Source organism: Gymnoscopelus microlampas (genome assembly GCF_963454915.1).
Source record: "Gymnoscopelus microlampas genome assembly, chromosome: 16".
Taxonomy (NCBI): domain Eukaryota; kingdom Metazoa; phylum Chordata; class Actinopteri; order Myctophiformes; family Myctophidae; genus Gymnoscopelus; species Gymnoscopelus microlampas.
Window position 1 is genome coordinate 41368372 of NC_139953.1, and position 72089 is coordinate 41440460.

General features: G+C 41.9%; 1 protein-coding gene and 1 long non-coding RNA gene across 3 annotated transcripts; both read right to left on the reverse strand.

Moving 5' to 3' along the window:
• Positions 1-19058: 19058 nt before the first annotated feature.
• LOC311063393 (grainyhead-like protein 1 homolog) lies at positions 19059-40146 on the reverse strand. 2 transcript variants are annotated; one of them, XM_084082815.1, is made up of 15 exons: positions 40021-40146; positions 37268-37457; positions 36528-36595; positions 35196-35595; positions 34211-34299; positions 33594-33741; positions 32209-32320; positions 31923-32017; positions 29614-29854; positions 26851-26975; positions 25894-25922; positions 24717-24793; positions 24143-24228; positions 23173-23237; positions 19059-20409 (listed from the first exon to the last, which is right to left on the reverse strand). In XM_084082815.1, exons 1-15 carry the CDS (start codon positions 40038-40040, stop codon positions 20289-20291), a joined length of 1866 nt encoding a protein of 621 aa, XP_083938941.1. In that variant the 5' UTR covers positions 40041-40146; the 3' UTR covers positions 19059-20288. The 2 variants fall into 2 exon arrangements, with proteins under 2 accessions (XP_083938941.1, XP_083938942.1); XM_084082816.1 differs by lacking the exon at positions 40021-40146 and adding an exon at positions 37784-37876.
• Positions 40147-51899: 11753 nt separating this feature from the next.
• Positions 51900-54114, reverse strand: LOC311062616. The gene is made up of 3 exons (XR_014602519.1): positions 53945-54114; positions 53655-53711; positions 51900-53224 (listed from the first exon to the last, which is right to left on the reverse strand). It is a non-coding gene; the product is annotated as an uncharacterized lncRNA (long non-coding RNA).
• Positions 54115-72089: the final 17975 nt, after the last annotated feature.

A 72089-nucleotide genomic window follows, 5' to 3' on the forward strand; every position in this document is an offset into this window, starting at 1 on the left:
ATCAGGGCCATTGAACACCCTTTACATCTGTGTGTTGGTAAAACAAATATTGAACCAATGAAACGCATTAAAAAACGCTTCTGACAAAACCAGCTAACTCCATTCGATCCTCAAACTTTCTGCCAAACCAGCTAACTCCACCGGAGTTAGCTGGTTTCACCCGCTTTTGACCTCTAACCTCATTGGGAGCTTGGAGGTCCATTCAGCTGTTCTTATCAATGATGAACAAAACTTTCTAACTCTTTTGTTCATTTCCTGAAAAATGTCCTGAAAAATGAACATGTTGGAGTTAGCTGGTTTCTGCCGGACAGCAGAGATATGTATATGTACAGTAGACTGACTGACTGACTATCTGACTGACTGATTGAGTAACTAACTGTATGACCTACTGACTGAGTCTGACCGACTGACCGACTGACTGACTGAATGACTCACACCCAGGTTTCGGTTCAGATATCTTGCCTCTGTTTCGCCTTGAAAGACCTTTGGTTTGAGGACAAACATCAGCCTCACGCAGCATCCATCCTGTTTCATTTACTTACATGCTTCGTTATCCAAGAGGATATTCCCTATTATGTACATGTGTCTGTGTGTGTGTGTGTGTGTGTGTGGGGGGGGGGGATGTGGTTTTGTTTGGTGGAGTTCTGAGATGAAAATGCAGTCCTTATGCGAGATGCCAATACATAAGAAATAAAGAAATAAAGAAATAAAGAAATAAAGAAATAAAGACATTTATATTTGTTATATGAGAAAGTATTTCCTGTACATTCCCCAAGAAAAGTGCGCTCCTCGGAGCGTCAATCTCCACCAGGCCGGTTTGCCTATCCAGGGTTGTGTCGGTCATGAGGTGCAGCCGTCAGGACACAAGGAATCCAGACTGAGTTGCTCCGTTCGGCAGATTATTTTCTTTCTCACTTCGTGGAGAAGCGAAGTGAAAAAAGAAAAAGAAAAAAAAAACGCTGAACGAGCACCTCCGTCTGGATTCCAGGCTACAAGGAAGATGCTGGGGGTTAATAGACTTTGTACAACTTTTTGCAGCCGGAAATGGGCGTGGCCTTTACAGGGAGTTATCATGATCCAAGGAGTCCAGAGTAAAAATGTATATACGACCTACGGTTCGAGCGTTATATCGCCACCATGAGGCTGATTTGAAACATTTTGGGGTAGAGGTTCTTCCTTGGCCTACAGGGAGTGAGCCTGCAAAGTGTCACGCCGACCAGTGCTGCCGAGATAGCTGCTCACAGACAGACAGGCTCACAGACAGGGGTGAAAACATAATCCCCACAACCCGGCCATTCTAGCCTGGTGGAGGTAATAACTGTGTTGTTATGCATATATACATATATATAATAAAGTCTGAGTTAAATTAGCACCCAGGCTCGTACAGCATACGTAGGCCTATCTATATGGTGCAGGGAAAAGGGAAAACTAGGTCACCCAAACGCAGCTCTGGTGCTGCCGCAAAACGGTTCGTCTGGGGTGAACCGAGTTCATATGCATCTCCAAGTTCAACGGGGCTATGGAATAAAACACACACACACACGCGCACACACACACACACACACACACACACACACACACACACACACACACACACACACACACACACACACACACACACACACACACACACACAGTGTCCTCCCTGAACCCAGGCACTAAACAGTTCCAGGCGCATACATGGGGAGCAGGAAATCAGAGTCAGGAAACTCTCGCTGTACATTCTCCTCCTCCTACAGCTCTATACTGTACCGTACCATACCGTACTGTACTGTACTAAACTGTACTGTACTGTACTGTACTGCACTGCCAGGGGCGTCAAGGCCATTCTCTGTGCGTACGACACGACACCCTCACTCTCACAGATCCGTGATTTCATAGCCCCCACTTTTTTGAAAAACTTTTTTTTTGATAATAAATCGGTAAAATCAGGCAAAAATAAGAATTAAATAACCTAACCCTAACCCTAAAACCGAAATAAAGTAACCAAAATACGAAAAAAATTAACAAAATCCGCCCCAAAAACGCAACATTTTGAAAATACATAATTTGTTTACATTTGACAGTTACAAATGTTTTTCACGCTTTTTCAAAAATAGCAGATCTACAAGCTCATAGTGCGGCACTCGGTGCCGTGCTATGAGCTTGTATATCTGCTATTTTTTTGTAGCCAAAGTGTAAAGTAAGGGGTATAGTCCACCGAAAGTCCACCTCCCCACCTTCTGAGAGCCCGTGACGTCCCTGTGCACTGCACTGCACTGCACTGCACTGCACTGCACTGCACTGCACTGCAAGTGTATGTATCCTCTTTGTTAATTTAAAGGGGGTGTAAGTGATATTTGTTTGTTAAAAATAAGCGCTAAAGAGCTCTATATTCCGGATAGTAGTGTTTGTTCAGTAACAGGGGTCTCCCCACCTGTCCAGCTCTTTAGGAAATAGAACATTACATCTCTAGGACTGGACAGCAATTTTATCCAATCAGGAGAGAGAACTCGGATGAACAAGTGAAATGGGAAGTGATGAAACAAACAACATTACATTACATTTTTTACAGTCATTTAGCAGACGCTTTTATCCAAAGCGACTTACAATAAGTGCATTCAACATAGGTAGGGAACAAAACTACTAATCACCAGAAGTCTTAAGTGCATTTTCTGCAAAAACAAGCAACCAAGAGTATACCTAGCGCTAAGGTAAAAGTGCTATATATCAGCTATACCTAGTTTCTTAAACAGATGAGACAAAATAGCAAAATCAAATGAGCAAGAGCTAAAACAAATAAGTGTATTGACTAAACAAGATCCAATAAAACAATACAAAAAACAACAAACATAAGCAGAGAAATGTGGAACTGGAACACTGTATAATTGAAGCCGATAAATTATCTTTGTGGGGTTCTCTCTCTGGATAAAATGGGTATTCTTTTTCCCCAATTATTCCTACCCCTTTTTTCTCCCCAATTAAGTCGTTACGCCAATTAATTCCTCCTACTGCTTCCCACCGCTGCCGTACCCTATACTGGCTCACTTGCCAGTGAGGATACCCCACCGGGAGGATGTGTAGAGCCTTCATCCTACAACTCCTCCCGCTCACCATTCCCTGCTGACAGGTGAGGCCCCAGCCTGTAGTATACGCGCAGTGACATATATTACCCTCCCTGCCCGGCGTCACCTCTCTCCGTCACTCTTGACTGTCCACTAACAGTGCAGTAGGAAACAAATTTAAGTTGACGATTAATTCAATTTGGCTTTTTAGGCTTTGTAATCAAAAGTTGCAGCACAGGGCAGATATAACTGAAATATACAAAGAATTACTGACATTTTTAATAATCTTATAGCCGAAGAATAGCAGAAATAGCAGATCAACAAGCTTACAACGCGTCATGATGTTGAAAGCTTGTTGATCTGCTATTTCTGCTATTTTCGGAAAATGTTCAATTTGGAAACGATTATGACGATTATGCAAACATAATTGCGATTATCTTAAATAATTGCGATTTGGCGATTATGTAATAATTGTGACAGGCCTAGTAGCAATGCCACCAAAAATTATCTTTTTACCTGACTTTCAACTTCCGTTTTACAATCCCATGCCTCCCAATTCTGGGGACGAAAATAGCAGATCTACAATCCCGCAACGTTCACACAACGCATTGCATCGTGTTAGTTTTGGGGGAAGAGATTTAGTGTATAGAGCAGTGGTTCTCAAAGTGGAGTCCAGGGTCCCTAAGTGTTCCTTGGTGGGGTTCCAAATGGACGCTTATACAGCTCTGTAATTCTGAGTGTGTACAATTAGAACCAAATGGACCCGTGGGTGTCCACGAGGGTCCTTGAAATTAAAAAAAAATGCTTGAGAACCACTGGTGTAGAGGGGAAAAGGAGGGGACCAAGTATAGATCTCTGGGGGCCAACAAAGTATAGGGTTTAAGTGGTTAAAAGGGACTCACTGTCTGTCTGTCTGTCTGTCTGTCTGTCTGTCTGTGTCAGTGTGATCAGAAGGGTCGTTTGTCTGTGAATTGGTCTGTATTTCATTCTGTTGTTATGTTTTGTTACCGTGGTAACCTGTGACATCATCATCACGCTGCCACGTGAGACCAGAAACCAAAGAGGCAGAAGTAATGAGACGTCAACAAAAGTTGAGCGAACTTGAAGACACTCTCTGCCCTGTTTCCCTTTATCTTTCCAACTCTTTCTCTATTATCTCTCCGCCTTGTTTTATTTCTCTCTTCTCCCTCTCCTTCCCACACATACACACACACACACACACACACACACACACACACACACACACACACACACACACACACACACACACACACACACACACACACACACACACACACACACACACACACGGTGCCTATTAGCACAGTGACAGCAGCTGCCTGACAGCGTGACAGCTTGCTTCCAGCTAACGAAGGGCCGTCTCCTGAGCCCCACCTGGATTCTGAATGTTTGGGGTATTTTATATTCTACTGTAGTGCATACGCTTTCCTTTTTTCTTTTTTACGTCTGATCAGCTCTTGCCAGCAGAGAGTTTTGCGGTGAATCATCTAAATGCTCAGTCAGATGTATCCAGCAGGAGACCTTACCTTACTTTACCTTACTGTATGTTTAATTGGTTTTCCAAACTGACTCACATTGTTTTGTTATGAACATGGGTTACTGCGCAGTGCTGCAGGCTGTGCACGTAATGTTATCCTGCATGGTGTCTGGTTGTACTTGATCGAGTGTTTATTGTATCTCATCTAATTCCCCTCCCTTCAGAAGGGGAATTAACCAATTAAATCCAGGAACTCATCTACAAAATGTCTTCTAAATCCTGACAGTTTTCTGAAAAACATATGTTTCTATATCAGTGGTGCTCGAACCTTTTCATGTCAAGGACCCCCAACATTATATGTATTTGGCCGCCAACCCCCGTCTCAAAATATTTAGTTCCAGGGACCCCCAGAAGCAAAGATTCGAGTTACAAATGTTTGCTTTAAAAAGACATACATATTCAAGGATTTGCACACATTTTCAAGATCAAAAAAAAAAAAAATACCCAAAGTATATAATAATGGTTTAAGTGGTGACACAGATGTGTTCCCGGTCTTAATGGGTTAAGGTGAAACATGAACAATAAGGGTTCCGTTTTATGAATAAAGCGCTAACCGGCAGTGGCTCGGGAGGTAGGTTGTGGTCGGGAATCGAAAGGTTGCCGGTTCGATCCTGCAGGCACACTGAACCTCAAATTGCTCCCGATGAACAGGTTGGTGGCCTTGCGTGGTTTCCTCTGCCATGTGGGTGCGAATGGGTGAATGCAATGTACGTTGTAAAGCGCTTTGGATAAAGCATTTAACCGTATGATTCAACTTTGGTACTCTTAAGTGCAATACATGCTGCTTTGTTTTCCGGAAAGGGGCGAGATTTTGACTACATCTTGACTCCATTCAGAACTTCTGATGGGCTTTTTTTCCGGATGCTTTTTCCTGCACCCCCAGATGTCCTCACTGTCCTAACTAGTAGGCTCTATGCACAGCAGCCGGAGTGTGAAGACATTCACAGGTGTTACCAATGATACTAATGAAGGCTCTGTTCCATTCTGGTCAAACAGAATCAGGGTGCTGATATTGTGCATGTTGACTCACTGGAAACACTCTGCTACACCAAGTGGCTCTAAAATTTGGGTCCAGGGACCCTCATGGTTCCTTAATGGGGTTTCCAAATAGCCCCTTACGAGTGAGTAACTCCGAGAGTGTACAAATGGAACCAAATGGACCCGTCGCCCCTCCTGGAAATCTGAGAACCACTGTGCTACACTAAATGGAACAGAGCCTTAATTAGTATCATTGGTAACACCTGTGAATGTCTTCACAATATGGCTGCTGTGCATAGGGCCTCTTGGGACGGTTCGGACAGCCCATTAAAAGGAATTGACCTTTACTCTTACCTGTAAATGGTAAATGGTGCATTTATATAGCGCTTTTATCCAAAGCGCTTTAAATTGATTGTGCCATTCACCCATTCACACACACATTCATACACCGATGGCGGAGGAAACCATGCAACCAACCTGCTCATCTCATCGGGAGCATTTAGGGGTTCAGCGTCTTGCTCAAGGAGACTTGGACAACTCTGGGGGAGCGCCCCAGCCCGAGATCGAACTGGGAACCTTGCGGTTTCCCAGTTCACTGTACCCGGCCACTCTACCCCTGAGCCACTGTCCCCCCTGTACTTCTACTGTGTGTCATTCACTCACTGCTGTTGCTGCTATCGCACCTGCATTTCCCTCCATCACTGGGATCAATAAAGGTTCATTTGTCTTACCTTTTCTTTTGCTTTGTTTTTTTTAATCTACAATCTCACAACATGTTGTGCTGCGAGGCGTTGCGAACTTGTAGATCTGCTATTTGTGGTGCACGACATCGCGCCCAACAAAGTATACATCGGCATAACTCCAACCCTCTGACGATTAGAGGTTAGGCCTTAGGGGTTGGGGTTAAACTGTAACATTTCCCCCGTTTTTTCAAACTGAATGGTTTCCCAGTTTGCACTCACCAACTCACACACACACACACACACACACACACACACACACACACGCCACGCCACAAACACTCACTCACTCACTCACTCACTCACCACTCACCCCACACACGCACCCACAAACGCGCGCGCGCACACACACACGCACGCACGCACGCACGCGCACGCACGCACACACACACACACACACACACACACACACACACACGTCACTCACACACACACACACACACACACAGCCCTCCAGCAAATTTAAACCACAAATCAAACATGGTGTCACGTGGCATTATGTATATTTTTTTAACCGTCTACACGTAAGCCCAATTCATACTTCTTCTTACGACAGGACGCTGCTGCTACGCTTGCAAGCCCATTGATCACAGGAGCGTATAAATTAGGCATTTGAAAGACAAGAAGTAGTTCAGTGTTTAACACGAGTAGAAGTGCAGAAGCGTGTGTATTTCCTTTGTTTAAAGCAGATGGTGGGAGGGGTGGAAAACATGAGAGCAGGGGAAATGAAAAAGCAACCATCGCTGTAATTCAGCAACACATGGCAATATGAGATGTTAATTGGCCGCCTGGCTGTTGTCATGGAGACCTTGGAATACAGACCAAGAGAGAGAGAGAGAGAGACAACCCCTTTACCACCCCCACCCCCCAACCCCTGGGACTCCAACAAACACGTGAATCTGATTGGTGCTTGGAATTAACCGCAACAGTAACAACCCTTATTATTACAGCTTTTATATGAAACTTCATGTTGATCTAGATGTGGTTTAGTTAAGACAAGGCTTGCAGTAAAACCACATTAAGCACTTCCAACCTGGCATCTTTACTTTGGCCGTGTCATTAGAGGTGATCAAATTGTCCAAGATTGTCAAAAACAAATCAGCTATTTTGGACTTTTTGGCTTTATTTTTGGGCTATTTTCGCTATTCGTTGCACAGCAAAGTATACAGCTCAACCACTTATAAATCATATATACTTATTTGACCGAGTCTCCCAGGGGTCTTCTAATAGGCCCCCCTCCTGATTTCCCTCTACACCGAATGTCTTTGTCTTAAAATAGCTGATCCACATGCTCACAACGTGACGTGTCGTGAGCTTGTGGATCTGCAAATCTTTTGCTCAACGTTGGCCCCAGAACAGGGATGCTAGGGTTCATGTGGTTAAGTGGTGAAGCAGTGACTGCATCATATCTTAGGACAGGGGTCTTCAACGTTTTCAGGCCAAGGACCCCCTAGCTGAGAGAGAGAGAGATGAAGCAGGGACCCCCTACTCTATATTGTATAAAATGGTGTTTCAGATTAAAGTTTTTTTTTTTACTTAGCCTGCTCTTTTTTCCCTCTACACCTATAGCCTCTTTGCCAAAAATAGCCGATCTACAAGCTCTCAAGCGCGAGGCGTTGAGAGCTTGTAGATCGGCTATTTTTGGCTAATGTTCCCCTCAGAAAAGGAATTCTAGGGTTCAAGTGGTTAATGTAAAAAAAACTAAATCCTATCACACAAAGATTTGGCGGACCCCCTATAGTAGCTCTGAGGACCACCTAGGGGTCCCGGACCCCCTGTTGAAGACCCCTGTCTTAGGAACATCATTTCAGACCTACAGTCTATCCTCTGAACCGCATGGTCCTGGACCAGACGGTCTGCAAAACGTCTGAAAAGACAAATGCACTAAACAGTGAATCATGGCAGAATGTCACACAGATCCTGAACCACTGATGTGAGACCAGCACTGATCTCTAGGAGGAACTGGGGGGGAAGGGAGAGAGGGGGGGGCATGGGGCACCTGTAGGGGGCACAGCCCGCAGTCAATGGTGTGTGTGTGCGTGTGTGTGTGTGTGTGTGTACTTGTGAGGGTCAAATGTCCTCACAAGTATAGCAGAATTTTAGAAGCTGTCATTTTAAGGTTAATCTTTCTTGGTCCTCACAAGAAAAGATGGTTGTTTAATGGTTATATATATTTTTTGATTTAGGCTTGATTTATACTTATACTTGTCACACACCCAAAATTGCCAAAAATACAACACTTCGCAATCGCATTGTGAAGCGTTGTGTGAGCTTGTAGATCGCCGGCACGCAATTCAACTTTAGGGTTTAAAATGGCATTTAAAACAACCTAAAATGTAGATGTTCTCACAAGTATAGTAATACAAACGTGTGTATGTGTGTGTAAGCAATGGTACACATTACCACAGGGTCAAAGGTCGCTCCTCCTTCAGGCTTTCCAAGAAAAAGCCCGCTACCACCCCCTCCCCTGTCAATCACGTGCACACACACTCACGCAAAGCAAGTGAGTGCGCACACACACACACACACACACACACACACACACACACACACACACACACACACACACACACACACACACACACACACACACACACACACACACACACACACACACACACACACACACACACACACACACACACACACAAAAGTCCCTGCCCTACATTTGTGACCTTTGCAACTGTCCAGTTTCGCCGAATGTGAAATCCAGTTCTTGTTAGCACCTCTACACCAAAAAAAAACGTTCACTTGTATCTCAGCTATTTCTGCCTAATGTTCCACCCCGATATAGGGAGTATAGGGACGCAAAGACTTCATGTGGTTAAAGTCGTAACATTCATTTTTAGTAGGCTTTTTGCCAACAACTCGCTCTGGTCCGTCTATGGTCTGACAGAACTGCGATTCCCAAAATGAAGTCAGAAACGGAAGTACTGCTCCAAAGCGAATGCTGCAGGCTCCTACAGAATCACTGAGGTCATTGTTCAAAGCAACAACAGCGTTGACAGAAACGATAGGTATTAACTTTCACTAAAATGGTGTTTAGAGAGAAGTTGTCAAGCAACAAAAACACATTCATGTGGAATGGTTGTAGTGAAACGTATACAGTACTGTAGCAGTGAAAGATTAATCGACTGGGGTCGCCCAGGGCTCTATACTAGTCCCGCTGGTAATTCCCTCTACACCAAAAGTCTTTGCCAAAAATAGCTGATCTACAAGCTCACATTGCATCGCATTGTGACGCGTAGTCACGCGTTGCAGCGCGTTACGACGCGTTGCAATGCGTGACTAGTGAATTCACGTCACAATGCGATGCAATCGCAAGTAGTACTTCCGTTTCTGACTTAATTTGGGGAATCGCAGTTCTTCTGTCAGACCAGACGGACCAGAGCGAAGTGTTGGCAAAAAGCCTGCTAAAATGAATGTTACGAAGTATGACTTTAACCACATGAACCCTAGCGTCCCTATATCCTGGGGTCGAACATTAGGCAAAAATAGCTGAGATACAAGTGAGCTTCTAGATTGGCTTTTTTCGGCCAATTTTATTTTGGTGTAGAGGTGCTAACAAGAACTGGATTTCACATTCTGCGGAACTGGAAAGTTGCAACGGTCACAAATGTAGGGCGGGGAGTGTGTGTGTGTGTGTGTGTGTGTGTGTGTGTGTGTGTGTGTGTGTGTGTGTGTGCGCGCGCGCGCGCTCACTTGCTTTGCGTGAGTGTGTGTGCACGTGATTGATGGGGGAAGGGGTGGTAGGGGCCTTTTCTTGGAAAGCCTGAAGGAGGAGTGACCTTTGACCCTTTGGTAATGGTTGTAGTGAAACATATAGCAGTGAAAGATTATATCAAAAATAACTTTTAATTCATTGAAAAAGTTCAGTATGACTTATTGTAAGTCGCTTTGGATAAAAGCGTCTGCTAAATGACTGTAATGTAATGTAATGTAATGTAAACCCTATATAGTTAATTAATTGGGGTCCCTCAGGGCTCTATACTAGTCCCGCTAGTAATTCCCTCTACACCAAAAGTCTTTGCCAAAAATAGCTGATCTACGCGTAGTCAAGCGTTGCAGCACGTTACGACGCGTTGCAGCGTGTTACGGTGCGCTGCGATGCGCTGTGACATGTTGTGATGCGTTGCGAGCTTGCAGATCTGTTTTGGCAGAATGTTTGCCCCAGAATAGGCTTCATGTGTCTAAGTACAAACGGCACTGTTAGAAGAACTAGCATCAACAGTACTGACAGCAAGTGTGAGTACCATGATTCACAAATATCGTTCCTTATTCTCGATTTTCCGGGATGATGACTTTGGGGGATTATCTTCTTTTTTGCTGACCCGGTGTTGGTTGAGATGCGTGGGTGGGTGGGACGCGGCGGGGTGTGGCTGTGAGAGCGAGGAGGAGGAGGAGGAGGGGGCGTTTTCTGGGCAGCAGATGGAAGGTCCCCGTGGGACACTAAAGCAAACAGCAGTGGCCTCAAACTCCAGGAACTCAGACGCACCCACTCGGGAAAACCAGCGCGCCACCTCAGCGCAGAGAAACTCTGTAAGTGCGTGTGTGTGTGTGTGTGTGTGTGTGTGTGTGTGTGTGTGTGTCGGGGTGGGTGGGGTCGTAGGAATGTAGGTCACCCACTGTCCACCAGCAGTAGGGTGGGAGGGGTCGAATCAAACAGCCAGATGTAACATGCCCTGTAGATTACGTCTCTCTCTCTCTCTCTCTCTTTCTCCCCCCCCCCTCTCCCACTCTCTCTCCCCCACTCCCTCTCTCTCTCTCTCTCCCCCCCTTCTCTCGTTCTTCGATTTGAGACTCTCTTCACAGCGGTGGATGGAAAAGTCTGATAGTTTGAAAAACATGTTTGCTAAACTTCTCTAACTTGATTTGCTTTTTTTTCTGCTGAGTTAAGCCCATTCATGTACCGCGTCAGTGTGTATGTATGATGTCAATGTTTCCCCGCAACCAAAGACTCCCAAGAAAAACTCCTGTACATTTCTTCTGCTTGACTAATAAAGCCCTCTGCAAGCTAACATTTTTTAACAACAACAACCACCCCACAATACAAAGCGATTCCATGTGTACGAAAACATGCAGAATTAAACAGACGCACACACACCAGTATTCTGCAAATAGTAAATGGTGCATTTATATAGTAACTGCAAATTGGTGCATTAACCCATTAAGACCGGGAAAGCATCTGTCATTATCTTAGAATTTGGCTATTCAAAAATAGCAGATATACAAGCTCATAGTGCGGCACTCGGTGCCGTGCTTGTAGATCTGCTATTTTAGAAAAATCTTGAACATTTTTGCAAATCTTTGAATATATATATTTTTAAAGCGAACATTTGTAACTCAAATCTTTGCTTCTGGGGATTCTACAAATGTCTTCTAAATCCTAATAGTTTTTTGAAAAAACTTATGTTGCTATAATCACTGGTTCTAAAACTGTTTCATGTCAAGGACCCCCAAAATTATATGTATTTGGCCGCAGACCCCCATCTCAAAATATGTTGTTCCAGGGACCCCCCAGAAGCAAAGATTTGATAAAAACATGTTCAATTAAAAAAAAATACATATACAAAGATTTGCAAAAATGTCATGATTTTTCAAAAATAGCAGATCTACAAGCTCATAGCGCGGCACTCGGTGCCGTGCTATGAGCTTGTATATCTGCTATTTTTGAATAGCCAAAGTATTAAATAATGACTTAAGTGGTTACACAGATGTGTTCCCAGTCTTAATGGATTAATAAAGTTGTATCCAAAGCGCTTTACAATGTGCTTAACAGTCATTCACCCATTCATTCACACACCATTCTGAGCAGTTAGGCGTTTAACCACTTGAAACCTTTACTTTGTTGACTGTGGAGCCTTTCACCAAAAAATGGCAGATCTCAAAGCTCACAACACGTTGCATTGTGGAGTTTGCAGATCTGTATTCTCGCCAAATATTTTGCTATAGAATAGGGTCCCTATAGGGCAGGGGTCTTCAACAGGGGGTCCGCGACCCCTAGGGGGTCCTCAGAGTTACTACAGGGGGTAGTAACTCTTACCTTAACCACTTGAACCCTACCATCCTTTTTCTGAGGAGAACTTTAGCCAAAAATAGCAGATCTACAAGCTCACAGCGCCTCGCGCTGCGAGGCGCTGTGAGCTTGTAGTTCGGCTATTTTTGGCAAAGAGGTATATAGGTGTAGAGGGAAAAAAAGAGCAAAAAAAAAGTTTAATCTGAAACGCAACAATATAGAGGGGGTCCCTGCTTCATCTCTCTCTCAGCTAGGGGGTCCTTGGCCTGAAAAGGTTGAAGACCCCTGCTATGGGGCTCATGTGATTAAGTGCTTTGCTCAAGGACACTTCAACACTAAGGCACAAACAGCTGGGGATCGAACCGGGAACCTTCCGATGAATTCCCAAGCGTCCACTCTATACCTCCTGAGCCACTGATGCCCCTAACCGTCATATTGATTGTGACCTTAAACCTTGACCTCTTCAACACAGGAGGAAATCATTTCGGAGAGACAGCCTGCTGAGATTCCCGGAAGGCTTCATTAGAATCTGTCCATCCTTTCACAAGATGCTTGATTGACGTCATGAATGACAAAATATAAAGATTTAAAAAATGAAACTACATTATATATTTATGTAGAGCTTGTGTGTGTGCTGCATAGGCACGCATGCCTTGCACGCACGCACACATGTGCGCACGCATCACGCACACGCACACACACACACACACAAAATATGAAACTAGTTCTCACCTCAAGGACCCCCAGGTTTCATTGAAGTAGTTCCCTTTTTTTTGTTTTGTTAAGTACACTCTCAAGGTTAAAGGGATAGTTCACCCCCAAAATGACTTTTTTTCTATCTATTAGTCACCTCAGGAGACTGGAATTCATGGATAGTTTTTAGTTTTTGTTGCATTCCTAAGCCAATAATTTGATGACCGGCACCGGTTCCTGTAGGAGACACAAAGAGTCTCCTTTGTGTCTCCTATCTATCCGACCCGAACCGCTGCCTACCGGTCATCAAATTATTGGCTTAGGAATGCGACAAAAACAACAAAAATATCCATGAATTCAAGTCTCCATGGGGTGACTAATCGATAGAAAAAAAGTAATTTTGGGGGTGAACTATCCCTTTAAATTAGGACACTGGGATTTACAGTGAGCCTGTAGATTGGAGTCTCAGAGAGGAAAAATGCAATCAAATCTAAGGGGTCCATGGCCTAATATCAACTGGTAGGGAGGCACCAATTAATGAATCGGGCGGACACTGGTAACGGCCGTTACTCGCCTTGACTGCCATCGGCGTAGATCTGCAATTAAGATGACATTAACCGATACCAGTTGGACGATGTTTATCTGGTGTTTCATAAAACTATAATTGAATTTGTGCTCATTAGCAGATAGTTTGATGAAGGACAGCATTTCTTTATAATGAAGATTGATTTGTTTCCCTGGCACAAAATGGGAATGAATAATAACATCAAAAACAAAACAAAGAATTGCTATTTTAACCCACTCGAGCCCTAGTGTCCCTATTTTGTGGCGAACGTTGGCCGAAAATAGCCAATCTACAAGCTCACAATGCGTCAGGTAGATCGGCTATTTCCTGCAAAATATTTCAGCGTAGAATGACAACAGGAGGGAATGTCCCAATCCCTACAACCTGGTCCCTGAAATGAAAAAAAAGGTTGAGAATCAGTGGATTCCAGAATTTCCAGCACCGTGTGATGCATTGATGTGGGCAGGCTAACCAGTTAACAGGCTGTTGGAAGAAATGGAGATGAGTGGGAAGTTTGCGAGGAGCTGTTACTTCACACAGGACTGAGTTGAACCCACACGTCCACAAGGACGCGAGAGGAGAGCAGAACGTTTACCACAACATTTCCAGAGCTTTGCAACAATGCCGTAGATAAATGAGATATTTTCAGCTGGAGACCCAAACTTAAGTAAGCCTTGCCGAGCCATGAGGCCCGATCTCCTGTTTCTGTAGCGTGAGGCAGCTTGATGTACAAGTACACCCTCTGGACATGACGCTAGTATGTCACAGGGACTAACCCCCCAATCCAACCCTTACCCTTGATGCTGAGGGCCAAGCATTGGGTCCCATTTTTATAGTCTTTGGTATGACCCGGCCGGCCCAACGAGCTGGTGAGACCCAAACGTACACAAACATATTTTTGATTAACCGCTTTAAGCCCTATTTGAAAAAAAAGTGAAAATAGATTAGCTAACTTTAAAAACATTTTAAACTCATGTATTTTTATCTCTGGAATATTTTAGAAAATATTTGAAAAACGGTTAAAAATTGGATATTTACTCAAGCCCATAAAAACAGGCCCATGACTTCCCTTTGGGAAACACTGCTGTTATAGAATACAAACCCTCTCTGCTCCCTGGCTTAATCTACTTTAGAATGACTTCAGAATACAGTCAGCTGGTGTTGTTTTAGTAAACAAACTAATCCAGGGGTTCTTCTCGAGCTACACTGCTGGTTTTCATTCTAATCAGGGAGTAAATGAGACCTCATACTGAGACAGTGTATCTGCACAGATGACGTCAGCACAACCAGAGGTCTTGCAACATAACCAAACTTCCTGTACAACCGTGCTCTCGTCTGACATTAATTTCCTGTCCTCAGACACCTGCCTGTCATCACGTCAATGCTTTAACCCCAACTCTCAGACACACACACACACACACACGTCTACGTTTTCTAACCGTAAAACAATTTCTCTGTGTCTAATTCTCAAATTCCACTATGCTTGTGGTGACATTTGGCCCTCAAGTATAGTAATACACATACACACACGGTGTTTTCGCCCCTGTCCTTCCGTGTGGATTTTTCACATCTGCCTGTTGTAGCGCCACCAGAAGGCCGATTTTTGCAAAACACATTCTTTGATATTACTCCTACAGATTTTGTCCAAACATCACGCAAGTCAGTACAGATTAGTCATGTGATCAAGACGGATCTGTCCGATTTTTCATATTCCACGCTGATTGGCTAAGATTGGCATCCGAAGTTTGCAAGAGTGGCTGTTTTGAACAAAATGCCTCAAATCATGAACGCAGCGTCCGATTGCCGTGAAACTTTGCACGCACATTCCCACTAGGCCGAGGAAGAAATTATTATATTTTTCAAATGGTGGCACTATAACAGGCCGATTCACATGTTGGCCTACATATATACACATGTATAACTCTTGAAATCATACAATAAAATCATTTTTCCCCCCTGGATTCCTTGGATCATTACGCAACTCCCAAAATAGGCCATGCCCATTTCCAGTGTTTTTTTGCCCAAGTGTTTTGTTACACTTGCAATATGATGTAACAGGAAGATGTGTGTTGTAACATGATGTAACAGAAAGATGTGTGTTGTAAGCTCATGTGAGCTGCATGTGCACACTGTCTCTGCATGACAGTGAAAGAATGGAAACAAAGGATATCAATCTCAATCATACACGCGCACAATAACATAACCGCTAGCGGGTGGAAACCTTTTATGTCCCAAAAAAAAAAAAACTTTTCAGGAAATGGAACGAAAGGTTTTCAGAAATACGGAAAATAGCCGATCTATAAGATCCCAACGACCTGTGAGCTTGTAGATTACATGGAATAAAGCTAAATACAATCTCATGACTAAAATGTAATGATTAGGTTTAGGTATTATCATTCGAAAACCTGATTGAGGCTTTAACCTTTGCTTGATTTCTGAGACTATTCATGTTCACGGAATATTCTTCTAAACATGTATTTTATTGCTAGTTTGACCACTTCCAATACTCTTTAATCCAGGGGTCTTCAACGTTTTCAGGCCAAGGACCCCCTAGCTGAGAGAGAGATGAAGAAGGGACCCCCATATTGTATAAAATTGTGTTTCAGATTCAACTTGTTTTGTTTACGTGTTCTGCTCTTTTTTCCCTCTACACCTACACCTCTTTGCCAAAAATAGCCGATCTACAAGCTCACAACGCCTCGCGCTGCGAGCCGTTGTGAGCTTGTAGATCGGCTATTTTTTGCTAAAGTCCTCCTCAGAAAAGGGATGTTAGGGTTCAAGTGGTTAAGGTAAAACAAAAATCATATCACACAAAGATTTGGCGGACCCCCTGTAGTAACTCTGAGGACCCCCTAGGGGTCCCGGACCCCCTGTTGAAGACCCCTGCTTTAATCTTAAAATAACTAATGACCAAAAATAGCCGATCTACAGGATCACAACATGTCGCAGGCGCCACGTGTTGTGAGCTTGTTGATCTGCTATTTTCGGTGCACGACATGCTTTCATAGAAGACATGCTGGCTTCTATTGAATGGCCTCTCAGTCGTGACAACTGATAACTTTTATCCATGAGATTGGCTATTTTCACTGCTTTTGCTTGACACTCTTGTACGACACAGTATTTAAGTGACAAAATAAAACGTATAGTAAAAAGTAAATATGGAGATATGAGGGTTCTGCCCGACAGCAACGATATGATTCATTGTAAATTATGGGGGCAGCAGTGGCTCAGGAGGTGGAGCAGCCGTCTAGGAATCGTTAAAGGGATAGTTCACTCAAAAAAATACTTTTTTCCTATCGATCATCCCACGGAGACTTCATGGATTTTTCATTAATATTTTTTTTGTTTTTGTCGCATTCCTAAGCCAATAATTTGATAGCCTCGGAAACCCAGCCATTTTTTTTGTTACAAAAGAAAAAAGTCTGGGGGAACGATGCAGGAACGATGGTCTTTGAAGCTTGTTATCTCCTAACCATTCAGAGTGCAGAGGGGCGTCGCTCTAAATTTGGTGACGTCAGCCTGCTCCGTGCACAGACCGGGGGGGGGGGGAGGGGGGAGGGGGGGGGAGGCGGGGACATAGATTGGTGAAGCAATCGGAGGACGCGCCTGCTCCGGGCGCCTGGGTTTGGATCCGCCCTTCGAGACCATGGATTGCTCTCGTTCTCTCAGTCTAATAATTTGATGACCAGCGGACCAGTAAGTAGCGGTTCCGGTAGGAGACACAAAGGAGACTCTTTGTGTCTCCAAATTCTCCAGATGAGCAGCCTTGCACGGTTGCCTCCAGTGAGTGTGTGAACGTATGAATGAATGTAATGCACTTTGTAAAGATATTTTGTAAACGCACCGTTTATTTTATATTAATGTCACATGATCACATAAAAAAAAAAAAACATCAACGTTCTCAGAAATATATATTAGATCGATCTCAAAATACATTTGAACAAAATACATTTTTGTCAAACACTGACAAATAAAATAATTAAACCATATCTTCGCTATATAAACACTTTTGTTATTCTTCAACGGTGGAATAACTGGTTTGACTTGACTGTGTTTCCCGTCTGTCGTTTATCGTCTCTTACTTTGCAAACCTGATTAAGCGTTATCAGCGATAAGAAAGCTTGACTGCCAACACATTCCAGACACATTTTCTAAAAGGTGACCATAAAACTCCCAGTAGTTCATAAAAACCTCCCTCACGTGATACGTTTTTACACTACATAAGACATTAGCTGTCTTTATTCATTTCATATGAAGCACATTTGCCTTCTCTCTCTCTCTCTCTCCTCCTGAAATGTGCCGTAGCATTAAAGTCAAAGTTGGTGGCGTGTAAAATAATACTGAAATGTGTCGTTTTGTACAGAATGAGGTAGACGTGTCACACGGTAAAATCCTTAGTGGTAATTTCACCCCTGAAGAGTGTACCACGGGTACCTTGTGGGTCCATTTGGTTCCATACTACTGACTGTACGCTCTTTAGTGAGAAATTCACACTGAATATTTTACCTTTTTAAAGTTCATAAAAAAATGGCAGTTGGGAATACATCTTTTAAATTCACAAACAATTAGCAAATATAAAACAAAAAGTATTTTAATTTATAAAGTCAATTAAAAAAAAATGCATAATCTTTACACTAATTGTTGACCCTTTTGTCCACTTTGTGGATTCAAACTATTAACTACTTCATGTTAGTCATTGTATGCCTTGCAGCAGGGGTCTGACTGACAGACAGACAGACAGTGGATATCAGTTGGTCAGAGTCTGTCAAGTACAGTTGTGTAAACAGGTGACTAATCCTGCTGTAGTAGGGGCCCCTAAAGGTCAACATGTGTTCCTCTTTCAGGGGCCCCCCTCGCCTCACCGGAGGTCAGCTTTGGAGATAGGCAGAGCAGAGTTATGACTCTTGGGAGTCTCAGCGATGGCAGCCATCTTGGCTCCATAATCTTGATCCATAGCTGCTGCTGCCGCTGCTACCAGGAACCGTAGCAGGACTCTTTGTTCTATTGAACCACTTAAACCCTAGACTTAATTGACCACATTCCCAAGGGCTCTATACTAGGCCCCCTCTCCTGTTTTCGCTCTACACCAGGCGACTCCTAACCTGTGGGCCTGGGGACTGCTATGTTTGCTGAATGTACACCCCAGAAGAGGGACGCTAGGGTTCAAGTGGCTACGCAGACAAGACGGAGAAGCCGGTCCAACGCCTCTGTCTGTCTTTATTGAGATATTGTTTAGAACATTGGTTCTCAAAGTGGGGTCCGGGGACCCCCAGGGGTACTTCAGGGGATACCAGGGGGTCCCCAGCTAAATTATTTATAGGAACCAAATGGACCGTTATGGGTCTGTAACTCTGAGAGTGTACAAATGGAACCAAATGGACCCTAACGGGTCCATTTGGCTCCATTTGTACACTCTCAGAGTTAAATTAACATTGATTTTACAATATGAATTGGGGTCCCAGAGATAGAAATGTAATTAAATGGGGGTCCGTAGCCTAATGCATGTCAAACTGGGGGGGTCCTTAAATTACAATGATTGAGAATCACTGATAGAGCCGTAAGAATCCTCTCTTATGGGGGTCCCTGGCATATCTTTTTCAAATGGGGGTCCGCGGGCTAATAAGTGTCAATTTGGGGGTCCTTGACATGAAAAAGTTTGAGAACCACTGGTTTAGAAGAACTAGAGAGGGACACGGTGGACACAAAGACCCCCGCTGGGACAGATAAGATAACGGTTCACAAGACGCCTGGATCAACAGGAAGGTTTACATTTGGGACGTTCTCTATGGCATCGGTTCTCAAAGTGGGGTCCGGGGACCCCCAGGGGTCCTTGGGGGGGGGGGGGGGGGGATACCAGGGGGTCCCCAGCAAAATGTGTTAATATAGCTTCACAATCACTTTAACCACTTTAAACCATATTTTATACTTTGGCTATTCAAAAATAGCGGTGTCGCGCTACGAGCTTGTTGATCTGCTATTTTAGAAAAATATTGACATTTTGTGCAAATCTTTGAATATATATATTTTTTTTTTAAAGCGAACATTTGTAAGTCAAACCTTTGCTTCTTGGGGTCCCTGGAACAAAACATTTTTGAGATGGGGGTCTGCGGCCAAATGCATATCATTTTGGGGGTCCTTGACATGAAAAATTCGGTGCCTCTACAAGACCCAAGTAAACCATGCCGTGCCGTGTTAACATATTCCACACGTTCTGGATTTGTTTCCATAACGCTACGGCTCGGCTTCAGATAAGGTTCCCAGAAGAACCTAATTTGGGCCCTTGCTCAGGAGGCAGTACCAACCCCCGAGTTCTGGGAAACTTTAGAACTTGTACTTTCTTATCATTTCGAAAATAGCGAACCTGGCAGATCTACAAGCTCACAATAAACGCTTGTAGACCGGCTATTCATTACAGTTGAACCAAAACACACACACGGGTGCTGAGACAGGCACTACAGGACAATGTAGGAGAGACAGACAGTAGGACAGCTGCTGAGAGGGAGACAGGTGTGTAGGAGAGACAGACAGCATAGGACAGCTGCTGAGAGGGAGACAGTGTGTGTAAGAGAGACACAGACAGTAGGAAGGTCCGAGAGGATTGCCGTGTGTCTGTCCAAAGTGTCCTTCACAGAAGACACTGACCTGCTGCCTTGCTGTGAATGTACAGTCAGTGTGGTGGGGTCAAGGGCCACGGTCAGATCTCAGTGAGGGTGAGGAGTACCTGACCCCCCATGTTCATCTCATCCATGCTGATGAGGAAGGTGTCCTCGTTGGAGTAATGTCTGATCATGTTGTCGTCCATGTTCACCAGCATCCTGCAATATAGAGGAGAACCCATTAAAAACCAGGAAAGAATCAATAGATTTTAGCTTTATGTATATATATATATATATATATATATATATATATATATATATATATATATATATATTTACATAGCAACATACGTTTTTCAGAAAACTCTTAGGATTTAGAACAGTGGTTTAGAACAGTGGTTCTCAACAATAGCAGATATACAAGCTCACAGCACGGCACAAATAGCTTGTACATCTGCTATTTTTTTAAAGAATCTTAAGTGTTTTTTGTTATTTCTTTGGTCCCTGGCACAAAACATTTTCAGATGGGGGGGTCCGTGGCCAAAAATATATATATTTGGGGGTCCTTGGCACGAAAACGTTTGAGAACTAACTGATTTAGAAGGCATTTGTAGAATCGGCCTCAGGTCTTAATGGGATAATATAATATAATGTAATATAATATAATTAAGCCATAACTCACTACAGCCCATGGTATCGTCATTAATACCTTAATCACACGTAAGCTGAGTGCCGACAACCCCCTTAGCTGTGATATAATGACAATATAACATGGCCTGCCCTGGAGTGAGCTATTGCTTTTATAAAACTGCTACCATGTATGGACAATTCATAGACATTCATAGTCTCAATAAAACACAGTTGTTTTTCTTAATCAACATCATTAATCAAAATAATTACAAGAACGAGGCCTACAAGAGAATTGGTCGGTTGCTATGCAATGTTTATGTATAGAATTTCTAAGTTCGTCACTCTCTTCTCTGCACAGCTCTCCCTACTGAATAATTCTTAACAATGGTGATTTCTATGCAATGTTTGCGTATCGAATTTTCTCCCAAGTTCGCCACTCTCTTCTTTGCACAGCTCTCCCTACTGAATTATTGTTAACAAACTTTAAAACTAGCCATTGAAAATGTGAAACTACATGCATTGCATTATGCAAATTCCCATTTCTCCTCCCCACATAACAGTATAATCCCCATCACTGCCGACTCGTACAGCTGGCCATGGGAGGCTGAAGACAACCACATGTCTCTTCAGATACACGTTGAGTCACCAGCCGCTACTTTTCACCTGACAGTGAGGAGTTTCACTGGGAGGGCATAATGCGTGCGGAGGAACGCGCTATCCCACGCTAGTTCCTGAAGGCGCCCTTCATCATCCTGTAGGATAGTGCAACGACATATATTGCCCTCCCCGCCTGGCTTCCCATCCCTGAACATGGCCAGTTGTATTTTTAGTTTAGCCACTGGGTGATACAGAACTGTACAAAGGAACTGTACAAGACAGATGTCATAGCCATGGTATATGGTTATTATACCATACCTATCAACCAATCAGGTTGTGTGATTTCATTTGACGAACCCGTTTTATAACATAATATATCAGTTATTAAGCAAGGGATAATGAACAGTGAAGCCAGTCATTATGGACAAAATAAACCCAGACGTGGTGATTAGATCCTGGCGCGAAGCAGAGGGGTCTTAATCACCCTGAAGGGGTTATAGTGAATGACAATGACTATTCATGGGAATGCCCATCCAAAAAAATCCTGTTTCCTGGGAAAGTGCACTTTCTGCAATGCATATGTTTTAACTCAAGACATGCTTTTAAGTTTATACAACAGCTGTGTGCCCGCTGCTGTGTACGCTGGTGGCACACACAGAAAGTCCGTTTTGTTCCATTTTATTTTTGCATACTGTAGGTGTATCTCTAATGTTTTATATGCCATTATTTTGTCATAATGCAAGAGCACCGTTAGGCCCACTCCGTTCTTAAAATGTTGTCTTTTGCACATAAAGCATGACATGCAGGCCGCTTGTTTTGTTCTTTATTTAACCTACTAATATTGGCTTTGAAATGCTGAACTTTGAGTGATCATTGACTTTATTAACCACCCTAAATACTCCATTGACGAGGGTCACCTGGGGCTGGGGCACCAAAGCTATTTTTGCCAAATGTTTGCCTATTATGACGTGCCTGGAATAGGGATGCTAGGGTTCATGTGGTTAATATATCTAATATTGCGTGGCTATTACAGAAGGCGCGCAGAGCGCGCTGTGGAACAGCAGCCTCTGAGTGCAGAATATAGAATCAGTCTTTTTAAAATGCCAAACGACTTGCTTTAATGAATTCCATACATATCACTTCCACGAGGCTGTTCTTCTCAGCAGAGAGAACACATAAAATTAACTTGGCATTTCATATTCCCCGTATAGGAGTCACAGGCTCGTAGCAAAGTTCAAGCAGCATGCTGCATGTTTATATTATGTTGATGAACATAAATGGTGTTCTCTTGCTTTAATGTAAACTAGTCCATACCCGGGGTTATGGGCAGTCAACGGCTGTAAGCATGGCTAGGCGCGTGTCCCGTCGCGACCCCCCGTTTCATTTATTATTGCCACAATGCTTGAAATAATGGGTTTTGACTGTAGCTGAAATAAGGAAAGGTTCCCAGGATAGCCGGGGTAGTGGCTTTCTTTTCCTGGCCGGGCTAGAAGATGTTTCATTTTCAGGAACATTATTAAAGCCTTAAAAGTGATTGAATGCCATTATCTTTGTGTTTTAACTTATAACCACATGAACCCCAGGGTCCCTAATCCGGGGGACAAACATTTGGGTGTGAAAATGGCAGATCTACAAGCTCATCTATTTTCAGCAAAGAGATTTGGTGTAGAGGGGAAAAAGTAGGGGACCTAGAATAAATTCCTTGAGGACTCCAGTCAACAAAGTATGCCGGGTTTTATACTAACAATATCTTACCCGTTCTTACACCTCCTGTAGACTTTCCCGATTCTCTGTGTTGGCAGCTCAAATTTTTCCGATACCTACAGAGACAACAAAGTACTTGGCTATTAATAAAAATAAAAACAAGATATTTTAAAAACCCATTGTCAACTAGAATGACATTCCTCAACCAGACTCAATTTTCTCTCTTCTGGAACAATTTGTGGGGCCCGATACGGCCCTCGGGACCTACTTTGGAACTTGCCCCGCTCTAATGAATGACCACTTCCTGTCAGACACAAACAGGAAACAGCCCTCACTTCCTGTGCCATGGGGGTCACAGGGTCATGGGGTGGCATATAGACTGGAGCAGTTGAAGTTATTTTTACTCTGCATAACAGAGCTTACTTAGCCTCCCTACTTTGCTACCAAAGCGTGATACTATAGTTGGTTGGTGACCTATTTGTCAGACTAATAGCCGCTAACTAAACCACTTAAAACCCTATACTTACTTCAGTGGTTCTCAAGGTGGGATTTGGGGACCCCCCCAGGGGTTCTTGGGTTTCCAGGGGGTCCCCAGCTAAATTTGTTAATATAGCATCCAAATCACTTTAACCCTACATTGGAATAAGCTCGGATATTTGGAATATTTCTGAAACATTTTAACAACCTAATCTTGGGTCCCTGGCACAAAGTATTTTCAGGTGGGGGTCCACGGCCAAATACATATTAATATGGGGGTCCTTGACATGAAAAGGTATGGGAACCACTGACTAAGTCGAACGGATTCCCAAGGGCTCTAAAAGCTCTTGGGAAAGACATGAAAAAGTATGAGAACCACTGACGCGGTTGGCCGGATTCCCAAGGCCTCTAAAAGCTCACAACGCGCTGCATTAGATCAGCTATTTTCAAAGAGCGTTGGTCCCAGAATAGGGATGCTATAGGGTCAACTAAGTGGTCAACTAAATTATTTAACGAACTAGTGGTCAATGTGTAGAAGACTCACAGCGTCCAGCAGTCCACACAGAGTTGGTGTCCTCAACATCAGAGCGTCAAACACCTCGTCCTTCTCCTTACGCACATACAACAGGACTGGACAGACAGAGAGAGACAGACAGACAGATAGACAGGCGGATGAAGTTAATAGTCTACTAATGTATTTGTACTGTTCTTGTGTCAAACCGCAAAGAAAACATTGTTCATTTTTTGAATAACTCCTCTATAAAGAGAGAGAGGGAAGGACATAGAGAAGAGTCAGAAAACATGAGTGAATGGTTGACCCAGAACACACACAATCAGTCAAGACAGACAGACAGACAGACAGACAGACAGACAGACAGACAGACAGACAGACAGAAAGAACAGTAGAAGACTCATCAAAGTATTCATTATTCAACTCTTATTGGTTTTGTGAATGTTTGATTTTCTTGGAAAGAGCTGTTGATTTGCTCAGGAGGAGACAGATACTCAGAGAGAGAGAGAGGCGGGGGGGGGGGGGGGGGTATGAGAGAGAGGGAGGGAGTGAGAGATAGAAAGTGAGAGACACAGACAGAGAGAGGGAGACAGAGAGTTATCCTCACCTGTGTGTTGTTCGGTTTTGGACATCTTGGCGAGTGGAGCAGACTGTCCACTGGACAGCGTCCTCTTCTGTCCCACCCTGAGAAGACAACACACACACACACACGGTCAAATTCTGAGTGTTCATCTAAATGAGTGGTTCCCAACCAGTGGTCTCATTTTACGCTCTCAAGAGTTACATTATTGTTAAACATCTGCATTACTTAATTAAATAATTGTTATTTTGATCAACGTTTGCCGGTCATCTCTGATATGGTACCACATCAATACAGCATGGAATTGTGGATCTCATCCAACAAGAACAAAATATTTAAAGTTTTGGGTCTGAGAGGCTAAATCTCATCAAATGGTGGTCCGTGGCTCAAATGCCAAATAAATAATGGACCTTGATATGAAAAGGGTTGAAAACCACTGTCATAATTATAACCCAGTGGTTCTCAACCCTTTCAGGCCACGACCCCCCCAAAATAATCATATTTGAACTGAGGACCTCCCACCCTGACAAGCATTACATTTAGTTTGACTCGGTTCCACAGATAAATATTGTGAAAATAGCCGATCTACAAGCTCAAAAGTTTTCCCTCTGTCTTAGGTAATATATGACAATTTTGCCAATGTTTGGCCATTTCTTTAATCGTATAGTTTGTTGATGACCTTTGATACAAGGTCTTTTCCCCTCCAAATTAGAGGCATTAGAAGTGTCCTTAAATTGTCACTTTAGAAATGTGCAGCCACCCTGTATACACTTATACTGTATGTTGGTTTGTTTACTGTTATGTGAGAAAACAATGTTGCACATTAAGCTAATCATCTGGGGATGATTTTCCCGAACCCACAGTTTGAGATCCACTTATCTAACCCAGTGGAGATTTATGGCTCCATTTGGTTCCCTTTTTACATACTGTATTCATTTGTACATACTTGAACATTATAGTAGATAGATACATCTACAAGCTCACAATGCATCAACACACGGTGTGTTGTGAGCTTGTAGGTCAGCTATTTTCGGCAAGGGGGGTGGGGGGGGGGGGGGGGGTATAGAGCCCATGGGATTCCGGTCAGTATAGGGTATAAGTGATTCAATCAGTGTAACTGTAATATCAAATCACAACACAATAACACTGCATCTACAATCACATCATCACTACAGAATATTGAGGTCTAAGTTCAACTACCCACCTGTACTCTGTGCCATCCGATGGACCAGTCTGTGGAATGACAGACAGACAGACAGACAAACAGACAGACAGACAGACAGACAGACAGACAGACAGAAAAGCAGATATTAAAATAAGATAAATACATCCAGAAGATAAACAATCTCTTGACTGCTTATTAAATCTCACGCATGACTGCAGGGCTCTGTGTGTGTGTGTGTGTGTGTGTGTGTGTGTGTGTGTGTGTGTGTGTGTGTGTGTGTGTGTGTGTGTGTGTGTGTGTGTGTGTGTGTGTGTGTGTGTGTGTGTGTGTGTGTGTGTGTGTGTGTGTGTGTGTAACCAACCACACGCAGAGTAACTGATGGAATAATAATTAATAATTATTGTTTGCATTGGCAGTGACAAAGAGAGAGAGAGTGAGAGAGGGAGAGAGAGAGCAACAGCGAGAGCACGCGCGCGCGAGAGAGAGAGAGCAAGAGCGAAAGAGAGAGGGAAGCCTATACACAAGGACACGCTATCCATGGACGAGGTGAACCGAGGACAGGGAGAGAGACAGACAGACAGAGACACAGACAGAGAGACGGGTGTGAGGGACTGACCCAGAAACAGAAGAAAGAGTTAGACAGAGTAGAGAGACAGATGGACCTAGAAGGAGAGAGAGAGAGACAGACAGGACAGTTCATTACACAAACATTCAGAGAGGAGGAGGAGAGGTGAAATAAGGACACAGAGATGAGGAAGAGAGAGAGAGAAGGGAGGGAGGGAGGGAGAAAGGGAGGAAGGGAGGAAGGGAGGGGAGATGTATAGAAAGAGAAAAGTCTGTACAGAGTTCAGTAAACAGAAGAGGGAAGGGAAGGTGAAACGAGGACACAGAGAGAGAGAGAGAGAGAGTGAGAGAGAGAGACAGAGAGAGAATGAGAGATAATGAGAGAGAGAGAGGCACATGTATAGTTAGATGGACAGACAGACAGACATGTACCTGTCTGTGTGACGATGATGATGACGATGAGTAGCAATGTTTTTGTTCCGGGATGAAGAGGACCGGCTGGGAGTTCAGGTCTCTGATTGGCTCGAACACTGTGGCATCCAGATACCTGCCACTCGCTGCACACCCACACCCACCAACACACCCACACCAACACACACACACCCACACACACGTTACCATAACTGAAATTACAGCCCCAACCGCCTTAAACTAGAAAAACAAAAGCCTTCCAAGTGGAGGATGAAGTCATGGAAAAGGGGAGGTTTGGATGGCTGTTGAAAAACACAGACAGAGAGCAGCATTGTCCTGGCCGCACGCTCAGCCTTTATGTCCCGTAATGGACAGGAGAGACACCAGACACATCATCTTTCCTCGTCGGAGCCAGATTTATTACTCGCCCGTACGACGGCTTCGCGCTGCCCGGAAATAGCCGACATACAAGCTCAGGACGCGTCGCGTCCGCGACGCGTCCTGAGCTTGTATATCAGCTATTTCCGGCCGCGTGATGGAGTGTGAATTAACAGTGTTTGGGAAAAACATTGTTCTCTGCCTTTTGTTTTCAAGAACGCCACAACCTCTGTTTTCAGTGAATTCAGTCCACCGCCAGAACTCTTTCCTTGGATGTTTTTTTGTCTTTGACGTTAAGTCAAGTTTCTCTTTTGTTTGCTCTAGTGTGAAGGACAAACCTCTCTTGTCCTCGAACTGAGTTCAATGTGGAGATAATGACTGAGACTGCCATTTAACACTTTAAACAGCAGAATGTTCACAAGAGCCTGTCATTACAGAAGTGTCACCGTCACATCTTCTAAATTGGGCTTCACATACCCCGCTGTTACACATCCACACATCCACATCCATGTGCTTGTAATTTGTATGTGTTTAGTCCTTTAAAGAGAGTGATATTTCTTTGTCAAAATCAGTGTTACATAGCTCTATATTCCGGTAATCAATAGGTCAGGATACCAATTTCATCCAATCAGGAGAGAGAACTCATACAGGATACAAGATAAACAGGTGAAATTTGAAGTGATGAAAGAAAGAAATGAGCAGGGACACTATCATTTTTTCCCCAAGCTGATAAATGGGTTCGGATTGGCTGAAATTGGTGACCCACCTGAAAATGTATTGTTTTGTTTACTAAAGAGGTGGGGAGACGGGGAAACCCCTGTTATTGAACAAACACTCTATAGCAGTGAGTGATTCCTATTGGAATCTAGAGCTTTCACCTTTCACCAAAAAAGAATCACTTACACCCCTGTTACCATTCCTTTAACCCATTTAGACCTGAGGCCGATTCTAAAAACGCCTTCTTAATCCTACCTACGTTTTCCAAAGAAAACAAAAAAAAGCAGAATTATGTTGCTATATATCGTCTCTGTCGGGTGGAAACCTCATATGTCCAAAACATATGTCAAAAGCATCAAAAGTAGCAGATCTACAAGCTCGGTAGATCTGCTACGCTGTAGTATGATCAAGTAGGGCATTCATTTACAAAAAAAACACAAAAAGTTAAAATATGGAGATAAGAGGTTTCTGCCCGACAACAATGAAGTGGTTTTCAACCTTTTTCGTATCAAGGACCCCCAAATTGACACGTATTAGCCCACGGACCCCCATTTGAAATGATATGCCAGGGACTCAACCATTTAGGTTTATTGGGGGTCCCCAATCTACCCTGTATCACCATCATCAGTGTTCATTTAACTCTGAGAGTGTACAAATGGAACCAAATGGACCCGTTAGGGTCCATTTGGTTCCATTTGTACACTCTCAGAGTTACAGACATATAAGGGTCAATTTGGTTGCTAACTATTCATTTGGCTGGGGACCCCCTGGAACCCCGTCAAGGACCACTGGTGGTCCCCGGACCACTGGTTGAAAACCCCTGATATATAGCAACTAGAGGTGTGCATTGGCAATGCCCTCACGATTCAATTCTATTACGATTCACAAGGTAACGTTTCGATTCCGATTAACCTTATAGTAATTTGATTCGATGCTGCATCGCAATGCATCACACTATACTATCTATATTAATGCACAACATGGAAACTTTTTCATCAGTCAATAAAAGCAGTCAGATATACTGAACAACATATAAATCTGACTGCTGCTCTGTGCAATTAGCAATATCATAAAAAAAATCTCCAAGAACAGTCTCTATCTCGCAAATAGAGGAGTATAATAATAATACTATTGTTCCCTTCTGAGAATGAACAGGCACGGCACGTTCAAGAACATGGGGTGTGTAATGGATATTTTAGAATGCCAACCTGTTCTTCTATCATTTCGGTACTATCTGTTCTTCTATCAATTTCGGGCTGCTGGAGCAGGGCCGGAGCCCTGCTTCTCATGATCTGTATGCTGTTTGCTCTGCTGAAATCTTCCTAATAAATGATCTAAAACTTCACCTGAATGGAATATAATATTTCTATAATCGGTGCACGAACACAACAGAATAAAGTCCCGGCAGCACACATTATTAGACCTGAAAATCTTCATTTTCAGGTCAATAATCGATTGTTGACATTTGTGAATCGATTCATAATCGTCCATGTCCACATCGCGATTAATCTATGAATTGATTATTTTTTAAACCACTAATAGCAACAACAAAAAGGTGTTCCCAGCTTGAAAGTCATAACAAGGAACAGGTGTAACAGGCCTAAAATGGGCTAAAGCATGATGTCATGGCTATTTCCGTTTCGTCTGCTCCCATGATGCAACGGTGTGGGTCGAGACAAAGACACTGACCTGCGTTGGAGGCGTCCAGGCCTTTGAGCCGCCGGCGGTTCTGTTTCCTCTCCTCGTCGCGGATCTTCCTCTCGGCTCCCTTGTCGCAGAACACCTTCACCTGGCTGGCCGCGCGGTGGACACGCCTCTCTCCGCCGCCGGCCATGCCCACGTAGCTGTCAATCTGCAGGACGAGGGGGAGACCGCGGACCCCCTTCTGTGGGGAGAAGTCCGTGCTCAGACAGTGGACAGACACAAAGATCTGCAAGGAGACAGAGAGAGTTCATTGAGTTGCAGTGGTGTAAAGTAACCAAGTACATTTGTAGCTTGTAGATCTGCAATTTTCAAATGATTTTTATACATTTGAAAACATTGGAAGACATTCTGCACAATGAGTACTTTCTACTTTTGGTACTTTAAATACATCTTGATACCAATGCTTTTGTACTTTTACTCAAGTAAATTTTGAATTCCGGACTTTTACTTGTAACAGAGTATTTTTACATTGCAGTATTGATACTTTCACTTAAGTAAAACAAAATGAGAGTACTTTTTCCACCACTGTTGGGTTGTGAGTAAAAACAGTCAGTGTATTAGAAAGTGGAGTGGGGAGGCAGAGGGAGAGAGAGACACCCTGTTCTCAGACAGTTCAGACACAAAGAACTGCAGAGGATGGAGAGAAAAAGGTGAAACAAGGACAGAGTGATGCAGGCAGACAGAGAGAGAAAGAAAGAGAGCGAGAGAGAAGATGAGACAGACAGACACACACACAGGTAGACATATAAGACAGATATATAGACAGACAGGTAAGACATATAGATAGGAGATATAAACAGACATATAAGACAGACAGAGATATTGACAGATATTAAGAAAGATAGATCAATATATATATATAGACAGACAGACAGACAGACAGACAGTCAGAGACATAGATATTGACATTAAGAAAGATAGATCAATAAACAGACAGACAGTGACCCTCAGTGACATGAACATATATTTCAGAATTAAGTACAAAAGACTGCAGCAGACATATTCATGGTGAGCTCATAAAAGTGGTGAATAGATATTGATTTGCAGATGATATAATTGCCCATAATAGGGGAAGGAAAGGCAATAATAGTGAAAGGTAACATAAGGACACCAAATGCAGTGTTATAAAACATCTCTCTCACACACACACACACACACACACACTCAGCCAATCAACTTTTTCCGCGGCAGCCATGTTAGCCCCACGCTTGCGCTCCGACTGTTGCTAGGTAACTTTGGAATGTTGGGCATGTTGCCATGGTGATTGCGCTGAGAGGAGGATAGCATCCTACCTCTGGTCTCTCTCTCTCTCTCTCTTACACACACACACTCACTCTCTGGACAAACATTGTTGTTATATTGTGTTTACTATTATTATTAAATTACTAGAGTAGTAAAGTTGTCTATGCCAGTGGTTCTCAACCTGTGGGTCGGGACCCCCAGGGGGGTCCCCACATGATTTTGAGGGGTCCCCAGATGATAGTAAAGTGATAATTTAAAGGACTTTTAATACAGAATAAAAAATAAAAAAAATAAAATAAAAAAGAAGAAAATAAATTCAATTCAATAAAAAAAAGACCAAAACTGCATCAAAAGTAAACTGGTCAACAATTGGCCAATAATATTAGAAAGAGGCAAACATTTTGAAAATAGCTCCAAATAGTAGATCAGCTATGTGCTTTTCTGGGTGGCAGGTCTCCAGTTCATATATGATTATTTTGGGGGGTTCGCGGCCTGAAAAAGGTTGAAAACCACTGGTCTATGCCACCGTTTCTCAACGTCTGGTCCGGGGTCCACCAGGACCCTGTTTGGGTCTGTAACTCTGAGCGTGTACAAATGGAACCATTTAGGACCCCACACTACAGTGTAAATGTCTCAGTGTTGGGTACAAATGGAACCAATTTCACTCCGAGAGAATACAACACTTCATCATCTTCTCTAAATTCTATGACAATTATTGTTCTGTAAATGTGAAAATGTCAATCTTACATGAATTATTATTAATATTAACCATAATTGTCATCATAATAATAATGATCTCCATGTGTTTTACGCTTATTGTTAATCCATTCTCCATTGTGTATGGCACCCCCAGCTGGGCATGTTGTGTTACTACAGCTCCTGTTCTAGCCTGTGAAATACTAGTGAAATTACTATCAACTGTTCCTCATTATTGCTGGGAAGTCCCTGGAGGCCCCTTCACGGACCCCTGGGTGCATGTCCCTGGACCAAACTGTGAGAACCACTGATATAGAAAGAGATCGATGGACAGACAGACAGACAGACAGACATACCCGTGCTTCATTCCTAGAGTCCCAGGTAAAAGACACAGCGTTGTACGCGATCTCCTCGATGTTGTCTATGGTGCTGAAACTCTCCTTGTAGTCGGCTGGACAGAAACACACAACATATCAACCGTTATCACCATATACGCCAAACAATGGATGAAGCCCAATTTATACCCTGTAATGTGACAGTGTCGATTGCCGCCAATAGACATCATGGCGTGATGGAGTATTCATGAAGCTTATTAAACAGTTAAGAATTGAGAGGTTGCTGGTGGTGTGTGTGTGTCCTCACCTATATCTAAACAGCGTTGTTTGGCGGTGTGCTGTCTGCTTTGCCAGAACCGCCAGTGTTTCAGCTGCTCCTCTGTGAACTTCTCTTCTCCAAACACCAGCATCACCTCACTCTGTGACACATACGCAATAAGAAATACACATATTTAACTCCCAAAACAGAATAAATGTGAGGCTGTTGTTTGTTTGTGTCCGGGTAGGCTGTCAGGTGGACACCTTGTATGTTCAAAACCGTTAACTTTTCAGGAAACTGTGTTCCGGTGGCTCTAATGTAGTTCTTTTTAGTCACTAGCTCTTGTTAATACTTTATCGGTTAAATATTTATGGAACCCACAGACAGACTTAACCACTTTCTAAATGTTTCAACAAAGCATCAAAATGAGCAGTTCTATAAGCTCGCAACGCATCGGGCTTTTTTTTGCTACCTTTGTGTGACCTTTGTGTACCTTGTGTGACTTAAAGTAGGGCACAAATACGTAGATACAAGGTTCTGCCCAACAGCAACGATACATAATGACATAAAAGCTCCATTAGTAACTTCTGTCCTTTGAATAAACCCCTAATTAATTCCCAGAGTTCAAAAGGAATCCTCCAGACGCCACTGTGCCCATGAGCAAGACACATGGTCCACAGCGGCTGTTCAAATACCAACAGGAAATAATTGGATGAACTGGGAAGCTAATAATATTAATAGCTTGAATGTATATAGCGCCTTTCATGAACCCAAGGACGCTTTACATCAAACACAATGAACAACCAACAAACAAACAACCAAACAAACAAAACCACTATTTGCCATAAGCCTGAGAGAATACAGTAGGTATCTTTTCAAGGCAGCCTTAAAAGAGTCCAGTGTTGGAGCATGGCGAATCTCCATTGGGAGAGAGCCCCGCAGGGTGGGGGGCTGCCACACTGAAGGCTCTGTACCCCAAGGTTCGCTTGCTTATAATAACACCTCTATAATAACATTTCATAACTTTTATTACGCAACCACATGAACCCTAGTGTCATAATAGGCAAACATTCGGCAAGAATACCTAATCTACAAGCTCACAGCATGACGCGCTGTGAGCTTCTAGATCAGTTATTTCAGCGAAGAGATCTGGTGTAGAGGTGAAAAGGGGGGGGGGACGTCTTAAATGTTTTTGCTTAGTTTTTTGCTATTTGCTTTTGCTTTTGTCACATTTGTATATCGTTTAATTATGTTGTTGGCTTTAGTCGTTTTGTTAAATGTTTTGTCTACTTGTGTTTATGATGAATTATGGTCATTGAGGGTCCCGTTTGAAAATTAGATGGTACTTCTCAGGGGATTATTCCTAATAAAGAATTTCCAGTGAAAGTTGCAATTAAAAGTGTGTGCACACACACATACACACACACACGTACCCGCACTGTGTAGGGATGGTGTGTCTCGGTGTTCAGGCCTCGGAGGGTGATGGGATAGAACTGTCCTTTGTTCAGGTAACTCATCGAACTTGAACCTTTTGGTTTCAAAGACTGAGGAGCCTCTATGATGTATTCAAACTGATGACCGCTAGAGAGACACAGAAGAGAGAGAGAGATAGAGAGAGAGAGAGAGAGAGAAAGATATTATTACAGTTACTAGGGCTGTCACAATCAAAACATTTTAGTTGACGAAAACTGTCCTACAAGTAAAAGAGATTAATTTGCGATTTCCGCTGCCCCCGTCATTTTGGCACGAGTGTCGGACAGACACTCTCAACTAAAAACAGTGTTTAGATGTAAACACTTTCCTATTATGGGCAATTATATCTGCAAATCAATATCTATTCACCACTTTATGAGCCCATGATGAATTTGTCTGCTACAGTCTTTTGTACTTAATTCTGAAATATATGTTTATGTCACTGAGGGTACCCCCTCAGTGTAATAAAATTAAAACCACATTTATGTGCATATTATATCAGTGAAACATTAGATAAAAAAAACGTGTTTAATTGAAAAAGTTACAGAGTATGACTTTAACTTGAGAGTGTCGTTACCTGGCTCCAGAGCTGGTTGAGGTCATGTAGTCCTCGGGGGTGATGGAGGACAGACGGAGCTGGATGTTGTCCTCGGACAGGGACAGGATCTGGGCGAGACAAAGGACTTGTTTACAATCCTACATACAGTATCGTTGCTGTCGGGTGGAAAACTTGTATCTCCATATTTCAACTTTAGTTTTGTAAATGAATGTACAACAGTGCCGCTCAAAAGTAGCTAATCTACAAGCTCATAATGCGGGTGAAAGACAGTATAGTATTAACCCTAACTTAAATGATATGTAGAGAGCTGTGTACAGTAGGTAGGGACTTTAATATTAAAAGAGACGCATAATGGCACTTCCCTTTCAATTGTGTCCGATATGTTCTCTCTACTATGTTCTCCCTGATGCTGTTTCTACTGTCAGCTACTGAAACAACCAAACCTTCTAACATGTCTCTTCTTATGGCAAACCACTGTTTCTCAAGGTAGGGTCCGGGGACCACCAAGAGTCCAAATGGACACTTTTTGGTCTGTATGTGGAAATGGAACCAAATGGACCCGTAAGAGGTCCATTTGGGGTCCATACACTCTGTAAGGGGTCCATAGACTCTGTAAGGGGTCCATACACGTTGTTTTGTACACACTCAGAGTTAAATAAACACTAATGATTGTAAAGCGTGATTGGGGTCCTACAAATAAAAAAAAATAATGTTTCAAATGGGGGTCCGTGGGCTAATGCAGTGGTTCCCAAACCTTTTAGCTCAAGACCCAAAAGAGAAATGGACCCAAACTACTGAAAATAGCAGATCTACAAGCTCACAATGTGTCGCTTCGCATCGACCCACTGTTTGGGAAACAGTGGCCTAATGCATTAGCCTGGCATGGCCAGACTAGTCTGCTCAGGGCTATTTTTTTTTTGGATTTGTCTGGTTTCCAGGCTACTAATGCATATCAAACTGGGGTCCTTGAAACAAACAAAAAAATCACTGTGCTTAAACACACCTGGCTGGGCGTGTCCTTGTACGTCTCTGTGTACGTGGAGTCGGGCGTCAGAGCCTTGGTGGTGGTGGTGGTGGTGGTCCCGGGGCTGTAGGGGCCGCCTGCCCGAATATACCGCGGCCCCCCCTCAGACTGGGAGCTGCTGTGGTGGGACGGCCCGGCAGCAGGGCGGTGAGGGTCCTCCAGCGCTGCTGAGTAGGAGGAGGATGAAGAGGACAGGGGAACCTCCAGACTGCTGACGGCGGAGTAGGTGGATAAGGAAGTGAGGGATTGTGGGTAGGAGGGACATTCCTGCTCTCGCTTGTCGCCGCCGCCGCCCTGGATGGTCACCGTGTGCAGAGGCACGTTTCTCAGAGGAGTGATGGTCAGCATGGATTCTGGGTAACCAGGAAGCAGGAAGTTACTGGGGGAAAAGACAAGAGAGGACGACGCTCGTTAATGTCATATGAAGAAAGGTTAAGACATTTACAGTTACCAACGTTAGTATACAGGAGACACAGAGGAGATATGATTGAGGTCTATAAACTTGTTCATCAGATATAGGACTTCACAGCCGAGCCTGTTGTCCACTTCTGGGACAATAGGTACGAGTTGAGAGGGAATTCCCTAAAATTGCTAACAATAAACTGTAACTCTGAAAAGAGAAAGAATTTCTTTACACTTCGAGCTGTAAGAACATGGAGCAAACTTCCAGAGGAAGTGGTCCAGGCTCCTTCAGTCAATACCTTCAAGAATAGACTTGACTAATTCTGGTCATCAGAAGATTTTCTTTTTTTCTTTTGTAAAATCGTATGTGTATTGGGGGATTGTATGTGGGTTGTGGGGTGGGTTGGTGGGTTGAAGGGTAGTACATTATGAATTGTGAATGTCGCAATTTGAAAAGAAACATCTATATTGTGTTGAGTCTGGCGTAGAGGATTGCATCCTGTGCCAGAAATGTTTGAATACATTTCAATAAATTTCAATAAATACACGTTTTACTGAAATGTTGTTTAACCCATTAAGACCGGGAACACATCGTCACGCGTAATTTTAGATTTCTTTGGGCTATTCAAAAATAGCAGATCTACAAGCTCGTAGCGTGGCACCGAGTGCCGCGCTTCGAGCTTGTAGATGCTGCTATTTTTTTTTTTATTGTGAAATTTGTTGCAAATCTTTGAATATATATATTTTTAAAGCGAACATTTGTAACTTAAATCTTTGCTTCTCGGGGTCACTGGAACAAAATATTTTGAGATGAGGATCCGCGGCCAAATACATATACTTTTAACAGTAGAATGATGGAAATGATAGTAGAATACATTTTTTAAAATGGCAAATTAGAGAGACTTTTACATTTTGTTGGGATCAGCATCCACAGGTTCTGTCTTGATGTGTCCTCCAACCTTCTTGTCCCGAGGAACCTGAACAGAAAAAAAGAAACACTCAAACTGTTTATCTCATCTAGGGGTGCAAGAGTTAGTCGAACTAATCGATTTAATCCATTATTAAATAATGTTCAGAGTTATCAGAGTCTTAATCAGAGTTGTTGTTATTTGAATAAGAATGTTTTTGTGATGTTCACTGTATGTGTTGTCTAAAAAAATGTTTGCATCATTTGTTGAAAGTGAATTCTCTGTTTGTTTGTCTACAAAAGAAAATAAAGTACAAATCATAAAAAAAAGAGTCTTAATCAGAGTTAAATGATGGATGTAATATTGTATATAAATGATATACATTATACACTACTTATGTCTTGGCAGCAATACTCGCCACAGGGCCACAAAATTGGCAGGAACATTTCTTTGAGGTGGAAATTCTGCTAATCTATAAAAGCTGTGCCAGGTATCGGGTGGAGCACAGAGGCTATGACAAGGACCTCCTCGCCACCATTAACGTGCTCATCCAGAGCATTTTGTATTGTTACCGTCAACTCAGTTATCTTGTTTATTTTTTGTTTATTACGTTATTTCTGCTAAATAATTGGTTATTGCTGGGATGTTTTAGTTTTCAATTTATTTTATTATTAATCACTTAGTATCAAAGGCAGAGGCATAGATTCCAACCAGCTGATCCAGCCCTGTATGAAAGGTCACCTTGTTATTGTAGTAGTCGTAGAAGTATTGCGGGTTGGAGCCGTCCTCTCCGTTGAGGCTCAGCATGGCCTTAGAGGCTGCCGTCAGAGGGTTCTCCAGATACAGCCTCCACGCGTCCTCGTTCTCCTCGTACCCGGTGCCCGAGGCCCCGTACGACTGGTCTGCATGCACCAAAACCAGGCCCCTCTTACTGGAGCCACAGACACACAGACAGACAGACAGACAGACAGACAGACAGACAGACAGACAGACACACAGACAGACAGACACACATGGGTAGAAATAAAATGTAAATGATGAAAATGCAATATTATACACTTAAAAACAATCATGTTCAAAAATAGCAGATCTACAAGCTTACAGCGTGCCATAATGCAATACTGGGTGTCGCTACACTGAAACTACTGGCAAACTGTCTTTTAAGTTCTAATGTTGTGTATAAACTAAGGCTTAAATGTTTACAACCAGGAAAAGACAGCATTTAATGCCTCATGCCCTCGTCGTGATATTACTTACGATATCCAAATTAAACCCTTGATGATATCTAGTCTAATACTGTGATATCGATGTATATTGCCCAGGCTTCTCTTCTCTCAGTTTCAGTGCTCACTCAGACATACATGGCATGAGAGTGGCATGGCAGAGAGTGGCTGTAAATGCAGATGTTCCTGTAGAACAGGTCCATTCAACCTGCTCCGCTGTCTGCTCAGGAATGCGACCGAGTGAGAAATGACAGACTGCGCGCATTCAATGACAATATTATGCATTTGCGAACCAGCCGGGAGAGGGTGGAGAGAGGAAAACAGCCTCAATTACAGACTTCTGTGCAAAAACAATGGCTTTTCTCACGTGTCACTGTCACAGTAGAAGGGTAGGAGAAAGAATAAAGAGCTACTTCATCATTGCTCAACAGAGAAATGACCTCTACTGAGTTTTACATCAAGTTCAACACTGTCACGCAGCCTACAATGTAATCCCAATTTGAGCAAATCTACAATACTACAGATTGTTGATGTTAAAAAGCTGTATAATCTTGTAATTTATACACGAGACAAACTGGCCCATACTATTATTGATCAATTATTCCCCTTCAAATCGTGACTGCCACTGTATAACTGTAATAAAGAGAGAGAGAAATGTATTGTCAATTTGTCACACCAAAAGTTGCCGATTGGCACTTCAGTGGCCAGTGTGTCATTAAGACCTGGAACGCATCTGTGTCACTTTAGATTTCTTTGGCTATTCAAAAATTGCAGATATACAAGCTCATGGATGCACAGAGTGCCGCGCTATGAGCTTGTAGATCTGCTATTTTTGAAAAATCTTTTTTTTTTTTAAACTGTTTTGGAAAACAGGATTTAGAAAACATTTTTAAGAATCGGCTCAGGTCTTAATGGGTTAATAGCTACACCGTTTGGGATCCAGGGACCCCCATTGGGTCTTAGAGGGGGCCCCCAGCAAAAAGAAGAACAGATAAATTTTTTGGGCCATTTACTAAAAGTTTTCACAAATCCTCTCCTATGGTTGTCCCTGGCACAAAATATTTTCAAATAGGGAGGTCCTTGACTCCTCGTCAAATCAATTAGGGGGGCCCTTCATGAAAATGTTTGAGAACCACTGGCTAATTTGCTACTCACAGCCTGGTGAATGGGATTTCGTAGTGTGAGCTTGTAGATCAGCTATTTTTAGCAAAGTGCAGAGAGAAAAAAAGCAGTACACAGCCAACTCGGGTCCAATTGACCAGTGGTGGAAAGTAACCAAGTAGCCTACATTTACTCAAGTACTGTACTTAAGTAAAATGTTGAGGTATTTGTACTTTACTTAAGAATTTCCAATTTCCAATACTTTTACCTCTACTCCACTACATCTGAGAGGCAAATATTATACTTTTACTCCACTAGATCTGATCTGCTATTTTCAAAAGATTGTTATACATTTGAAAACTTGTGAAATGGGACCTTCTGCACAATGACAACTTTGTACTTTTGGTACTTTAAGTACATTGCGATACCAATACTGTTACTTTTACTTGAGTATTTCTACATTGCAGTATTGATACAAAAAAATGAGGAGTAGGCTACTTTTCCCACCACTGGTTAAAATCCAGTTTCTGGGTGCCTCTGCATGACAGCAGTAGCAACTTAACCTAAAAGTAAGCAGTAGGCTATGTCCAAGTCCAACTACAACTGTCTATTGCAGCCAGTCAATCCGTCCAGACCAGATCAAAACTGCATTCCAAAAGCATCTTCTCACATGTGTGTGTAGTCAACACAACACACCTGAAAACACATGATGTGTGTAGACAGTCAACACACAACACACCTGAAACAGGTTTCTTCATATTTTCCCTTCTTCATAACCAGGGCCGTGTTAATGTCAAAATGCGCACTAGGCAACGGACAGTTTTCGGGCCCCCCCCCCCCAGCGCACATGCATGTGCGCGACCCATGCGCGCGCGCAGAGCGCGCGCGCGAAATTTTGCGGTTATTTCGCGGATTGTGGCCGTTTTTGGGCGTTTCTTTGTTACTTTATTTCGGTTTTAGGGTTAGGGTTAGGGTTAGGTTAGGCTTATGTTATTTAATTTAAAAAAAAAAAAAAAAAAACTTTTTAATTTTTTTTTTTTTTTTTTTGGGGGGCATTTTTCGGCCCCCCCCCCCCGACAAGACATAGGCATGTGCCTACATTGCCTGTGCATAAACACGGCCCTGTTCATAACAGACAAACAGTTGTACCAATAGTTACTTGCAACTCACCTGTCACATTCCTCTGACATTTTGACTCTGAGTCTGAACCGGCCTTTCTAGTTGTAAGAGTAACAATCCGACCCGTCCAGATCAAGATACAGGTTCAGTTCTGTCGTGCTGTCACGTTCAGTCGCCTCATTCACTTCTGTTCTGACGTTGTTTTTACCTGAGCAGATGAGCTGGTGACGTGTGGGCGGGGCTTAGTTTAATTAATGCAAGAGCCCTAGTTCTCTTCTCTTATTATTAACATAATAACGATTTGCTGGCCTGGGTGTTGCTACCCTGAAACTCGTGGCAAACTGTTTGAAGGGTATTCTTTTTAGACGGGAAGTTCTGTATCTGTCAACTTAGCATACCTTTGATTGGCAACGGAACGGTACACACATTACTTTGATGGTGCCAGTTTCTTCTGAGTTTTGCCCATGCTATGGTTTTGCGCTAGCCCTGACCGTCAGTCATGGATGAACTTCAACATAGTGTTTGCCCTTTCTCCCTTTTTGAACCCTACATCTACAGAAATGTTCACATTTCAATTATAAAGTGCTTACCCCATGGCCATGGATGTTAAAATGATGTATGACCCCTCAGAAATACCCGTATCTTCCGTATTGTACAATAAAAAGCCTTTTAATCCGATTGGTGGCCATTTTCTCCGTATTTTTTCCCACGTTTTCAACTACGTGACCCTATTGGTTGTGAGGTGTATTGCACTCTGATGAATTATACCTCTATGAGAAAATGGCCACCAATCGGATTAAAATGCTTTTTACTGAACAATAAGGTACTTCTGAGGACCCGTACATAACTGTAACATCCATGGCCATTGGCTAAGCACTTTATATTTGTAATATGAACGTGTATGTAGATACACGGATCAAAAAGAGAGAAAGTGCAAACACTATGTTGAAGTTCATCCATGACGACCGTCTTGGATGCATGGGTAAGTTTTGCCCAAACATATAATATAATAGCCGAACAATGTTTGGCGAACATATTTTGCCAAGTCAGCCATTACGAGCAGTAGACAATACACAGACATTATAGACTTTAGTTGTACAGCAGGGTACATTTGAAGTGCTATTTGAATTCACATTAATATTCCCCAACTCAGAATTCAAATGTGTATACATAACATGTACCAGTGTTGAGGCCCAGAGGGAAACAATAGTCCTATGCTGCCCCCTACTGTTGGTAGCCCAGATCAATATTGTTAGATTTTTTTTCTCACCCCTTGCCAATCCTAAATGTGTGTGTGTGTGTGTGTGTGTGTGTGTGTGTGTGTGTGTGTGTGTGTGTGTGTGTGTGTGTGTGTGTGTGTGTGTGTGTGCGTGCGTGCGTGCGTGCGTGCGTGCGTGCGTGTGTGCGTGCGTGTGTGTCACCACTTTCACCATCACAAATTTCCTTTGTGATGGTGAATAAAAAAGGTGAGGCCAGTTTCATAGAAACAAGCAGCTAATGAGGCAATGTTACTGAAGTACAGGTGGCCTACTGGAGTCATAACCTGTCTTCCACATAGTTTGAACCAGTGCAGTAGCCTACAATATTATTATCTCATTTATTTGGAATGCTTGATGATGTTCTTGGTTCATGTTTGTTTATTAAAGGAGGAAGTGAAGTCAAGTTTAATTGTCGCCTACTATTAGTCTCAAAGGAAACCAAAGTTTCAAAACAATATCCCTGACCTTAACCCCTCAATTCTGAGGTGATACGTCTGTTTTGGCCAGTGTAACATGCTTATTTACTTTAGAAATAATGAGCGTGAAACAAATTATAGCCTAGTGCAGGGGTCTTCAACGTTTTCAGGCCAATAAGGACCCCCTTGCTGAGAGAGAGATGAAGCAGGGACCCCCTCTATATCGTATAAAATTGTGTTTCAGATTAAACTTTTTTGTTTACTTGGTCTGCTCTTTTTTCCCTCCACACCTATACCTCTTTACCAAAAATAGCAGATCTACAAGCTCACAGACCTTGCAGATCTGCTATTTTTTGGCTAAAGTTCTCCTCAGAAAAGGGATGCTAGGGTTCAAGTGGTTAAGGTAAAAAAAAAAATCATATCACACAAAGATTTGGCGGACCCCCTGTAGTAACTCTGAGGACCCCCTAGGGGTCCCGGACCCCCTGTTGAAGACCCCTGGCCTAGTGTACACATAGACTACACTGGGCCTATTATGTCATATTATGTCATGACAACTCACAAAATGTATTGGTGCTTTTGGGTTTTCAGTTCATCCATTCTAAGTCTAGCATAATTCTACTTAACTTAGTGAAAACAGCTTTGTAGAAAAGGGGTCATAAAAGACTGGGGACCCGTTGTACTACAGTGTCTGAGACCCCATTCAGACCTTAACATTAAGGCCGGGGTTCCGATTCTACAAACGTCTTCTAAATCCTAACAGTTTTTTTGAGAAAACCTATGTTGCTATAATATCAGTGGTTCTCAAACTTTTTCATGCCAAGGACCCCCAAAATGATATGTATATGGCCACCGACCCCCATCCCAAAATATTTTGTTCCAGGGACCCCCAGAAGAAAAGATTTGCCCCCCCCCCAAAAAAAATCAATATTTTTCAAAAATAGCAGATCTACAAGCTCATAGCGCGGCACAAGCTTGTAGATCTGCTATTTTTTAATAGCCAAAGTATAAAATAATGGTTTAAGTGGTACAGATACATTCCCGGTTTTAATGGGTTAAGACATTCAGTATGCTACAGCTTCCATTCAGTCAGGGATCCAGTCACCAAAAATGTAAGAGAACATGGCATGCCATACTTTTTGTATTTTCTTCTATTAATTTAGTCATTAGACTTAGACATTTTTGAACAAGATTTTATTACTTTAGAGTACTCAAGGGGTTGTGTGGGCTGTCACTAAATGCTTCCCAGATCCTCATTGTTGATTTAACTCTCTGAAAAGTGTTCTGTACACATGACATGATGGGTCCATTTGGTTCCATTTGTACACTGATTTGAATTAAATTAACACTATAAGACTTTTACTGTGTATGAATTCATAACTTACAAACTAAATTAAAACCATTTGACTATGAATTGAATAGTAAGGACCTCAATGGAAACAAGACCGCAAGGACTTTTTTGGAAGGACCTTTTAGACAAAGTATTTGAAATGTATTTAATGTATTTTTTGCCTAATGCAATATTCAAATTCAAACACCTGGGCTCAAACCGATAATGACTCATCATACAATCTTTGAACAACTTCTGTTGTTTATTAAAGCTCCAAACAGTGCTAGGCCAATAAGGCTACTTCAATAAGAGAGAGATCGAGTTGTTGTAAATGAGAATTTTATTGAATAAAACATTTTATTATTCAATAAACATATTTGGCAATTAGACTCCATTAACATTTATCGTACATATGCAATGTACATATGTATAAGATATGCTGAATAGGGAGAACCCCCCTGGAGTCTAGACGCTGGTGGTGGCAGTGCAGAGAACCTCCTTCCTTCTCAACTGTAGACGATTGAGGCATGGTGGAGTTTGGGGATGGAGGTGGGTTGCTTGTTGCATGCTGGAAAGAGAATGACAGCAGTGAGGCAGTGATATTTAAAGGCGGAGTCCAACTGCCTGATTGGCTGACTGCAGATTGGCTAGAAGTGCACACACTTAGCTGTGAATGACAACTCAGAGATCTTCTTTATTGAATTTGTGCTTAGAGCTACATATGTGCCAGTGCATTTCAATGCAATCGAAAAATATAGAAAAACAAACATTTCTATATGACTGACTGGCCATCGAAACTGAAAGCATCAGGAGGACTCAGTCAGGACACAAAACACATTCAAACTGAAATTGATTTGTATTTGGAGCCGGGCCCCCATTTGAAAGGCTCATATTGCAAGCTTGTAGATCGGCTATTTTCCAATATCATCTGCACTAGGGATAATTTACAATTAAGGCATCCTTACTTTCCCAGATTAACAATTTAGCTTTCACCAAATCTCTTAGTTTTTTTGACCTCCTCTTCCATGCCTAGTATTTGAGCCACGTCAGAACTTCGTCGGCAACCAGTATAGTGCCAGAAGTACAGGACTTTTGACACTACACTTAATAGTACACACATAGGATTTGGGCGTTACAGGTATATTGACGTTTCTGTAGACGACAGATCCCAGTGTCAGCGGAAGGAGCGGAACCAAATTAGCAGTTTGGATTTTATTGTGTAAGAGAACCATCATCCCATCATCCCTTTGAGCTTGTCTTAGCCAGTCACATTGCTTTGACTTCTCCATGGTCTTGGTGAAACACTGAGAAGGGACTGACCTTTTCAAAGCTCTGCCTACGGGTAGGACACTTGTTTAACCACGACATGTTTGCCTCAAACACCTCCTCCTCCTTCGCATTGAGATAATCACTTTCAAGAATCTCTGTCAGTTTGTCCAGAGAGAGAGAGGGGAACTCTTCCTAAGAGCAAAATAAATTATACAGAAGATTAGCTGATATAATACGTCACTGTTCCCATACTTCTAGAAGTAACCTTTTCAACTCAGACAAGGACAAGTGACCAGATAGCATGACAATTTGAATGTTTCTACATGTTTTAGTCAGTTGTGGTGTTGAAAGGCCGAGTAATATTAATGGTGTGCCTGTCAGTCACCACAGATGTATCGAGAAAAAGCTAACAAACAGACAAACAACTTGGTAAATCTTTGTTAATGTCTGACCTGCTGGCAGGCGACATCGAAGTGTTCCAGAATGTAATCCAGGCTGTGTTTCTCCAAGCTCTTACGGGAGTGAGCCTCAGCAATGAGGTGAATCCCGACACAATTCTTGTCATCCATCTGTCCCTCCATGTATTGCCAGCAGTCCTCTAGAACAGACGTGACCCCTAGCAGGTCTGCTGCTGCTAGCAGGCCCTAGACCAAATAAACACAATACAGTATGTTTTAAAGGAATACAAGAACGCCTGTCCCAAAACACACTCGCCCCGGATCAAATCCGGCGACCTCGGAACTGTCGCCGCCAGGTATTCCTAAACGTAACCTCAGTCAAACCTAACCATAACCATATTACTAAACATAACCTCAGTAAAACTATACCTAAACCCAACATTATTTCTAAACGTGAACTCAGTCAAACTATGCCTAAACCTAACCGTATTACTAAACCTAACCTCAGTAGAGCTATGTCTAACCTTTTCCTCATGAAAACGAATACAAGAGCCGCTGTGGGCCGAGCGGTCTGCAGAAAAATGGGGGGCAAGTGTTTTGGGGCGAGCGTTCCGGTTACCTTTTAAAACACTGATACAGGTCATAAATGAAGGCAGTAATTAGATTTTATGATGGTTTATGATGACAATACATTACCTGCACATTTCCCGTGGTGATAGACAGCTCTGAAGTGTAGGCGTATCTCACCAACATCTCCATCGCCTGAGGTTCTACATCGCAAATGTTAACCTTTCCCTGCCTGGACTCCATCATGCCAGTTGTAGGCCTAAACATCGCCTGTGCCGGTTGAAAAGTTGAATGGTTGGGTTTGAGTGTTTATGGTTTAAGCCTTTCTAATATATATTGTGCCATCAAAACAATGAATTGATTCTATATAGCAGTGGTTCTCAACCTGTGGGTCGGGACCCCCAGGGGGCTCCCCACATGATTTTGGGGGGGTCCCTAGATGACAGTGAAGTGACACGTACTAAATGTAATGCCTCAACTCCTACATTCCAAGTGTTCAAATATGATTATTTGTGGGGGTCGGTGAGTAACCGGTGCTATAGTTTCTGGGTGGGCACCCAAGATTAGAGTCACAAATGATCTGACCAAAAAGGTGAAATATGATAACTCCCCATCTGTTCTATTCTGTGAGTTATGGCATTAAATAATGACCAGAAAAGTGTTTTGATAGAACATTATGACACAGCAGTGAAGTTGACCTTTGACCTTTTGGATGTAACATGTAATTTAATTTTCTGTCATAATAAGCAAATTCATTCTTGAGTTGTGGCAAAAATATATATAATTCTGATGCCATTTAATCAAATACAATACAAGTGCACTAAAGTCAAACTGTATTATTATGTTCAAATATGATTATTTGTGGGGGTCCCCACTGCTATATAGCATAATATTCAATTCTGTTCACATGACATCCAGAGAGAATTACATTTTCTTAACACCACCAGAGAATTCTAGGATGTTGTGTGGTAACAGTGGGAACCTCAATGTTAGATTGGCTGTTTTTTTTTTTTACAAAATGTAAAAAGAAGGAAGAATAAATGTATGTTTTGGAAAATGGTACAAAATGAAATGGGGTAAAGCATACATGATTTGAACATGCTTGAACATTTGACATACAAGACCTAATATTTCAAAAAAAGCTATAGCTACAAAACCTGATCATTATGGCATAAACAATAAGTTGAATGGTATATTTAGGTCTGATAATGATGTACCGTGTGTGTGCATGTTCCAATCATGTATACTATACTTTACATTATGTCAGACCATTTTCCAAAGCATACACGTATTCCAATTACTTTCAGGTGCCCACTCTTCCTGTATCTATGTGTGTTTACCTCAAAGTAAGGTATATGGGAGGCCAGTACATTTCGGTGACAAGGGAACTCCTTTCCTCCACAGCAGATAATCACATCACATAAAGTGTTGTTGAGACGAAGCCCGTTTAGGCCCTCCAACATCTTCATGCGTCTTCTCGATGTCTCCTTCCATAGGGCAGGTGGGTAAAACTGGTGGGTAAATTCAGTTTTCAAATTTCACTCAGTTAAATGCCTCTGTATGAACAGTGTATTCTGCCATCGTCTGAGATAAAGTACATTCTTTCAGGAACGTTTTGATTATATTACTGGCATTAACATGTTTTAAACTTATTACACTATTTCAGTTAGTCATACTATAATATATAATATATATTCCATACCTGTATGCTGTATCTTGTCTCAGATGGTCACTTTGAAGCTTTGTCACCCTAACTGTTATGAAGACTCACTCTTATAGCCTATGCCGGGCCAGCGCACTGGTCAACGATTGGCTCCGAGCAGTGGTGGAAAAAGTACTCACATTTCCTACTTAAGTAAAAGTATCAATACTGCACTGTAGAAGTACTCTGTTACAAGTAAAAGTCCGGAATTTGAAATTGACTTGAGTAAAAGTATAAAAGTATTGGTATCAAAATGTACTTAAAGTACCAAAAGTAAAAGTACTAAACTGTTTGAAAATAGCAGATCTACAAGCTCACAACGCGTCGCGATGCGACGCGTTGTGAGCTTGTAGATCGGCTATTTTCAAATAGCCTAGGTATAAAATAAGGCTAAAGTGGTTAATGTATGTTTGATAATAAAAATATATATATCTGAAAAGTAACTAGTAACTAAAGTTTTGAAATAATTGTAGTGGAGTAAAAGTACACCATTTGCCTCTGAGATGTAGTGGAGTAGAAGTAAAAGTACTGGAAATTGGAAATACTCAAGTAAAGTACAAATACCTCAAAATTGTACTTAAGTACAGTACTTGAGTAAATGTACTTAGTTACTTTCCACCACTGGCTCCGAGGCTGCTGGGCTGCTGAGCCTCGGAGCTCCTATTCAGGACCCCCCCCCCCCCCCCCGTAGCCTATGCCGGGGCAGCGAGCGCACTGGCCAACGATTGGCTCCGAGGCCTCCTCTAGTGAATCAATCACTAGAGGACCTTGAATATATACTTTACTCATACTAGTTACGTTTTGGAGCAGTAACAAGTCACTACAACTTGTTACTTTTTATAACTTGCCCAACACTGATTTGATTATCTATCATATAATATATAATATATATTCCATACCTGTATGCTGTATCTTGTCTCAGATGGTCACTTTGAAGCGCTGGTATTTGCAGTTATTGTCATTTGTCACCCTAACTGTTATGAAGACTACTCACTCACTCTTGTAGCCTATGCCGGGGCATATGGAGCCTTATGATTTTTTCAGTTCTTTCTTAAAATTTGAATTATTATTTTGAAAACAATTCTAATATGAATATTCTAAAGAAAGCGAAAGTAGCTTCTGCTTGCTCACACCAGACATTTCTCTCATGGCTATGTAGGTATCACCGTAGCACCGAACGGTACCATGAAGAAACAGCCTTGTGGGAAATTGTGGGAGAGATGCCCACCGCTTCCTCCAGCTTCAGCGGTGTGTCTCTCAGGATGAAGGATAAAACGGATTCTGAGGCACATGCACAGGTAGTAGACATTAGTACACAGTTAACTCCTGTTGTGTTAGTTTTAGTCTGAGTGTACAAATGGAACCAAATGGACCCATTTGTAAACTCTGAGTTACAAATGATTCAACAAATTTGATCTTTAGATACCATGTCGGATGACAACAGGGTGAATTGGCCCTCTAAGCACATCGCCCATCCAACAAACTAATGTTTTCACCTGGTTTTCAGGGAGAACCCACTCATCCAGAGACTATGTCATCCAGCAGACAAGGCCCCCCAGACAACACTACTCTAACTAGGCATGGAAGAGAGGTCAAAAAATCTAAGAGAAGTTGGTGGTCTTTATTTTGTATGAATACCGTTTTTTCCCTCCATCGTTTTGTGTTATTGATGTTTTTGTGTTCTAATGAAAAATTTGAAAACGTTAAGATACTCTTTTTGTGGCTGAGTGTAAATATGCAATATTTCCTTAAGTGGAAAATAATTAAAGAATGTTTCTAAGTTTGTCTATCTCTCTCTGTGTTTTCTTGAACAATGCAGACAAACCTACCCAGTACCCTGGCCATTCCTGTATATTCTCTAGTTGTATCTACTTGTACGTGTAATAATCTAGCTGGGGACCCCCTGAAACTCCCTTAGCTGGGGACCCCCTGGAACCCCCTCAAGGACTCCTGCGGTCCCCAGACCCGACATTGAGCGAACCACTGATCTACACAAATACTACATGGCAAAGTAAAAACTAATGAGAGATGCCAAATAGGGAGATATACATCTGTTTTTTTTTTTTTACATTATTTGCACAAAATGTTGCACTGAATATTGAATTAATTTGTTTGTTTGGTAGGTCAAGAATTAAACTCATCCACATTTCCAAGTATTGAAACCTTAGTGTATAGAACGTGACAAAATATGTCCAAACATTTAGGCTACTACGATTAAAATGGATTATTATAATGCTGTGTAATTGGTTCACATTTGTTTATTAAAGGTGGAAGTGAAGTCAAGTTTAATTGTCGCCTACTATTAGCCTCAAAGGAAATAACATTTTCAAAACAATATCCCTGACCTTAACCCCTCAATTCTGAAGTGATAAGTCTGTTTTTGCCAGTGTAACATGCTTATTTACATTAGAAACAATGAGCGTGGAACAAAGTATAGCCTAGTGTACACATGACACCACTTATCATCTAAGTCTAGCATAGTCTACTTAACTTGTCTAACGCCCCATTCAGATATTAAGAAATTCAGTATGCTACAGCTTCCATTCAGACAGTCACCTTCATAGTCAGGGAGCCAGTCACCCAAAATGTAAGAGAACGTGGCATGCTATACTTTTTGTTTTTTTCTATTAATTAGTCATTAGACTTAACTGAAAAGGTTTTCTTTTTCTTAGAGTACTCAACGGTCACCATTTCTCGTATCATTGACCGTTTGGAACTTCTAAACATTCAGTGCCAGAGGATCTCAGCGACTTACTATGTTAATGCTTTTTGATCATATCTGACATGTATTTTGGTGCATAGCCATCATGATTTATTTATATTGTTCATCTATCTCCTGTTGACAATGAATGTTTTTTCATGTGTCCTCCTTATCCCTTGGTGTCGTCGTTATCACAGGCGGTGACCAGATGCTAGAAGTATAACCGTAAAACATCTGTATGGACAGAGGGTGCTCCTTTGCTGGATCCACCTGTTTGTTCAGCTGCCTGTACGCTCAAAGGAAGGATCTACGTTGTAGGTACGGTATCATACCTGTTCTTCATGGCTCTTAGTTCCATAATAGACTCACTTCAACTTGACTGTAGTTTGAGCACATAGTAGAGCCCACTAACAGTCACTAACTGTATGTTCTCTAGTTGTATTTACTTATGTGATAATGGTGAAGATTAACTATTAGTCATTTAGCTGGGGACCCTCTGGAACCCGATCAAGGACCCCTGGGGGTCCCCAGATCCGACAATGAGAACCACTGATCAACAGAAATACTTCATGGCAAAGTAAGAACTAATAACGAGAGATGCCAAGTACAGAGATATACATCTGGTGGCATTATTATTAGCTTAAGTCATTCAGTGCCATTGTCCACATTTTCATAAGCCCAGAGCGCCATTGACGTCGCCGACTTCGTTAAAAAAAAAAAAAAATGTTTACGTCCACTATCCAAGATAACGTGATCCGAAGATTTACTGCTCCATTCAGTTCTTGGTTAACTTATTACTTACAAATCCTGTATCTTGGGTCCTGTGTAAAAATGGCCGATCTTCTAATCTACAAGCTCACAATGCCTTGCAATGTGAGCTTTTCAAATGGGGCCCTCCTCCAAATACAAATCACTTTGTGGGTCCTTGGCATGAAAATGTTTGATAACCTACCACTAATGGCATACAGAGCATGACAAAATATGTCCATACAGTTAGGCTATTACTCTTATACTGACTGATGCTGAGTAATGTTTAAATGTTGGTATTGATTGCAAAAGTGTGCAGTTATGAATTTGGAATCTAAGAAAATGAATTGCCATTATGCTACTGATCCAAAAATATGCACATTTTCCAAAAAATGAAAAAGGCTGGCATGATGGCGTATCATCTTAACATCCCACAAACACTTTTGAATCTTTAACTTTATTTTATTCACATACCAGTAGGATAAACCTTTTATGGTTTCTAAACATAATTGCGCAGTAGAACTTTATCAATAATCTTGGACATGAACTATTGACAATTATTCACAAATGAAGCATCTGACTGTCTTCAGCAAAATATAAGAAAGGGGATTTTTTTTTCTTCAGATTTTATCCATGGAGAATGTTTGTACCATACTTGCCAGCAGATGGCGCTGAGTGCTCAAATCATGTGGTCTAGTAGTTCACCACCTCTTTTTGATCTACCAGGTGATCAATTGAGCTGATCAAAAAGAGCCATTATTAACCATTATTTGGTGCACAAAACATCTCTCCCCAAATAGTTAGAATGTATTTATTATTCATATCAAATTATTACCTCAGTCTTTTTTAGGTTTTATTGTGAAATGACTGACTTATTTCTATGCTGGGATTAGGCAGTTAATATTAAGATGTAAAAAGCTGTGGTAGTTTCTATTGTCTGGGACTTGGTGATCATGTGCCTAAAAACTGTGCCTGGCCCTGGCATAGCCGGTTTTCTACAGCCATATAGTTTTGACTGTCTGATAAACCCATACAATTGTGATTATGTGATCACAGTGTTCTGACTCTTCAGTTTAGGTTTCCTAAGAAGAAAAATAACTGACTACACAAAGTAGGCCTATGCCACTTCCTACAGCTCCACTAAAAACATTTGTTTCCTATTTTGGCATGTCATTACTCATTAGAAATTAAATGTGAATTTATTGTATTTTTTCTAATGGTGAAAATAGCATATCTACAAACTCACAACTGGTCACAATACAATGCATTGTGAGCTTGTAGATCAGCTGTTTATGCTGTGTGATGAACCATTTAACAATAATTCCTCAAAGTGTGCTCAAATACAAGGGAGTCATGCATGTGGCCCTGCTTTCCTATCCAATGATAGAAGATAACACCAAAACACTGGATTTTTATTGACGTTTCAAACAAAGTATAGGTGATAATACGAAACTTTGGTGGTCGTGGTTCTGAGAACAAATAGACTGGAGTCAGGAATCATTCTTAGCTTGGTTTATTAAGACAGGCATGCATGGATTAGCAAAAAATGTTATGTACAACACCCTCATATGATTCAATTTTTACCATTTTTACCATTTTCCAGTTTTACCTAAGTAAAAGTATCAATACTGCAATGTAGAAGTACTCTGTTACAAGTAAAAGTCCGGAATTCAAGTTGTGGATCGGCTATATTCAAATAGCCTAGGTATAAAATAGGGCTAAAGTGGTTAATGTATGTTTTATAATGTAATAATGTATATCTGCAAAGTAGTAACTAAAGTTTTCAAATAATTGTAGTGGAGTAAAAGTACAATATTTGCCTCTGAGATGTAATGGTGTAGAAGTTAAAGTATAGACAATTTGAAATACTCCAATAAAGTAAAAGTACCTAAAAATTGTACTTAAGTACAGTCCTTGAGTAACACACCACTGCATTTGACCTTTACTCCGGCCTGGGTCACATTAGTCTCTCAAAGCCAGACCTTTCACAGCTCCGCCCGCTCTGCCTGAGAAAGACGATGGAAACCGGAGTCATGGACAGAGAGGTTCCCAGAATCTCCTCTCAGGCAGAGAGTAGGCAGAGCTGTGGAGAGGATGGACACGCCATATGGCTGGCCATGCGAGACTATAGCTCACATAAATATTCCATGCAATAAACGGGACATCCTGGTAATCAGGAACACATGTCCTCTTTAAAACATATACTTTGCAACCAAACATACTAACAGTTAACAAAACATACTAACAATAGGTCTTAATAGTTTAAAGGAGTAGTCCACCCAAAAAATGACTTATTTTCGATCAATTACTCACCCCATGAAGCATTGAATTCATGGATTTTTTTTTTTGTTTTTGTCGCATTTTTACGGCAATAATGCTAATGTATCCGGTTGAGTCTCCTACCGGAAATACCCCCGGTCATCAAATTATTGGCTCAGGAATGTGTCAAAACTAAAATAAATTAATGTTTCAGGGGGTGTGTAATTGATAGAAAATAAGTCATTTTTTTGGGTGAACTATTCCTTTAAATAAACTAATTGATTTAGTTGATTATAAATAATAAATTATAATCTTTTTGCATGAATTTGTTGATCTTAAAAGAATATTAATTAAAAATGTGCCATTAAATTATTTGATTAATCGAACAAGTAGGCTAATCACTAAGAAAATAATCAATAGTTTCAATCCTACTCCACATACCAGCTACAGTATAGGCTTCCTTCTTGTGTACCATAGGAGTGCTGCAGTGTGCCTCACACCACTGCCTGAATGACAGGCTGTCCACAAGGATGACCATTCACCAGAGACCTGGTTCTCACCAGCTCCTTGTAGACCAAATCAGTGACCCTGGTTTTGCCCGTGCAGCCTGTGCCTGTGGACAAACGATTCAGCTTATTATTATCATAAAAAGGGCAACGAAAACACAGGATGAATGTAACAATGCAGGACTGGTCTATCTCAGAGATCTCAGTACATCATCACATTTGAAGTCGTCTCGGCTGGAAGCTCAGCAGCTTGTTTGCCTGACTTATGAGTTATAATCACAGAAAGACATGTAAGCCCTGCATCATTTGCCCTATATGAAAGGCCTACCACAATACACATTAATAATCAAACTAATTGATTTAGTCGATAATAAATCATAAATTATAATCTTTTTGCATTCATTCGTTTATCTTAAAAGAATAATAACTAAAAATGTGTGCTTCTCAATTATTCGATTAATCGAACAAGTAATCAATAGACTAATCACTAAGAAAATAATCAATAGTTTAAACCCTACTAACTCTACATACCAGCTTTGATCCCTTCTTGTGTCCCAGAGGAGAGGACCCTGGTTTTGTGCGAGCAGCCTGTGGACAAACGATCCAACTTATTATCGTAAAAAGGGCAATAAAAACACAGGATAAATGTACCGATGCAGGACTGGTCTATCTCAGATAGTCAAATCAACATCACTTTTGAAGTCATCTGGGCTGGAAGCTCAGTAGCTGGACTGTGGACTTAGTTTTTCTTCATGTGACAGTTCCCTGCATCATTTGCCCCTCATGAAAAGCCTACACACACAACAAATTAAAATACTTACACTCATAAGTGGCTCCTCTGTCATTGTGCCCAAGTATTTAGTCTTCTGTGCATCATTACCTGCAACCATAATATGCATTTGCTGTGTGAAGATGGCAATAATAAAACCAAACATTAGCCACAAGTCTCTTTGTCTCAGAAAAGACAGGCATCATTGTGGTGGCATTCAGTTCTGAATGATAATTCTCCGTACTTTATTCTTCTCAGCATCCTTATATCCTCTTTGGTGGCTCATTCCCCTCCTATGTTCTCCTATCTGACCAATCCTGTTTACTTAAATCCATTTCAGCCTATAGCATCTTACAGAGTACCATTGTACTGTAATTTCATGCTAAAGCAGCCAATCATAATGGCACACAGAGAGCACATGGAGTTACTCCCCTCTCTCACACACACGCTCACGCACGCACGCACGCGCGCGCGCACGCACGCACGCACGCACGCACGCACGCACGCACACACACACACACACACACACACACACACACACACACACACACACACACTGCCTGTAGCAGATGCTTCCTGTTACTGTATACTGGGACTTTACATGTAGTTTCCAGATACTATTTTGATAACACCCCCCCCCCCTGTGTTAACTGATAAAAGACAGCTCATTACCAAATAAGGTTGTCATTGAATACAGGTGTATGTTGAGATGGGGGTTGTGTGTTAAAAAGTAATGCTTGGGCCAGCGGTCCGGGCACCTAGGTTCCAATGTAGCCTGACAGTGCATTGTGGGTTCGAGTCCCGTTCCCGACGATCTTTATTGCATGTCTCTCCCCATCTCTCTCTCCCTGTTTCCTGTCCATCTCCACTATACCTATAAATAAAGGCAGAAACACCCTAAAAATATATTTAAAAAATAAGTGATGTCTGACTATATGCATGTGTACAAGTTGACAGTGAGAATGAGTTGGTTTTTCACTGTTTCTAAGAAGAGGTATTAGGCTACAAGTGTTTGTCTCCAGACAAGAGGTAGCAGCTGCATGCGTATCTGAATGTCATCTTCAGGATGTGGTCTATGTTACAGTTATTATGGTAAAACAACAATGCATTGCGAGGGTATACGGACGAGCCGACACCGCCAAACAACATTCTTTTGATCTTTCTGCTTTCCCTATGCAGTACGCACCCTACATTTTGAGCAACGGTTCATTTGTTGAACTGTTGAATCTTGATGTGTGTAGGTCGGGGTATTAAAGTATAATTTGTTTCCTGCATGAAGCACACGGCTGCAAAAATGAGAAAACCACTCATGTTTCTGTTTCCTTCATGATGTCCACAGTGGCAAAAACGAGAAAACCACTTGAATTCTGCAGGAAGCGAATTATACTGTTGTACCCTGACCTGTGTAGATTGTGTGTGCTGATGCTTTGCATTTTGTCCAGAAGGATTTGACACATTTAATGTGTTCTGTTTGATCTAGAGTTGTTCCGATACTTGAATGCTTCAACCCTCTGGAATCTATTATATACATTTTTTAAAGACCAGAAAAAACTGGTCTCTTTTCTTAAATTGCAGACAAATTCAAGGACTGTTGCAGGGGTGAGGGCTGAGGTGTAGTGTTAAGACAAGTGCCCCCCAGCCCCGCTACAATGTAATAGGGAAACGTACGCCCATGAGCCATACATAAAGTTTACTCACATACTCATAACTAGATCAAGAACACACAGCCAAAACAAAAAAGGGAAGTCAAGGTGAGAAGAACCACTAGAATGTGTTGTTTCCTCCCTTCACACGTTAGATAGCCGTTTAACAGAAGAACTATGTGTTAACTTCCTCCTTTTTTCGCTCGCTGCCCTGTCTTAATAGTGTGTGGAACGCATGCTGTACTGTATCCAACACAAGGTTAAACATTATTATCACAAACAAACAACTACAAATACAGTCAGTACCACACCGTGGCTGCATGAACCTCGCCAACTAGTTGCCGTTTACATCTGTGTCTGTCCAGATTCATGTAATTTATCATACCCCATGGTGTAAAGTAACTGTGCTTAAGTACAATTTTTAGGTATTTGTACTTTACTGGAGTATTTCCAATGTGTTGTACTTTTACTTATACTCCACTACATCTCAAAGGCAAATACTATCCTTTTACTCCACTACAATTATTTGAAAACCTTAGTTACTAGTTACTTTGTAGATTGTGATTATTATTACAAAACATACATTACCCACTTCAGCCCAATATACAGTACATTTTGGCCATTTGAAAATAGCTGATCTACAAGCTCACAATGTGCCGCGATGTGACGCATTGTGAGCTTGTAGATCTGCTATTTTCAAAAGATTTTCATACATTTGAAAACTTTTGAAATGGGACATTCTGCATGTACTTTCTACTTTTGGTACTTTAAGTACATTTTGATACCAATACTTTTGTGCTTTTACTCAAGTAAATGTTGAATTCCGGACTTTTACTTATAACAGAGTATAGTTCTACATTGCAGTATTGATACTTTTACTTAAGTAAAAAAGGTGAGTACTTTTTCCTCCACTGATACCTCCCAAATTCCGACACACTGAAACCCTGAACTTTAAGTACAGGGTAAACTGCTGCATCCTTCGTTGTCCTTTGTTCAGGGGCACACTGAAACCCCCCATGACGAAGCTCCATCCTTAACATCTGAGAGCACCACAGTCCGTTGACGCTTTTAAAAATGTCTCTAAAAACCTTTATTTTTTTAGGCATTTTGCCTAGATGGACTTATTGATGCCGTTGTGTGTTTTTAAACTTAAGTCTTCTTAGCTGTGTAGGATATAGATGGGGATGGGGGTCTCTTACCGTTGCATTTTATTCATTTTTATTGTTTTTATTTTGTAACTTATCTTTTGTATTGTGCAGAGCTGCAACACAACATAGACCGCATCCTGTTGAAGTTCACATTTAGAGAAGTACCTCTGGTCTGGAGAGAAGCAGCATTCGACATGCTGACAGAATGTCTGCGGTTAGGCGTAGAATCAGTGGTGGAAAAATACTATATTGTTTGAGTGCAACACTGCAACGTAGAAACACTTTGTCACAAGTAAAAAAACGGTTTTCAAAAACTACTTAAAGTACCAAAAGTAAATGTACTCATTATGCAGAAGGTTCCATTTCACAAGTTTTCAAATGTATAAAATGTATTAAAATCCTTTGAAAATATCAGATAGTATAATAGGTCTGAAGTGGTTTTGTAATATAATCAAAATCTACAAAGTAACAGGTAACTAATGTTTTCAAATAATTCTAGTGGAGTAAAAGTACAATATGTGCCATTGAGATGTAGTGGAGTAGAAGTACAATTATTGAAAATTGGAAGTACTCCATCAAAGTAAAACATACCTCAGAATTGCTCTTAAGTACAGTACTTGAGTACGTGTACTTAGTTACTTTCCACCACTGCAAGTGCAAACACCATTCGACATGCTGACAGAATGTTTGCGGTTAGGTGAAGAATCACACTGTCTCTTTTTGCTGATACACTGACTGCTATTGTTGTGTGTGTGTGTGTGTGTGTGTGTGTGTGTGTGTGTGTGTGTGTGTGTGTGTGTGTGTGTGTGTGTGTGTGTGTGTGTGTGTGTGTGTGTGTGTGTGTGTGTGTGTGTGTGTGTGTGTGTGTGTGTGTGCGTGCGTGCGTGCGTGCGTGCGTGCGTGCGTGCGTGCGTGCGTGCGTGCGTGCGTGCGTGCGTGCGTGCGTGTGTTGTTTGCAGTAAGGGCTGGAAATTACCACTTCACAGTCATTTATTGAAATCAGGGTTCAATATGCATGTTTTCAAGTGTGTGTGTGTACACAGAGTGTGTGCGTGTGTGTCTGAAGCTCAACCTGGACAAGACCGAGCTGCTGTTCCTCCCGGGGAAGGGCTGTCCGCACCGAGACATGGCCATCACCATTGATAATGCTGTGGTGACGTCAACTCGGACTGCGAGGAAGTCTTGTTTGTGTGTGTGTGTGCCTAACATGCATGTAGCCTAACCACACAGAAGTATTCTGCCCTACAAAGCCAAAGTGCAGTTACTGTGTTTTTTGGACACACTGACTTATTTGTTTGTCTCAAAGGTCAAATCAGCCTTCATGATTTGGAGGGATGAAGTATTACATCATGAACAGATATATATATACGACTGCAACAGAGGACAAGGTACCGTACCAAGATTAGCCTGAATAATACTAATACATCTTAGTTCTGATGGGACAAATAAAATGATGTCAGTTTGTTTTTCATTCAGTTGGAGTGTAGGCATCTAACACTTAATGTGTGCTATAGACAGGCCAGAATACACTGCAGAATGCTTGCATCGGTTTCAGAGGGATATAGAGCTGGGGGGGTCATCTCATTTTATCAACCTTCACCATCTCCAGCAAACTACTTGCAAAAATGGAATCTTTCAAATACAATCCCAGTCAGAACCAGTACCACATACACAATCCCAGTCAGAACCAGTACCACATACACAGTCCCAGTCAGAACCAGTATCACATACACAATCCCAGTCAGAACCAGTACCACATACACAATCCCAGTTAGTGCTTTTGGCTGTTCAGTTTGTTGCAGACAGTGTGGATCATGGATTGGATTCCACATCCAAATGTGGATTTTAAGAGTGTGTGTGTGTGTGTGTGTGTGTGTGTGTGTGTGTGTGTGTGTGTGTGTGTGTGTGTGTGTGTGTGTGTGTGTGTGTGTGTGTGTGTGTGTGTGTGTGTGTGTGTGTGTGTGTGCGCACGCGCGCACGCACGCACGCACGTGTAGACACACACACACACACACACACACACACACACACACTTGTAGACATGCAAATTGAACCCTGATTTCAATAAATGCTGACTATAAAGATAAAGACCTTGAAAGATAAATCAATTTCCTTGATAAGACAATGAGTTCATAAAGTACACTGCTTCCTGCTACATAAGCAGGGTTTATGGCTGTGGCAGAGATAATCATTTCCTCCTCTCACTGTGTTGACTGCAGGACCAGAAAGATGAGGACGCTGTTCTATCTGGTGTCTTTGTTCGTGCGTGGTACTGCCATACAGGAAGGTAAGTGTCGCCATGTCTGCTTATTATAAGCGACTTTGGGCTTGTTTTTCCTGTAAAGGTTGTATGCGTTGCAAAAGCGACGCGTTATGAGCTTGTAGATCGGCTATTCTCGGCCTAGTCGCTTCTTTTGGGCTTGTTTTCATAGACCTGGCTGCTTATTTCTCTCACAAAATCTGGCAACCGTGTAAATGAGGCCTCCACATAGCATGAAAGAAATACCTTGATGATCTCCCTCTTGATTATGATGACTCAGAATATAGAATAACTGTAATTGTTGTTATGTATTGCCTGTGTTTTGTCTTTTCCCTCGTCAGAGTGCTGACTCCTACATCAGACTTTACCCTCAGCAGCAGCAAAAAACCTTCTTCTCAGTCTCTGTCTGTGCTCGGTTCTTAATAGATGACCTCCCAAATCAAAACCCACACCAACATATTTTCTCTCTGTCCAGTCCCGGTGTGTCCCGCAATGGCTTCTTATTGTATCCACATGAAGGAAAAACAGTAGTCTGGGTTGGAAATGGCATCCCGCATTTTAATGCGATGATAGCCAAATTAAACGAGTGGAACTCCTTGTGTGCCACATGGGACTCTGGTACAGGAGGACTGGTTCAGGTGTGGCTAAATGGCAAAGCAAGTGTTAGGAAGTCTCTGCATGCAGGTGGCTCTCTCTCTACTCCTCTCATCATCCTAGGACAGGATCAAGACTCCCATGGTGGAGGATTTGATGCCACTCAATCATTTGTTGGAATGATAACAGATGTGCATGTGTGGGACTATGTCTTCTCTCCCGAAGAGATCCACACCTACATGCAGGTTTGATGGCTTTTCTTATACAGTATCATGTATCACAAAACAAGTGGCAAGTTTGAATTGCCTGCACTTTAATGAATGATTGAGGTGCTTAATTTAGCTGTTCATTCCCTCAGTCAGGTAAATTCAGGCCTGGAAACGCACTGAACTGGATCCGGATGGACTACAGCAGACATGGACATGTGTTCCTGGAGAACCTGCTAACACACTAGCGGCTGTAGAAAGATCTGTTATGATCTGATTGTTTTGAAGTGCTACCAGCAGAAATGTTGCTAAAATCTGTTGATTTGTGCAAATATTGTTTGAAGCATAAAGAAAAATATTGAACAATTTGCGATTTTCTTGAACATTTTAAATTAGTTTTGATACTATCTCCTAAACCTAAGGAAACATTGAAATAATTGAAATATCTTTCAGTTTATATTCAAAGCACAATTTCTATGATTACACTAATCCATGGTTTATAAAACCCTATGAATGTGGTAGTGGGGTGTGAGGGCTCTACTGTGGGTGGAGATGGGGGCAGTGGCTCATGGGAGCAGTGCCATGGTTTAATGTCAGGTGTTTCCAATTGTCTAATGACGTTCTCTCTGTTTAGTAGCATGCTGGACCTGGCTTCGAGGCTGAAACACACGCTGTGGGCACTGCAGAGAGAGAGCTGGAGGTGTAACGTTCAGATTGAAGAGAAAGCGTGGCAGGCAACAGGCCCACCGCAGCTTGGCTGTACTGTATAGAGAACAGCAATGACCGTGTGTATGTAAATTGTGTGTGTCCGTGTAAGGCCAATAAAGTTTTAAACTTCATCAATCTGTCTGAATAGTTGAGAAGCAAGCCCTCAGTAGCAACTGATCGATCGTGCTGACATTGAATAATAATAATAATAATAAACTTTATTTATATAGCACCTTTCATGACATAAATAATTTGCATCGTCCAATGTTCTGGAACCCATTTATTCTGTTTAGAAAACTATACCACCCACTGGACGTTTTATGTATAGCACTGGGTTTATGTGTAGCATAGTGTGGCAATTAGTGCCAATTGACCCTATTGGGTTCAGCTTGCATACTTGCAGCGAAGCCAAAATCAGCTCAGCTTGGCTGCAGACCACAAACCTTCTTCAGCCTTGGTCAACATATGTCTGTGAGTAATAGTTTGTGATGCATTTGTGTTACTTGGTCATGTTTCTGTTTAAATGCTACTTACACAATGTAATTACCAACCAGTTATTGTAATACATTTACCTGTAGCTTTATGTTGAATTATTGGATGTTGTTTCATTGTGACTTGAAGATCTAATTAGAATACTCACCTACTACTGTTACCTGCTAACCTGTATAAAAAAGGAGAAAGAAATGTCATATGTGAATGAGAAATGTTTATGTTTCATATAATGTTAATATTCAGCAGTGCTTTCTACTTACATTTGAAGAACAAATTAGGCCTAAGGGAACCTGTGATAGCTGGAAGTCCAGGGTGTCCTGGGTTGTCCCCCTTCTCCCCTGTACAGTTTTGATAAGCTCCAGCACAAGTGCCCCACTCTACAGCATTATGTATTTGGCAGCTGTTATGAGATGGGAAAGGGAATCAGCTGATGGAGTGCTTTCTTGGTCCCCATACCTTTGATCTGCCATGCTCCAAGTGCCCAGGGATCTATCCAGTGACCCCCATACTCCCCTTTACCCACCTGAGGGGCATCCTAGGCTCACTAAACTCATAAACCAGACCCCCTATTACCTCCAAACCCACCACCCACTCCATACCCCCCTCTACCCACCTGAGGGGCTCCATAGCCCTGTTACACTCATCCAGACAGTGGGTTCTGATAGCTTTGCACCAACCTTAACACCCTGGCCCATAATAGGCCATGTCTCTTCACTGTATCCCCACTGAGTAGCCCATCTTCCCTATACACCTGATGGCCCAGCTCAATCCCCAGGTCGGGAGCTTTCCAAATGGACCCTTACGGATCTTTTTTAAACCAAATTTATTTAAATTCAAAAGTGGGGGGAGCACATTCCAGTATGTAATGGCTCTGTACATTATTAATATTATTTTTTAAGTGCATTGGTCCATGGTAAAGGTACGGTAAAGTGACAGCTATTATAACCATTGTGTTGTTGTATACAATGTATGTTTAAATATAGTGAAAGTCATCGTACGTATACAAAAAATACAGATACTCAGGTAAAGTACAGATACCGGTACTCACAAAAATGTACTTCAATCAGTACAGGACGAAAGTAAATGCACTTCGTTACTGCGCGTGGAGACAGAGACGAAAAAGAATGTGGGTGTCTTCTTATTAGTCATCAGATGCAGAGGACGAGGTTGAGAGGAAATTCCACACTGTGAAGATGGAGACCAGAGAGACTGACCAGGACATGTTCACAGGTACAGTGAACAACAGTGTTCCCATGTCCTATTGTCTCGATGAATTGAATACACAGGAGGACCTCAATGGAAACAAGCCCTGGGCTTATTGGGTTATCCTTTTAGCATTCATTTGTATAAATCTGTGCCACCGTGCTTTTTTTTGCAAACTGTCAATAAGGTATTGAATGAATCAATCGCAAGACATTGTGAGCTTGTAGATCTAGGTTTAAAGTGCTCACATACAGTATGTGGCCTATTATAGTAGCTTATTTTGGGCTTATTTTCATAGACCTGGTTGCTTATTTCTCCTGCAAAATCAATATGGCAACACTTGTGTTTTTGAATGCTTACATACGTGTAGATGTTTATCTTGGTCTGGTCTGTTGAAAGGTGTGGTCACTAGGTGTGCTACTGCTAAAGCCTCATTCATACTTGGTTGCATGCTGGTGTTGCAGTAAGTAACAGATAGACAAGCTCACCACAAGTCACATTCGTGACACGTGGTGAGTTTGCAGATCTGCTATTTACTGAGCATGACACCGGCACGCAATTAAGTATAAATGAGGCTTAAGCGCTAAAACAGTTGTCCACCATCCTGATAAAAACACCATGTGAATATAAAATTAAAACAATTATAATAAAAGGCCAAATAAATTGTCAATAGTTGTACTCTACTCACCATGAAAACATTATGCACATCGTGGAATACAATGAATATTATCCACTTTATCCAGCAATATGAAAATGTTAGTGCACCTTGACAAAACGAAAACACCATTACATTATTATGAATAGCATTAACCACATGAACCCCAGCATGCCTATTCTGGGGGGGACATACAGTAAGCCAAACTGCGACGTGTTTCAGATGGGGTAAACAGTGCAAATATTACTACTCTGATGACATCACTGAAACTCACCTGAGCGTGTCATCAGGTGAGGTGTTTAGCCCCAACCAGTGAAGCTGCTCTCAGCAGGAAATGCTCAAAACAGGGCATTTCCTGCTTACAGGCTCTTCAACATAGACATATAAAGGTAGACGCCTCCTCTGGCTCTGAAACGTCTGTATGGCGGGGGGCAGCACGTGCGTCACAGAAGGGGGCGTTCAGTAGGCCAATCAGAGGCAGGTGGGGGCGGGACAACTAGATTCTGACAAGTCCTGGAAAAGACGCGCTGTGGTTGGCCAGTGCCCGTTCCCCCCGGAAATATGGCGGCCGCCATACCAAACAGATCGCTCCAACGAACTGCAGAAGCCAATGAGGTATCTAGGTTTCTATATCTATGCTCTTCATGGTTTGTTTGTTTGCTTTTTAAATATGGTTCACAGAAGGTCACATCAGCACCAGAGGAGGAGGAGGAGACGGAGATGATGTTACATTGCCCCCCACTGGCCTGGAGGATTCCTGTTCAACAGAGGTAAGCGGATCTGATGTTTCGCACCCTGTCCGTCAGTCCGTGTGTGTTTTCTTGTAAAAAAATATATATATATTACTCCTACAGATTTTTTTCCAAACAGCACGCAAATCGGTACACAATATATCTACAGTCATTAAACCAAACGGATCTGTCGGATTTTTTGTATTCCATCCTGATTGGCTAAGATTGGCTTCCAAAGTTTGCAGGAGTGGTCCGTTTTTTACGAAATGCCACAAATCATGAACAAGGCGTGTGATTGCTGTGAAACTTTGCACGTACATTGCCACTAGGCCATGGAAGAAATGCCACCCGATATTTTTCAAATGGGCCTTATGGTTGCGCTATAACAGGCAAATTCGCGTTTTTACCTATAACTGGACCGATCTGCATGAAACTTTACACTCACACTCCCTAGAGCCTAAGGAAAAACCTCTGCCCTGCATTTTTTACATCAGCCTTTTATAGCGCCGATTTTTGCAAAACACATTTCTTGATATTACTCCTACAGATTTTGTCAAAACATCACGTAAATCAGTACACATTATCTCTATAGTCATTTGTTCAACATGGATCTGTACGATTTTTTGTTATCCATCCTGAATAACTAAGATTGAAATAAAGTTTGCAGGAGTGATGTGTTTTGAACAAAATGCCTCAAATAATAAATACAGTGTCCGATGGCCATGCACACATTCCCACTAGGCCGAGGAACAAATGCCACCTTTTTCACATTGTCCTGTTATAGCGCCACCAGGATGTTGATTTTTGCTAAACTCATTTTTTGATACTCAATACCTTTGTCCAAACATCACACAAATCGGTAAACATGATCTCTACAGTCATGTGATCATTGCTGACCCACAATAACCTACCTGAGACCTGGCGGTGACCTGACTTTTTCTGTTTTCTGCGTGCGTGCATGTGTTCGTTTGTGTGTGTGTGTGTGTGTGTGTGTGTGTGTGTGTGTGTGTGTGTGTACAGATGCCCAGCAGTGAAGGTCACAGCATGGCTCAGTGCCACATGCATTCCTACAACTCAGCATCCCTGAGTCAAGACCTGAGATTTGCTGCTACCTGGAGGACTGTTGGGTACTCTGAAGCAGGCTGTGAGTCACACACACACACACACACACACACACACACACACACACACACACACACACACACACACACACACACACACACACACACACACACACACACACACACACACTGTAGTGTTATCGAGTAGGGCATTCATTCACGAAAAAACACAAAATGTTAAAATATCGAGATAAGAGGTTTCTGCCCAACAGCAATTTCATTCACAGCTACAATAAACCAGTAAACCTAAGCGTCCTCCTCATAAATGTATGGAACTGAAGCACAAAACAAAGATGGACTACAAGACGTAAAACTCTAACAGAGATGACAGATAAAATGCCATCAACATACCAATAGTAACTAACAGTGTCAGGGTCATTAAGAAAGCATGATCAGATTATTCAGATCACCATTTTGTTAAATATTTTTCTTCTCATGCCACGCAGCTGGCTCCCCACCTTCTCTGCTTTTATCTATCACATTGACCGAAACGTCACTGGAAACAAACTCCTGTTTAGCCTACATTCTTTGGATTGTTACAAAAGAAAAAAAAATGTTGATAGTGCCTAAATTTCTACTTACAACCACGAAAAGCAACCAAGTTTGCATCAAAGTTATGTATGGCCTATTTCTCTGCTCTATTGTAATGTTTTATTTGTCCAAAACCAAAGACCACAATGAAATTCGCTAACTCTGTGTTTTTATCCTTGTCATTTCTGTGAGAAGCATGTTTTTCTTTTAATCAAATCAAATACAAAGGTATGAGAAAAAGAGCTCATAGAGTTTCATCTGTCAGAAGATATCAACCTTTTATTTATTATTATAGATCATAGAATGAATAAGGCAGACAGCAATATATCAGACAGTGTTCCAGACACAAATGTCACTTACTGAGCACAATCTGAAGTAGTGCCCCTGACCCCCAACAACCATGTCCAGCTGCGAACGAGCAGCTCTCAATCTTTCAGTTACAATCAGGTGAGTTCCATCAGTCAATGGTTGTCTCTTCTCCTTCTAGATCTCCCTGTGTTTAAAGACGAGGTTTCCCCTAAACAGCAGGACAGTAGCCCCAGTCTGGTGCAGGTGAGTCTAGAACCTCCGGAGATTAAAGAGGAACAGGAGGACAGTAGCCCCAGTATGGTCCAGGTGAAAGTAGAACCTCCGGAGATTAAAGAAGAACAGGAGGACAGTAGCCCCAGTATGGTCCAGGTGAAAGTAGAACCTCCGGAGATTAAAGAAGAACAGGAGGAGAGGAGTCCCAGGCTGATGCAGGTGAAACAAGAACCTACACAAATTAAAGAGGAACAGCAGGACAGGAGTCCCAGTGAGGTCCATTTGAAACCTCTGCAGATTAAAGAAGTGTGGAACTGGTCCAGTCTGGTCCTGCAGATTAAAGAAGAACAGCAGGAGATCCCCAGTGAGGTCCAAGATGGACCAGAGCCTCCACAGACTAAAGTGGAACGGGAGGAGGAGCTACTGCAAAGACCAGAGGAGGCTGATGGGTCAACGTTGATAGTGCAAAGTGAAGATGATGTTGATGAAAACAAAGAGACAGAGCCTGTAGCCTGCACCTCAACTGAACACATGAAATCACAAGCTGATGTCGAGGACTGTGGAACGTCACAGCCAACTAGAGATGACCAGCTCTTCTCTTCACATTGCTCTGAATCTGACTCTGAAGACAGTGATGAGAGGACTTCACCCTGTTCTGAATCTGACATTGAAGACAGTGACTGGGAGGAGACCAGGGAAGGTCAGTCAGCAAACAAACTGAAGTCACGCAAGACACCAAATGTGGAAGGACAACGATTGTCTTTGAGCAACAAGCTGAGATCATCAAAACAAACTCCATCCATAAGGAGTCACACAGGGAGTTATCTGAAACGACACATGAAGACTGATACAGGTAAATAAAATAAAAAATAATTGGAAAATGGGTGTGATCTTTCAAGGGTTGAGGTGGACCAGAACATAAAATAAACAGTGAGAATGAGGAGTCTGAAACTGTTTATCAATGTCATGACTTGATGTCAATGTCATGAGTTATGACTGATTGTATCCACCTCTTTTCTCCCCCCCCCCCCCCCCACCCTCTCTCTCGCTCTCTCGCTCTCACAGACAAACCAGCATCTTACAGTCGACAACAGTTTACAGAGACCTTAACTCAACCGGGGGCCGGGCAAGTAAAAACGCATCAGCCAACTTGCACAAGAAGGAAAACTCAAACATTTAAACACTGTGACAAGAGCTGTGACAGTCAGTCAGGTCACCTGAAGACACACCAGCGTCTCCACACCGGAGAAAAACCTTTCAACTGTAATAAATGTGACAAGAGTTTCAGTCAGTCAGGTGATGTGAAGGTACACATGCGTACCCACACCGGAGAAAAACCTTTCCACTGTAATGAGTGTAACAAGGGGTTCAGTGTGCCAAGTCACCTGAAGAGACACATGCGTACCCACACCGGAGAAAAACCTTTCCACTGTAATAAGTGTAACAAGGGGTTCAGTGTGTCAGGTCACCTGAAGACACACATGCGTACCCACACCGGAGAAAAACCTTTCCACTGTAATAAGTGTAACAAGAGTTTCAGTCAGTCAGGTGATCTGAAGGTACACATGCGTACCCACACCGGAGAAAAACCTTTCCACTGTAATAAGTGTAACAAGGGGTTCAGTGTGTCGAGTCACCTGAAGAGACACCTGCGTACCCACACTGGAGAAAAACCTTTCCACTGTATTAAGTGTAACAAGGGGTTCAGTGAGTCAGGTCAACTGAAGAGACACATGCGTGTACACACCAGAGAAAAACCTTTCCACTGTATTAAGTGTAACAAGGGGTTCAGTGAGTCATGTCACCTGAAGAGACACATGCGTGTACACACCGGAGAAAAACCTTTCCACTGTAATAAATGTGACAAGAGTTTCAGTGAGTCAAGTACTCTGAAGAAACACCAGCGTACGCACACCAAGGGAAAAACATCTCCACTGTAAACATTGTGAGAATTAACCAGCTGTACAGTATGTTGGCAGAGAGGTGGTTATACAAGCAACATATGGATATTAATTCTACTTATAAAATGTAAAGAAACAGATTGTGTAAATATTGTGAATTGACTTTGAAAGTGTCATTGCCGTAAAGGTTCGCGGCAAGCAGGGCCGGGCGCTCCAACGAACATAATTGTCAGTTTTGGTGGTTGGGAAGCCAGCAGGGGAGAGTGTCCTTACCACTGCATTAGAGGTGCCTGTTCAGTGGGGAGGGGGACTTTGGAACATTACGTGAACCACCATGGCCAGTGAAGCCCACTGTCTGGTGAAAAGCAGTGCTGGTGACTGATGTGTATCGGAGGAGACATTGTCCACACTAATGTTTCCCAAATATACATTGTTGTGTATAAATAGTATTTTTTCTTCTCTTTGTTTTACCGTTCCTTCAAAAAATTAAGAAAGTACATTAGCTAATTTCTTTCCAGACATTTTTGGAACTTTTCCAAATATTGAAATAGGGCTTAAAAATAATAATAATACGTGGAATTTATATAGCGCTTTTCTGAGTACTCAAAGTCGCTTTACAAGGCTAAAAGGTAGGGTAAGTGATATTTTTGTATTTTGTTAAAAGGTTATAGCACTATATCTGATAGTAATCATTGCTATAGAGTGTTTGTTCAGTAACAGGAGTCTCCCCGTCTCTCCAGCTCTTTAATAAACAGAAAATACATTTTCCGGTAGGTGTCAAAATCTCAGCCAATCAGGAGAAAGTACCCATTTTTAAGCTTCATTTTTATAGTGTTCCAGTTTCAATTTTGCCTGCTCATTTCTTAGTGTTATCACTTCCAATTTCACTTGTTTAATCTGTATGCTGATTGAGTTCTCTATCCTGATTGGATAAAATTGGAAATGAAACTGAAACGAAAATGTATTTTCTGTTTAATAAAGAGCTGGAGAGACAAGGAGACTCCTGTTACTGAACAAACACTCTATAGCAATAAGTACTATCAGAATATAGAGCTATTTAACACTTATTTTAACCAAAAAAAATCACTTACCCTACCTTAAGTCATTAATCAACAATGTATTTTAAGTTTGGCTCCCGGGGAGACACCAGATGTCTCTTTTGGGTCTTGAGATGAAAAACATTTGGGAACCCTATTCTACACCCTCTACAGTCCAACAGTAGGAGTTAGCAGCAACAGGAGTATAGCGTTGGAGTCGGGCAGAAACCTCTTATCTCCATATTTAAACTTTTTTTAGTTTCTGTGTAAATTAACGCCCCTATTTGATCATACTACTGCGTCACATAAAAGCATCAATGGTAGCAGATTGACAAGCTCGAAACGCAGCACGAAGTGACGCGTTTTGAGCTTGTCAATCTGTTACTTTTGCTATTTTTGAATTTGAATCCTGAAAAGTAACAGTTTTGGATATATGAGGTTTCAACCCGACAGACTAAATTGAAGAGAAAATGTTTATTTTTATTTTTATGAATGAATGTAAATCTATTCATCCAATAAACCAAACCAAATACAGACAGTATTTCTATTATCTCCATTTGCTTCCGTGGATTATTTGGCACAAAGAAATGTTATGAGCCAGTTCCCCACATACTGTAAGTTAAGCCATACTTAATACATCAGACCTTTTCTTTTTTTCCCCTTCAGTACCCCTTTCCCTGATTCTTATTCCCCCTTTACGTGACATGACACCTGTCATGAACATAAAAAAGGCCTGAAGAATTACCCAGGGAACCTGTGTCAACACTGGGTACAGTTTAAAAATGAACAAAACGATTATTTAAATGGACCTTATGCATAAATTTCAGTCGGATTTGAGAAAGTCGTACTCAACAGATGTAAGTTTACGATAAAATAAGTAAAGAGATAGACAAAGGGAATTTGTGTGGCATATCTCCAAAAGGCTTATTCAACCACAACTGACTGCTCAGTAAGCTTGAGGCCATGGGGCAGACAGCAACTAATGCATATGGTTCATGTCCTACTTGTCTGGGAAAGAACAAACTGTTTATATATATTGGCAATGTAAGCGCATACGTTTTCTCATGCCAATAAAGCTCCTTTGAATTTAAATTGAATTGTTTTGTCTGTTCAAAATACTTTGAATGTGGTGTTGATTTTGACTTTTTAGTTTATATAAATTACATGCAGGGACACCTGTTTGTGTTTTACTCTAATGTCACATAAAGAACAATCCACCCTGGAGAGCAGAATAGAATAATTGGGGCCACACTAGGTTTGGGCCCTCGATCTCACATAGGTCAGAAGAATGTATTTTAGAGAGCTCAATTGGCTTCCAGTGGAATCCAGGGTCACTGTGACCAGGCTGACCATGATCCACAAGATTATCCATGGAGACGTCCCTATATACTGAACACATAACATAACTCAGGTCAGGGACGCACACAATATCTTTACTAGAGTTACATTAGTACTACTCAATAGAACTGCATGGACACATCAGTCAAATTAAGTACTAATTTGAGGACATAGGCCTATAAACAGCAAACAAAATCTTGGCTGTTGGGAAAGTTCTGGTGTGAATTAGGTTGTATACAGTGTGTGTGTATATATAAGTAAGTAGGTCGGAAAGGCTTGTTGTCGGTACCAGCCGAGAACGCTGGAGTCTTATCCCTGTTTGTGCTAACCCCTGATGGGAGATGTATTGCTGAGGTGGAGCGCAACACCTACCATCATCTCCCAGTACTTACCGCACTGTCATCTCCATTCTTAAAAAGATACGGGACAGTAAGGAATCTGATCTAAGGAATCGATTTGAAACAAGTCCCCAGGACGTTCTTGTGTTAACCTTTTACTGTACCACGTGCTGTTTACATTTCTGACAAGAAAGTATTCAATCAATCAAAAATATTTGAGCCAAGCACCCTAAGAGAAGCTTGTTCAGGGCGCTCGGGTGGTACAGTGGCAAAGTCCCTGACTCCCTGCCCACCACCATAGATTGGCATAACGACTACATTGGGGAGAAAAGGGGGTAAACAAAATATTGGCTACTCTAAATGATTGTATTAATAAAATAAATACTGGTTACATTTAAAAGTGCTGTCAGGTACTGTATTTGGAGTGTAGAACATTGAAATCATAACTAACTCCCGAGGATGGAATAGATGGTGAATTGAGATAGTTCACCCAAAATGGCTTTTTTCTCCTATCGATTAGTCACCCCATGGAGACTTGAATTCATGGATTTTTTTTTATTTTTGTCGCATTCCTAGGATAAGCCAATAATTTGAAGACCGGCAGCGGTTCCGGTAGGAGACACGAAGAGTCTCCTTTGTGTCTCCTACCGGAACCGCTGCCTACCGGTCCACTGGTCATCAAATTATTGGCTTAGGAATGCGACAAAATCTAAAAAATATCCATGAATTCAAGTCTCCATGGGGTGACTAATCGATAAAAAACATTTATTTTTTGTGGGTGAACTATCCCTTTAAGACAAATAGTTGTTGGCAAACGTGTATGACCTACAACCAAATGTATTTGAAACAATTATGTCATAAGCAAGTACTGTACATTGTTGTTATACTTACTGTCATATATTTGACCAGTAGGTGGCAGTGTGCATCAGTCAGTGACAGCAGGTTCTTTTTTAGATCACCAAATCAACATATTTTCTCTCTGTCCTGTCCTGGTGTTCACAATGGCTCCTTATTGTATCCACATGAAGGAAAAACAGTAGTCTGGGTTGGAAATGGCATCCTGCAATTTAATGTGATGATAGCAGAATTAAACGAGTGGAACTCCCTGTGTGCCACATGGGACTCTGATACAGGAGGACTGGTTCAGGTGTGGCTAAATGGCAAAGCAAGTGTTAGGAAGTCTCTGCATGCAGGTGGCTCTCTCTCTACTCCTATCATCATCATAGGACAGGATCAAGACTCCCATGGTGGAGGATTTCATGCCTCTCAATCATATATTGGAATGATAACAGATGTGTATATTATGTGGGACTACCGGTATGTCCTCTCTCCCGATGAGATCCATGCCTACATGTAGGTTTGAGGGCTTTTCTCATACTGTATGCTTTCACACAAAACAAGTTGACAAGTTTGAATTGCCTGCACTTTAATGAATGATTGAGGTGATTCATTTAGCTGTTCATTCTCTCAGTCAGGTAAGTTCAGGCCTGAACTGGATCCTGATGGACTACAGCAGACATGGATTTGTGTTCCTGGAGAACCTGCTAACACACAAGAGTCGTGTTGTTCCAGAACCAACAGAGAATTCCCATCACAATTCCACCAGGCACCTGGCTAAGGTAGTAACTGTAGCTACACAGATCTGTTTTGATGATTGTTTTGAAGTGCTACCAGCAGAAATATTCTTGAACATTTAAAACACTTTTTGTGATACTATCTCCTAAACCTAAGGAAACATTGAAATAATTGCCTGAATCCAATCAGTCATT

What these genes read in the sequence shown, in the direction of transcription:
- LOC311063393 (XM_084082815.1), bottom strand. Translation starts at nt 40,040, where the DNA reads ATGTCAGAGGAATGTGACAG. An exon ending in ATGTCAGAGGAATGTGACAG is followed by an intron (nt 37,458 to 40,020) that starts GTGAGTTGCAAG and finishes CTGTGGCTCCAG; the next exon opens with TAAGAGGGGCCTGGTTTTGG. An exon ending in TGTGTGGACTGCTGGACGCT is followed by an intron (nt 23,238 to 24,142) that starts GTGAGTCTTCTA and finishes TTGTCTCTGTAG; the next exon opens with GTATCGGAAAAATTTGAGCT.